At 36.7% G+C, this 72,089-nt stretch overlaps 3 protein-coding genes across 3 annotated transcripts; 1 reads left to right on the top strand and 2 right to left on the bottom strand.

Moving 5' to 3' along the window:
* Positions 1-19,420: 19,420 nt before the first annotated feature.
* On the top strand, positions 19,421-23,881 carry LOC143536879 (transcription factor bHLH14-like). The gene is made up of 3 exons (XM_077030775.1): positions 19,421-20,106; positions 21,090-21,491; positions 23,646-23,881. The coding sequence occupies exons 1-3, from the start codon at positions 19,541-19,543 to the stop codon at positions 23,863-23,865; spliced, it is 1,188 nt and encodes a 395-aa protein (XP_076886890.1). The 5' UTR covers positions 19,421-19,540; the 3' UTR covers positions 23,866-23,881.
* Positions 23,882-29,231: 5,350 nt separating this feature from the next.
* Positions 29,232-33,158, bottom strand: LOC143536878 (putative lysophospholipase BODYGUARD 1). Its single transcript, XM_077030774.1, has 4 exons — positions 32,077-33,158; positions 31,686-32,014; positions 30,998-31,197; positions 29,232-29,815 (listed from the first exon to the last, which is right to left on the bottom strand). Exons 1-4 carry the CDS (start codon positions 32,594-32,596, stop codon positions 29,488-29,490), a joined length of 1,377 nt encoding a protein of 458 aa, XP_076886889.1. The 5' UTR covers positions 32,597-33,158; the 3' UTR covers positions 29,232-29,487.
* Positions 33,159-69,350: 36,192 nt separating this feature from the next.
* LOC143536885 (uncharacterized) lies at positions 69,351-70,256 on the bottom strand. Its single transcript, XM_077030776.1, has one exon. The coding sequence runs from the start codon at positions 70,254-70,256 to the stop codon at positions 69,351-69,353; it is 906 nt and encodes a 301-aa protein (XP_076886891.1).
* Positions 70,257-72,089: the final 1,833 nt, after the last annotated feature.

Genomic DNA, 72,089 nt, shown 5'->3' with positions numbered 1-72,089 from the left:
AATATTAAAAAAATCATAACTTAAAATATAAATAAAAAACGAAAAAAAGACACAATGATGAAAATCAACAAAAGACACAATTATAAATAAAAAAAGGACACAACAATTCGCAAAATATAATACAATTTTGAGTAACGCAATATAAAAAAAGACACAATATCAAGGAAAAAAGACACAATTAATGACGAAGATAAATAAAAAAACATTGATAAATAAAAAAAAACACAATGTTTCTTTCTTTTTTTTATGAGAAGGAGAAAGACGAGAGAACCACTATCATTTTTTTACTTTTTTTATTTTTTTAATTTTAAGTTATTATCTTTATTATTTTTTTGAGTGGTTTTATTTTGTGGCCACAAATCCTTTTCATTCTTCTTATTTTAGTTCCCATTTGTAAAATAACCTGACCCTAAAACTATATTAAAAACCTTATATCAAAATTTTCATATATTATATTTTTTAATATTTTTAAAAAGATAGTTTATTCAACCCGTGTATCACACGGGCATATAGTCTAGTATTCTAATAAAATAATATAATTGTGTCACATGTCATCCCCATGTTTCATCTAACAATTTTTTTCCCCACCAAACACCTTACTTTTATATCTCAGAAATTAAAATATTTAATTATAATTCATATATATTTGCTATATATAAGTTAATCATAATAGATTATATCTACCTAAATCTTATATTTTCAATTGATGTATGTTTTAGAATTACTATAAATAAAAGTCAATGACAATTATTTTCAATGGTTGGCTTGTATTTGAAATGTCTAGCGTTACTAATTGTCAATTATATGTTTTGATAAAAAGTAAAGATGAACTCAAGTTATTAATCTTTGGTCCAATTAAGGTCAACGAACACCCGGTATCACGTAAACGCTAACAACGAAGAAGTATTAATAACCTTTAGTTATTCTCCGAGAAAATCAATAAAAACAAACTGTATAATGAGAATCAACAATAACCAGTAATAAATTATGAACTGTTATGGGATAATGAACCTTAATAAGTGAATAAAAACAAATGTGTACGAGATTGATTCTTATGATAAGTTAAAGAAGATAAAATGTTTTTTTTTATTAAGAAACATAGATATTACATCAACATAGCAGGTAGGCGGGCAACAAGCTGCGCCGCCACCCCTTTCTGAATTACAAACCCTAACCTGCTAAAGACATACCCATGCCTCTTTGGAGTCGACACATTGCTATGCACAACCCGTTGGACCCTTGTTAGGAAAAGGATAGCTTCCGGTGCCAAGGAGCCAAAGGTATCAAAAGCCAGAGGGACAAAAACATGTTGGTTCTCTTCGCAGGCTTTAGCATGTTTCTCCACCTTCTTCGTTTCAACCATTTTCATTGCTTGCCCAGCTACAAACACATTATCCCTCAAACCAGCTAAAGGAGATACCATGTGAGGTCAACACAAGCGTGTTTTCCCCCGGCCCAACCAAATATGAGAAAATCTGCCGGTCGTAGAGTGGATCTCCCTTCCGTGGGGTCTGTAAGGAAGTTTACGGAGGCTTCCTTTTTAGCTGATATCCAAGCTCGCCTTAAGATATCCCAAAGAACGTCCCGCACCCAATCATGTCGGTATTTGAACCCAGGCATCTCCTTGCAATGAATCGCATGCTCTCCGAATTTATCCAGGCAAGCCTTACGGCAGATCGGACATGTTTCGTCTTCTGGGTTTAAAGAAGATAAGGTTTTAAAGATTTTTTTTAAACAAAATCAATGACAGGTAACCCGTGATTTAATGAAAGTAGATAAAAATAAGTATTTAAAAATAATGCGGGATCAGATTTCAGTCTTTGAGAAAGGACAATCGTGTTCATGAAAAGATCCGAACATGGAATCATATTGACTAAGATGCTGTCACAAGGATTCATGTTTAGCGTTATTATGACATAGAGAAACATGTTGAAAACAGGTATATGAAACTTAGCATGATTTCATTGCGTTCGTGATACGAGTTAGGTTCAATTAGGCAAAGAATTTAGATGGACATCACTTATAGACCTGTGATGCCTCCTATCTCTTCTTAAAGCGTATTTGGTTTTTCCCAGATCACCCCAATTTGACTTCATCCCCCTAGCGCTTGATCAAAAGTTTTACAAGTCATTTGGCTTTACATACATTTCAATAAGTGTGTACATGACTTATTTAAGTGCCCCATCCTTGTAGTATTAAGCTTTTGAATAGTAAAGGCAGCAACTTCATATTACACACATTTTATTTTATTTATTTATTTATTTTTCTATTTGCAAATAAAGTATAGAAACAGAATATTTTTGGTGATCAAGACACTAACAGGCTTGTGTATGACTGGGTAATCACTTTTCTGCCTATCATTCGGAGAGATATATGTGGAGACATGCACATTTCTTCAAAATGACTCTCCACAGTAAATCTAGCAGATTTAGTTTGTATCACTTCAACTTTTACGCATCATGGAAAGCTACCATGCCAATCAATGACTGTTCTAAAGCCTTTTAAGCTTAATAATTCACCCGTTAGGCACACAAAATCAATTTACCTATCATTTTCCAAAGATTGAATCAATTTTTAATTTAAAAACCAACTTTGAAGCTTCTTGAAAAGCTATAGACTAAATGATTATATCACTTCCCAGAGAAAACAGAAAAACAGTTTAAATTCAATCGCCCCGGTCACTTCTTAGTTCTTAGGTAAATGGCCATTCTGTATGTCCAGTTGGTTAACAGGACCAAACACATACAAATATGTGTCCCTCAAAATTAGAGCTACCAACATAGTTTTCAGCGAAGGAACTAAAAGAAAACACATCACAATCACCCCAGGCGCTTTCAGTTTTCAGGTGAATGGCTATCCTATTGAATCAACAAGTAGATCAGAGGACCAAACATATACAAGTATATGTCCTTCAAACTTGAGCAACCGACATAATTCTAAGCGAGAGTGAAGTTTTTTTTTAAACCAAAAACAAGACACGGTTACTCGGGATTGATCATCCCATTTAACTCAATAAGGTTTTGAAAACGAGATCAGCCAAAAGCTTTTGTAAAAATATCGGCAAAATTATCCAGAGAATCAACCTTTTCAAGCACGATTAATTTCTTCTCAGCACAATCCCGTATAAAATGATGACGAATGTCAATATGTTTAGTTTTACTATGCTTTACGGGATTGTTAGTTACTGAGTTAGCAGCCGTATTATCAATGCAAATAGAAGTATGAGTGAAATTCATATCATAGTCTTGCATTTGTTGTTGTATCCACAAAACCTGGTAATTGCAATTCGATGCTGCCATGTACTCTGCTTCGCAGGTGGATATTGCAACTGAGGTCTGCTTCTTGCATTGCCACGAAACCAATCTCCCTCCAAGAAACTGACAGCCACCGGTAGTCGACTTCCTATTCTGTTTACATCCTCCATAGTCAGAATCGGTGTATGCCACTAGATCCAGTTCACCTCCCTTTGGATACCAGAGACCCAACTTAGATTTTCCTTTGAGATACCGAAGTATCCTCTTCACTCCTTTCAAGTGTGACTCATTTGGATTAGCCTGAAAACATTCACAAACACAAACTGCAAAAATAATGTCAGGTCTAGAAGCAGTTAGATACATTAGAGAACCTATTATTGCATGATATTGAGTGGGATCCACATCTTCATCACTGTCAGAGTCAGCACCCAGTTTGTGGTTGACACAGACTGGAGTATCATACGGAGAGCTTTCTTTCATCTTGAATCATTTGAGCACGTCGTGAATATATTTAGTTTGATGAATAAACATTCTGTCCTTCTTTTGATCTACATGTAAACCCACAAAGAAAGTAAGTTCACCCATGGCGCTCATCTCAAATCTTTTCTTCATGGCCGCTTCTAATTCCTGACACATAGAAATCTTTGATGCCTCGAAGATAATATCGTCCACATAGACCTGGACAAGAAGAAAATCCTTCCCATTCCACTTCATAAACAGCGTACTGTCAATCTTTCCTCTCACAAAGCCATTCTCCAGCAGGTAATCAGATATGGTTGCATACCAAGCCCGTAGATCTTGATGTAGACCATATAATGCTTCCCTGAGTCTGTACACATGATCTGGATATCTGGATCTGGAAAACTTGGAGGTTGCTCGACATATACCAATTCGTCGACCTTACCATTCAGAAAAGCACTTTTAACATCTAGCTAAAACGCCTTCATTTCTTTGTGAGCGGCGAAGGCCAAGAAAAGATGAATTGCCTCCAGCCTTACCACATGAGCAAACGCCTCATTGTAGTCGATCCATTCTTGCTGATAAATCCCTTGACTACCAGTCTCGCCTTGTTCCGGACGATTACCCCTTTCTCATTTCTTTTGCATTTGAACACCCACTTAGTACCGATTGCATGCACATCTCGTGGCTTCTCAACCAACTGCCATACCTCCATTTTGTTAAACTGAGCCAATTATTCCTGCATGGCTTTGAGCCAAGAGCTGTCCTTCAACGCCATCTGGTAGTTTTTCGGTTCTATTTGACTGATATAACAAGCATACAAACATTCTTTCATAATACCAGTATCTTGGATGCTCACATAGACACACGTATTTTCTTCCAAACTACTGTTGTTCCGCACCCCATCAAAAGGGTTTCCAATCACATTTTCCAGAGGATGATTCTTGTGGATTCTTGTGGTTTGGACAGGAGCAACTACCAAGTTTCCACCCAGATTAGGAGTGAGTTCATCTGAATTACGTTGGGTGTGAAAATGATTTATGAGCTCTTCTTCAACTGAGACAGCGGTTCTTTCTTCAGCACTAGACATGCATGATCTTTTATCTTCGATACTTGAGTAGTGCATGTCGGCCTCTTCTTCATTAAGTAACATCTGAGTGGCCATCCTTTCTTCCATATCTGTAAATTCATAAGAAGGTAAATTAAAATACTTAAACAGTTTGTCATAATCAAAAACCTCATTTGGTCCCATGCTAGGCTTTGGTGACTTGTAACTGGTAATGTCAGCTTTTTCACCAAATTTTGAATTAGTCTTTAATATCGAACATGGGGATCCAAAAAAGTTCGAGACCTTTCAGATTAGGCTTTCGACCATGAATTAATTCATAACAAGTTTTATTTAATCTTTTAACAATTAAAACACAATTAAGGATATAGCAGGCTGTAGCGACAGCCTCAGCCCAGAACACCACGAGAAGCTTAGCATCTGCCAGCATGGTCCTGCCCCCCTCAATTAACGCCCTATTCTTCCTTTCAGCCACTCCGTTTTTTTGGGGTGTGTACGGTGCACTAAACTGATGCTCTATTCCTTTCTGCAGACAAAAAAATTCCATTTGATCATTCTTAAACTATGTGCCGTTATCGCTTCTGATGAATTTGACCTTTCCTCCAACAACATTCTCTACTTTGGTGATTAGATTAATCACCGAATGTATTGTTTCATCCTTAGCTTTCAGAAAATACACCTATGAGTATCTTGAGTAGCCTCAGTTATTACTAAGCAGTAAGATGTCCCACCTAAACTTTTGACATTTATTGGACCAAAGAGATCCAGGGGTGTGACTATTGAATTAATAAGCTTGGAGTGATGTGGTTTCTTGTTCTGTTTTCCTTTCTTGCATGACAGACATTTATCTTCAAAGTTGAAATTCTTTAATGGAACCCCCAGCACCAAACCATTCTTGATAATGTAATTCATTTTACGTAGATGAATGTGTCCCATTCTCCGTTGCCACAATTCAGATTCAGATTTTGTTCCTTTAGACAAAAGACATGATACTTTTGTTGCTATCTTAGTGGACCTCATGTCCATCACATAGGTATTCTTCTCTCTTGGAGCTCTCATGACTATCCAAATTTTTGGGATCTTGAAGCCAGGAGAAAGCACTAAGGCTTCGTCCCTTGTAAAGTGCACGGTGTATTCTTTGTCACAAATCTGAGAAACGCTTAGAAAATTATGCTTCAATTCTTCCACAAAATTTACTTTTTCCAATCTTATTCTTCCGTTAGTAACCGTACCGATGCCTGAAATTCTTCCTCCATTTTCTCCTGAAAAACTTACTCTTCCTCCTTGTACATCCTTCCAATCAAGTAACAATTTCTTGTTACATGTGCCACTGTCGACAACCCACATGTTGTTCACAGTCCTTTCACACTGTTCCTGCACATTTAAAGAAAAGAATTAAAAGCGGGGGACCCAAGACCTCTTGGTCTTGGGTTGGTCAAACCTTTTAACCGACATCCAACTAGTTGGTTGTCTAAAATTTCTTTGAGGAAACTTGTCATTTGGTCCGACAAGAAGATTTCTAGATAAAAGGTTATGAGACCAACCAAACATCCTTGAGTTTCTAGCATTTAAAGATTCGTAAGACTCAAAGTTACGTGTTCTATGGTTAACTGGGAAAAAACGAGGTTTATTTCTTTGAAATCTAGGATTTATCAGAGGTTTGGTGTTAGTATAATTGACATTGGTTCGAACACCAGTTTTAGGTTTCGTTTTTGTTCTCAGTATTGTTATGACATCTAAAGCAACTCTTATTCAAATTACTTGTAGGCATCTGAACATCCTTTTCAGGAGCTCCCTCAGAAGATGAGGTTGGTTTACTGTCAGTTAGTTTCACATAGGGGGAACAAATGGGTTTAAAGATGATTTCTTTTCACTAAAGTGACGTTCTCCCCCCTTTCTAGTAGCACAACTTCATCAATCATTTTACCAGTGCTGACGGGCTTTCTGGACTGGGACTCTTGATCAAAGACTGGGGAATTTGTCTGAACAGGTTCGTTAATATCCTTATCAACATCTTCAAGATTTATAGGGTTAACGTCGGTATTACTTAACTGAGCCTTAACGGGTGATGTGACAAAGTTTATAGTACCCGGAACAGTTTGATAAGTCTGAACACGGACAGGTGGCTGATTACAAGGATTATAGGTATAGTTATTATTAAAAGGTGGTGGAACTTCAGAGAATCCAATTCCCTCTTTATTATTAGGAGAATGTTGAACACCTAGGACATGATTTAGCATTATGGAGGAGTTCCTAAACTGTTCGAGTTTTCTATTTAGTTCCACCACTTTTACTTGGTAATCAGCTATCTTTTTGTCATTTTCAGCTATAAGTTTGGTCTTTTCTTCCACTACCTCATAACTTAAATCAATTACCTGTATTTTCTCAGCTAGAGTGGCCTTAAGGCTTCTAATGTCTTTTTCACCAGCTTTTATCTTTACCGATTAGCTGTTTTCTTTTTGTTTATAACAGTGGTGTCCTTCTTTTAAACATTTTTATTCCTTTTCAAACTCATATGCTGATAAGTTAAAGTGGTTAAATGTTCAGACAATTTCTCACATTGTTCACACTTAAGTTCAGAACATACCTCTAAGAGCTGATCATTCATTTCTGCCATATACGCTTGATCCTCCACTGGTTCCTTTTCACATCTACCAGGCACAATGTTCACCAGATTAGCTTTTTCAATCACCTCTTCTACTTGGATGTTCCAGTTATACCCACCATCCTGTTGAGACACCATGGCTTTTGTCTCAGTACCATTTCCATTTCCATTCTGATGAGTAGACCTATTCTGACTCCTTTCAACCCTCTCATTAGTACATTCTCTTGAAAAGTGTCCATTTTGTTGGCAATTGTAACATTGAACTTTGGAGGAAAGAGGAGAGAATTTCTCGAAGAAGAGTGGAAGAACGAACTTGAAATTTTTCCACGAGTTAAAGGAGGCCCTTGCAAAAAAATCCATTGATAATCACCGCCCTCATAGGTCATTATCGTTCACATTACGTCTTCTTTGATACCGGAAGTACCTCAAACATAATGTATGAACAATGTTTTGAGCAACTTGATGAAGACGATAAGGTAAGACTAAAACCGATTCACGCTCCTGTGTCTGGTTTTGGTGGTGTAGTGATGCACCCGCGAGGGGTAATATCTTTTCCAGACGCTCTTAGTGATGGAACTCATTCAAGACCTGAAGATGTCGAGTTTTTGGTTTTTCCAGTGACGTCAAAGCATGATATCATCTTGGGGCGTGAGGCAATTGGTGACTTTAATGCTCATCCCTCTATAGCTCATGGTGCGGTAGAAGTTCCGACCCTCACCGGTGTAGCAATTATCCACGTTAACCGCCACTGTTTCGCGACAAAAAGTTCAAAACCCAGTAAATTTCCAAAGCAAGTTCAGAGGATTGAGTCAGAAAAGTGGGTGTTGAACAAGAGGTTTCCGGACCAAAGGATAACGATTGGGCCTGCTATCTCAGAGATAATAAGAACAATTTTGAAACAACTATTAACAAAAAAACATAGACATATCTCTTGGCAACCCGTGGACATGACTGGCGTCCCGCAGAGAATTGCGGAGCACAAACTGTGGGTGAATCCAACATTCATGCCGATTGTTCAAAAGAAACGCAAGATGGGTCCGGAATAGACCAAAGCTATGAATGAACAAGTTCAAGATCTTTTACATGCCCGTATCATCCGCCCAATCTAATACCAGACTTGGGTCGCTAATCTGGCCATCGTTCCCAAAAGCAATGGGACATGGCGGATGTGTATAGACTTCAAAGATTTGAACAAGGCATGTCCAAAAGACTGTTATCCTTTGCCCGAAATCGATATTAAAGTTTACGTGGTAGCCCCGTTCAAGGTTAAATGTTTCCTTGATGCCGACAAAGGCTATCATCAGATTCACATGGCAGTAGGTGATGAAGAAAAAAAAGCATTTTGCACAGACCAAGGCACATTCTGTTACAAGATGATGCCCTTTGGTCTGAAAAACTCAGGGGCTACATATCAAAGGATGGATGAGGCATTTAAAGGTCAGATTGGGTGAAATTTAGAAGTATATTTGGATGATTTAGTCATCAAGAGTATTGAGGAAGATCAAATGCTCCGAGATATAGAAGAAACACTTGAGACACTCAGACAGATGAACATGAAGTTGAACCCCAGCAAGTGTTCCTTCGGAATGGAGGAAGGAAAATTTTTGGGTGTAATAGTAACGGGTGCGGGTTTTAAAGCCAATCCACACAAGGTTCAGGCATTAGCCCGCATGCCTTCACCTTCCTCCCTCAAAGAAGTACAAAAACTTAACGGAAGATTGGTTGCACTGAACAGATTCTTAGCCAATCATGCGGCCAAATCTTATCCGTGTGTCTCAACTTTGAGAAACTGCCTAAAAAAGCGAACTTCAAGTGGACCGCGAAAGCTGAACAAGCATTTCTGGAGGTCAAAAAGTGTTTCATGGAGTTACTGACCCTAACAGCACCACATGCAGGAGAGCCTCTGACACTGTACTTATCAGCGTCCGACATCGCCATCGGGGCCGTACTACAGACACTCTGACATACAGAAAGAATGTGCAAACGCCAATTTAAACAATGTCAGTAGGATATTGACCGGGCCGGAAAGGTATTCAATGCTTGAAAAAATGGTTCTAGCACTGGTCTATGCTGCCAGGCGCCTCCGCAGATATTTTCAAGGCCATCCCATTAATGTGCTAACGGGGTATAAGCTCAAGAATGTATTAAGCAAGCCAGAATTGTCTGGGCGATTGGCGAAATGGGCCATCGAACTGGGAGAACATGCAATTGAATACAAACCTAAACCAGCAATCAAAGGGCAAGTATTGGCAGACTTCGTTACAGAAATCCCTCAACACAAAGAAGAAGAATGCCTAGTTGAACAGCAACCCCTGGTACCTCCTGAGCAAGGGCAAGTTTGGTCATTGTTCACTGACGGAGCTTCAAGTAATGAAGGGTCAGGCTCGGGCCTCAGGCTGGTTAATCCGGAAGGACATGAATTTACTTACGCCATCAAGTTAGACTTCAAGAGTACTAACAATGAGGCGGAGTATGAAGCCTTTTTGGCGGGCCTGAGAATAGCTAAAACGCTTGGGGTAAAGCACCTAGAAGTGCGGGTGGATTCTATGCTGATCGCGAGACAGGTCAATGGAACTTATGAAGAAAAAACGATGTAATGGCTTCGTACTTGTCACAAGCAAAGGACTTGATCCTTCAATTTTCTTAGTGCAAAGTCATTCATATCAAGAGAAGTGAAAACAAGTCGGCGGATGCCCTTAGAAACTGGATTCAACAAACTTTGAGCACTTCGCTAAGGACATTCTTATTGAAGTTCTTGATCGGCCATCCGTTCCGCTGAACCAAGTTTTAGTAATTCAAACCGGCATAGAATCCTGGATGACACCAATAACGGCTTACTTGTCATCAGGAGTTCTACCGGAAGAGAAAGTCACGGCTCGAAAGATAAGACACAAGGTCTTGAACTACCAAATGCAAGATGGTTTCATGTACAGAAGATCCTTCCTCGGGCCATTTCTGAGATGTGTGGACGCCGAGGATGCGAATTATTTGATAAGGGAAGTTCACGAAGGTATTTGTGGTCTTCATGCATGCCCAATAATGGTCGTAGCAAAACTCATGAACGCCGGATACTACTGGCCGGGGATGCACATGGATGTTGTACAAGAAATCGGGAAGTGTGACTCTTGTCAACATCATGCTCCCAATACGCTGCGTTCGAAAAATGAGTTGGTGCCGGTAACGTCTGCCTGTCCGTTCCAAAAATGGGCGGTTGATATCATGGGTCCATTCCCTTAAGCCCCGGGATGGGTCAAGTTTTTTATCGAGGCAATCGACTATTTTACCAAATGGGTCGAAGCTAAACCGGTTGCATCTATCACTGCGTCAAGCGTTAAGAAATTTTTGTGGGAATTCATTATCTTCCGTTTCGTCCTACCACAAAAATTGGTCAATGATAATGGGGCCCAGTTCGCGGATAGTGGACTGCAAATGTGGTTAAAAGAACTTCAAGTTACTCAAGTCTTCACTTTTGTAGCTCACCCGCAAGCCAATGGTCAGGTAGAGAGGACCAACAGAACAATCAAAGAAGGGATAAAGGCAAGACTGGGAATTAAGAGAACAGGCTGGGTCGATGAATTACCACATGTACTTTGGGCCTTTCACACTCAGAAGAATTCAAGTAATTCTGAAATGCCGTTCAGTTTAACCTATGGTACTGAAGCCATGATCCCGGCTGAAATCAAGGTTCCATCCGCGCGAAATTGATGAACAATGACAATGACAAAGAGTTGCGGATGAACCTATACCTCCTTGAAGAAAGGAGAGATTTAAAACTAATCCACGAGCATAAATATAAACGCCAACTACAAAAATACTATGACTCGCGGGTTCAAAAATGTGGTTTTGATGCTGGAGACTTTATCTTCCGTACAATGAAGCGTCTGGTCAAGAACCTTCGGGCAAGTTGGCCCCAACTTGGGAAGGCCCCTATAAAGTTAAAGAAGTATTATCCAAGGGCGCTTACAAGTTGGAAAAGTTAGATGGAACCGAAATTCCCAGGACTTGGAATGTTGCACAATTAAAAAAAAAGTGTTACATTTGAGTCAAGCTTATATTAGTTACTTTTTTATTTTGGCATGCGCACCTCATTAGACTAGCGAAAAGACAGTTAATGTCATTGTTTGTAATATATTCTGGCCTGCGTGCCTTCCTTATTAAAAATATTTGCCTAAATTTGTCTACAAATACTGAGCAACAAACGTTTCCTGGTCCGCGTACCAAAAAGGATCCACAGGACCTTAATAAAAATACATGTAATCCTTCATTGACAACTAAGAAGATCCTACAATTAAACACTTATATTATATACATAAGACAAAGTTCAAAGGAAAAACTTCTTATATATAAGTCAAATGGGATTACAAAGTCATACAACGATTACAAAAAAGATAAGAAGACGGCGGTTACAAGAATGATATAATTACGCTGACGGATCTTCATTTTTCCCATCCGCATCTTCTTGATCTTCCTCGTTATCTTCATGACCACTTGCAAGGAATGCCTTCAATTGGTCAACCCCATCCTCCTTCTCTGCAAGATCGATTATTTGTTCTTCAATGAGGAACTTCAAATTATCAAAAGCCTTAGTCTTCTCAACAAAGGTTGAGGCGGTATCTTAACGTGCAAGGCAAATTCCTTAAGAGGTCTTTTTGCTTCAGCAAACTGAAGACCCTCTTGAAAACCTGTCTAACGTCCAGCTTGAGAAGAGGCGACCAGCAGCTCCGCAAGACAGTTCCCAAGCTCATCACCCTCCTGGATGTGTGCAACAACCTAGTAACATAAAATATGAATAAACATTCTAGATACAAATATCTTTTGTAAAGGAAATCAAAGGGTAAAAGAGTTACTTGGGGAAATCCTTCCGCCATCAGCCATCTTTTGTCCGCCTTGGTTCGGACAAGTTCCATCTTGTGCCCAGCACACTCCAAGGCTTGTTCCCTATTTTTTGAGGCAAGAGTGGCAAGACGTTCATCCTTAGCGGATGCTTCGGCCTTCAAAGTTTTTATTTCTTCCAAGTAGGAAGAAATAAGATCATTGCGCTCATTCACTTGTTGTTGGAGGACAGTTGTGATTTCCTCAGCAACAGACCGGCGAGGCTTCTCCGCCTCCAATGTCGTGTTGGCATCCAACAACTGTCGTTCAGCAGTGCTAGCAGCCAGGCGATGATCCTCAGCTTCCTTTTTGGCTTCTTCAGCCTCTTCTCCTGCCTTGGCCGCTTTGGCTTCCAAATCCTCCCAGGCATCATTCATAGCTAGCCAGTCTCGATATATTTCTTGACTTGAGGAGATGGCATTAGCTAGAGTATACGAATTGGAGTTCACCAACTCATAACGAGGACGTACGCCTTGGCGCTCCCTCTCGACAGGAGGGATTCCTAGCCGCAGATACTCGTGGCATGTGTCAGTTTCAGCGAACGTGGAATCATGACGCACTGACCATTGCGACGGTATACCTAAGGATCCTCATGATGCTGGGAAGTAGATGCTTCAGGCCTGCTAGCAATAGCACTCGGCCCCTCTTGATCCGCCATGTGAGGAGGAGAATTAGGAGGCGAAGAGATGAGTGGTTGTTTGGAAGCATCGTCATGAACACCCTTACCAGGAGAAATGTCCTCTATGGTAATGGGGTCCTCACTGGTCTTCGGTGGAGATGTTGGGGGTGTTGTCTCTTCATAACCAGAAGAATCCTTGGCATGTCCCTCCGTAGAACCTACAAAACATACCACTCATTAAAAAAGTTGTATTATTAAGGAAAATAATCAAAGTGCGAAATTATCAAGAACGTTACCTGGTTTAACAAATGTTGGTGCAAGCTGCTGGACGCGGTCCCCCAATATTACTACCTTGCCTTTTTTCAGAACAGTAGGCTTGGACGGTTTCGATTTGCCTTTTCCAGTAGGCTTGGGGGCATCCACATCCATATTCGGATGTTCATCTTCATCAATCGCAACTTCAGGGTCTTTCCCCACATCCGCATCCTTGCTAGTGCATGGGTTCTGCTTCCGCTTGCGGGTCTGACCTACATTTGCACGCGTGATATTCTCAGTGTTAGTAGCATCAATAGATAACTCTTCTTCACGTGGCGATGACTCCTCACTGGAAGAAAGAAGCACTATCACCCTGCTAGAAGTGAGTGCAGTAAGTGGACGAGGTTTTAAAATTCCCTCGACTTTGGGAAACATCTCCTCACCTCTGGCAAACATCGCCTTGGATACCACAGGTTTCGGGCTTAAGACGGTGGAAAACAGGAAATTGTTGCGGGTGCGCTTGAGGAAGGGTATATCCTTGGGGTCTATGGGGCGATGCACTATGAGTCCCCTCACATGATCCATAAGTGTGTTTAGGATGGACCCCTCACCTAAACAAGCAAACAATTAGTATCTAAACGGATTTTCAATAGAATGAAAGTAAAACTTACTTTTATCGGTATTTTCGTAATATGGCTCTAAGTCCGGAAAATGCCATAAGCGACTCATGCTAGCGCATATTAACGCCCCTTCGTGTATCGCACGCATAGGAATGGGCGTTTGAGCCAAAGTCTTGAACCATGGAGGATCATCCTGGGTGGTAGCGCGAACCTCTGGCATGTTATCGGAGGACTTCCGGTAGGTCATCTTAAAAGGGACAACGTCCTCCCGAATCCAAAAAAATTTGGATTTCCACTCATGTAGACTACGATACCATTTTGTACCGATAGAACCCTTTCCGGTGGTTTCCCAACTATACCATCCACCACGACTGGTTAATTTGTAGAACACGGCGAATCTACTAACCGTGGGGTCCATGTTGTGGGCGTGACAGCAGAATTCGAAGTGTCGAATCCTCATAAGTCCAAACGGATGGACCTGGGACAAGTGAATTCCATATGCCGTCAGGACGTTTCCGACGAACTTCGTTGAACGGAAATCTAAGATTCCTGGTGGTAATTCCTCCGCATACACGGCCGTTTTCTTCGCCGAAGGCTGGGAAGCAATAGATCCGGCAGCTGGATACTCCGGATCCCATGCCGGTTCTAAGCCGAACATGTTGACGTTGTCCTCAAAGTCCCACCTCTTCCAACTAAAAACAACGTCGTCAATAGAAGAGGCGCCCTTCTATTCTCCAGCCATTGTTGGAATAAATAATTAGAGGACACGAATACCAGTAAGTCGTTGGCGAACTTAGATCTAAAAATACGAGAGAAAGTTCAAAGAGAGAAAAGGATTTAGAAAGGATAAGAATGAAATTGGGCAAAGGGTCGCCCTATTTATACACATCGCAATCAATGCGATGGATGGGGTGCCAGTGGAGAGAGAAAGCGTGGCCCAATCAAAGGGTGACACGTTAGGCGGGAAAGATGAAAAAGTAAAAAGGACAGCAGCAGGCTGACACACACGTAGCTCCAACTGTCCCTTCACCGTTTTCTTAACACGTCGCTTCTCCCATACCCACTTGCAACATTAAAGATGTTCATACAAAATATCTTAAGTTTGAAATTTCAAAAATAATAAAGGATAAATATTTCTTTTATTCATATCAAAAAGGCGATTACAAAAGTCAAAATAAAAATACAAGTCAAAGCCTATTCTATGGATCTGAGCGGATGTATCTGCTTCGGTGGTCTTGGCGGATGGAGAATCAGGCTTTGATGAAGAACGAGGCGTCCGCGGAGTATCTTTAGACTCATCCTCCCAAGTATTCCTTCAGACGTTGCACGTCGTCACCCGCCGTTGCAAATTCAGGAAGTATGTCTTGCAAAGGAAATGACAAGTTGTCATATTCATTTAGGCGCACCTCATACTCCTGAGCAACATCGAGTCTGTGCAGCGGGTGTTCTTCGATAGAGTGGCCAGCTCGCGTATACTCCAATCCTTCATTAAAGCCAGTTAGGCGGTCGGATTGGGAGGAAGTGGTAGGCAGGAAGTCAAGGCTATCTGTTAGCTCGAGTCCTTCTTTAATATGCTTGATAACCTGCCAAGAAAAAGAGATTCATAAACATTGGTGGCACAATAAAAAACTTATGGAAGAAGAACATGGCAAAATACCGAGATAAGACCCTGCTCCAACAACCACTTTCGTTCCCTTTCAGCCCGCTCTGCTCTCTTCTGAATCTCGCGGAACCCGTCAGCTATTTTCTGTTTATCATTTAAGTATTCGGCTGCATGGGCTTCCGCCTCCTCACGCGCTTGCAGAAGCGAGTCATATGCGGCTTGCATATCAGTGTCTCTCTTTTCCATAAGCTCCGCCCTTTCTTTCTACAACTTAGACTCTGCCTCAAGGTCTTGAATAATGGTACCTTGGCGGTTCACTTGGGCCTCCGGTGCTGAGTTGGCATCAACAGCCTTAGTCAAATCCTCCTTCTTCCTCTGGACTTCTTCCCGTGCAACTTGAAGGATGGTATTTTGCTTATTGCAGGACTCCTTCCATTTACGAGCTGTAATGGCATGCATGTCTTTCTCAGCCTTCAGAGCGATTTCGGCATCAGATAATTTCCACTTGGCAGTGTTGGCTGCCAAGCGTTGCTCATTGGCTTCTTTTTCACTTCATCTGTGGCCCGAGTCATCTCACCCCATCTCTCCCCCATGGACCGCCATTCCCGTAAAATCTCATGTCCACTAGCCATTGTGTTGGCTAGAGAAGAAGAATAATCCATGTGAAGATCATGGCGGGAACGGCCACGCTGAAAGGCCCGTTCCGCCGGAGAAACACATTGGCTAACAAATGTAGCACAAGTGCTCGGATCTGTGAAACGAGACCCTTTCACGTCATCCTCTCCCGAATTAGGTACCCCATAATAATCAAAACTTGATTTCTGGGGGCGCACCGGGGAGGAAGAGAAAAGGTGAGGTGGCGAGTGATGTGGCGCATCATGCGCCACCAACCCTTCATTCAACGGCGAGTGTAGGGAATGAGAACCCTCTCCCCCACCCGTTGGAAACGGTGATGAGGAAATTGAAAATCGTGGTGAAGATTGGGCAGGAGGTAGAGGAGATTGGCGTGGAGATTCTTGTTTCTTGGACGCCTCCACATCTACAACTGGTTCCTTCCCCTTAGAACCGAAAATATCCCCAGCCACAAACAGCTGTGGCATAGGAGATGTAGACTTTTCAACCTCCAGTGGAGGGCGTGGAGCTTCTTTCTCTTCTTCTGGTGGTGGAGACGGTGGTTTTTCCGACGACACACCCCCGCCAGTAGCCCCAGTTAGCTCTATGCACGAGAAATTAACGTTTAAACACAGTAAAAAGTATACTGGAAAGAAAGTTTTCACATTGACTTACCAGACATCCCCTTAATACGATCAGCAAGGTTGATCTTTTGTTTTTTCTGACGATGAGTCCGACTTTTCTTCATCGCTGGTCCTCCCTCAGCATCTGCGTGGCTTGCGCCCGCATCACTTTCTTTGGAGAACTGAAGTTTCCCCTTCCGCTCCAACTCTGCCAATGCATGCGAGACATATGAGATTTCAGAGGCAACATTAGAATCATATTCTTCTTGGGATGACGATTCGTCACTCGAGGACAGAATAACGATCACCCCATCGGAAGTAAGGGCATTAAGCGGATGGGGATTAAGGATGTATGCACCTGTTTGGAAGATAGCTTCCGAGATTATCGGTTCGGCGCACACCTTGGAAGGAAAGAGAAATTGCTTTCGTGTCCTTTCCAAGACGGGTACCTCCTTTGCATCGCGGATGTGTTTCCGAGAACAACCCATATCGTCAAAAAGGGCATTCAGCATACTTCCTTCACCTCAAACATACATAATAAAATTTCAAGCAGAATTTTTACAAAGAACAAAAGTCAACAAAGAGTATAAGACTTACTCTCATTAACATTCATGAAGAATGGTTCCAAGTCGGGATATGACCACAAGCGGCTCATACCCGCCCACACTAGGGCTTCATCCGGAATGGCCCGCATTGAAGAAGGGTTCGACATTAACACGCGGAACCATTCCTAGCCCTCGTGCGAAGTGGGAACAACATCCGGCAGTGTCTCATTAGGCGGACGACGAACCATGGCAGCGGGAACGACATCTTTTGAAATCCAGAAGAATCTAGTTCGCCATTCATGAGCACCGTCGGTTGGTTCAGTTCCAATAATCCTCCCAGATATCGGAATACATTTGGACCACCCACCATGATTGACCACCCGGTAAAAGACCGGGAATCGATCAACACGAGGCAACATCCCATTCGCCTTACACACAAATTCGAAATGTTGAATTCGCGTAAGCCCGAGCGGATGTAACTGGGACAGATGGATCCCATAGGCACTAAGTACCTTCATGCGGAACTTGGTTATCAGAAACCGAAGATTCCCATGAGAAAAGAAGTTGGCATAAACTGCCATCTTACCAGCAGGTGGTCTGCTAGCAATAGAACCGGCAGCAGGGAACTCTGGTCCCCACTCCAATGGAATTCCATAAGTATGGATTAACTTCTCATACTCAGACCTGTCCCAGTTGTTTCCGTAGTATTAATATCCGGCGACGACGACGATCTCCTGTCACCAGCCATTGGTCCGACAGATAAAGAGAAACAACGAGCAATTTTGAATGAAATCAAAAGTTCAATTGGAAGTTTAGGAGAAAATATGAAGAGAAAAACGAGAAATCAAAGATGCTAAAACTTCAACAAAGGAATAACCTCCACTATTTAAACCCATCGCAATTAATGCGATGAGATACGAACAGTGGAGAGAGAAAGACGTCATCCACTCAGAAAACGCCATGTCACGCGGGAAATTCTAAAAAAAAACGGTATACAGTAGGGTACACTGACAGCTGGCAAAACGTCAAGTTGTCAGCCCACACGTCTGCACGATGTCACGTCACCTCTCTCATGGTTATCCACTCAAATCCCAAAAATATCTCCATCACCTTTCAAAAATTCAAAAAAACCCCAAATATCTTAAAAGTCCAAATTTTCACCCGCATAAAACTTTACACGGAAAAACAATGGACTGGGGGGGACTTATAGAAGTACGGTACCAAAAAGACACAAATACCCTCAAGTACCACCCGCGGGTCAGAAGGAAATTCCTCATAAGCCACTCGCGGGACATACGGATCACCCGCATAAGTCAATAAAGGAAGAACAATGATACGTCCTAGAGACCATGCGCGGAAGCATCCAGGCACCCTTAGAAGTCATCCGTAGGGTAGTACCCTCACCCGCTAGGATGACCGGAAGGCAATGTCAAAGGACAGCTGTAATTAACTTATTACCTTCTAAAAGATTTACCAAGATCCTTTCTTGGAGAATACGTGACCCATTAGCCAATGAATGGAGGGCAGCTGGCCAGGTTGTTATAACCGTGCACATGGCCAGGGTTATCTCGTCGTATCATAGAGAGACACGTGTCCAAGTTGTTATAACCATGCACATGGGACGTATAGCTCAACCTATTATATGAGGACACGTGTCCAAACGGTTATGGGAAAATCTTCTAAAAAGGGGCAGCTTGGCCAATCACATTCCCACACTCTTCGGCTATAAATACCTTCACAGTCTCCTTGAGGTATTCATTCACACTCAACTATCTACTCTAAATACTTAAGTACTTTCTCTCCATCAGAACTGTACTTATTCTCACGCCGGAGGGTGGTTACGGGAAGACCCCCCCCCCATCTTGTCCTTCCCGTAACGAGCTCACGGTGTTGGTTTTGCATGTTTCTATCACTGGACTTTGGGAGATTGAGCTCATATCGTTGTTGGTTGTTGTTGTCTCCTACCATGTGGACTCATTGGATCTAGAACACATCAAGAAGAGTAGCTCTGTGTTTCTTCAATGTTTAAACCATTTATGTTTTGTTAAACCTCTATCATGGTTTGTTATAAATGGCCTCACCTCAAAATTACTTTTACACATGCCGCTATATGTGGGTCTTATTCTCTTTACTCCTTACACGTAGCTAGCTTAGCTTGGCTCTACCCTTAGCTCGATATGAAATTTTATTAATTCGCGACGGAACCACTTCACTATTGCTTAGGGAAATAAATATAAGATAGAATGAACCATTGTAAAAAGTTAAAACCCCAATTAATGATGTCATAAACCAAGTTGGCTTCCTACATCTTTGGAAGCACTACTTATAAACACAGATGTTCAACGCGCTCATTTCCACCTTCCATTTTCCTCACTAACTCAACCCTCATGCCATCATCTTATTCATCATGTCGTTACTTCAAACCCGACTCATATTTATCCTCCAAAACCGACCGGAGCGGTGGCGTTACGCCATATTCTGGCAAGCCACAGAAGACTCCAACGGACGTCATGTTCTATTTTGGGCGGACGCTTATATCGTTGACACAAATACGAACTCCATGTTTGAATGTGAAGATATTTCCGACATCCATTGGTTGGCTATGTCTTCGGCTGTGTCGTCTTTCCCGGTCGGACAAGATGTTGTTGGCCAGAGTTACAGTTCCGGATCTTGCCTGTGGTTGGATGGGGAGATGGAGTTAAGGAATTACAATACTAAAAGAACTGAAAAAGTTAGAGTTCATGGAATCAAATCGTTGGTTTGTATTCCAACTTTTAATGGTGTTGTAGAATTGGGTTCTTGTGATTCTGCAAAACAAGACGGTGGTCTTGTCTGCTTAACGAAATCAGTTTTCGATCATGATAGCTTTTTGGATATTAACCACTGTAATCAAGAAACTGAAGGACAGGATGAAGTGATGTACACGAAGAATATGAAGATGTCATCATCTAATTTGGATAAAAGTTTCGTAAGGTATTATATTTTTGTTTTAGATCAAATACACACAACCAACATGTTAACAATATGCTAAATAAGTTTAATTATTACGTAATAGTTTTTTTAAACTATATATAGTAATTAGTTTACACTACTTAATTTGTTGTAACTTAATAATGATTACTCTATTTGTACATTTCTTACGTTAAGATATATTTGTATTGGATTTCACCCATATATGTTATATACATGATATTTAAAAGATAAATCAGAAAGAAAACATAATTAAAGTATTGCTTCTTAATACCCGCATTCATCGTTGTCGTCCGCCTCCTTACCTAAGCTCTTCAGTTCCCTCTCAATCTGCCACCTTGCTTCCCGTCATCGTTCCTGGAACGACCCGGCCCCCACCCTTGTGGAAGGTTATATACATTAGACCATAACTAATATATTCTCTCTACTAGGTATGTGTGTGGGACGGCTAGGCAAAAGAAAGTTGTTGGATCAAGAGCATGCAAAACAAAATAAGTCATTCATTTATTCAAATTTAAAAAATTTTAAAATAGTAGAAGTGGTTTACTTTACTACCATCATATCGAATTTTTTTCAATTGGACGGAAAATAAATAACTTATTCATAATAATGGCTTTGCCTGTGCTGGCCCACCATTCATTCCAGGTTTCCTTTTTTTCCAGTAGCAGGTTTTGGAGCAACAGGAAAATGTAATCTTTATTAATCTTTTCAAAAATTAAATAAAAAATGTAAGAAATTTCGATCAACATAGAACCTACACAAATATAAGTCATGTGTTCATAAAAACGTATAGATAGACCATTTAAACTTAAATATATATATATATATATATAAATTAGTTTATATGAATGTAACATATACATGTGTGTTTAAGAACAATAAAATTTACAAGTTTTATACTATTATCAAAAAAATTAAATGATCTAATATGTTATTTTTGTTATATATCTGGCTAACATATCTCCTTAATCATTTGAAACCAATAGCACACCATCATCAATCACCAACGTTACATCCATGCCAAAGGGAAGGCAAAGACGAGCAAAGGGGACAGGAAGACGAGCTAAGGCGGTTGCACCACCGGAAACAACGGCACCTGGTTCCAGTCAAGAGGCTGAGCGGCAACGAAGAGAGAAGTTAAACCGCCGGTTTTATGCACTTCGAAGCGTGGTTCCATATGTTTCAAAGATGAACAAAGCTTCTCTACTAGCTGATGCAGTTACTTACATCAACGAGCTTAAATCCAAGATCCAAACATTAGAAAAGACGACGGGACCAGAATCCATACCAGTAAGATCAAGAAACAATAATCAATTAATGAACCATGTTCATAATTCACGAACTACCACACTTCACTCGATGGCTAACCGGGCTGAAGTCGATGTGACGTTATTAGCACTACTAGAAAAGAGTAATGTTTCCTAGGAAAATTTCAAACGCATTTCTTACGAACGTTTTTCATACACATTTCCAACGAAATTCCAACAAAAAAATGTCTACCCAAAATTTGCAACGGAATTGTAACAAGTTAGTGACAAATACAATTGTGTGAGAAATGCGTAGCAAATATTCCTACACGTTTCCAACAAAAAAATACATTAGCACGCTTTTATTTAAAATTTTCGTGAGAAATGCGTAAGAAAGATAACAAAATAAATAAATAATAAATTTCGTTGGAAATGAGTAGGAAATATTCCGTCGTATTGATGTTTTTATAATATGTTATTTGTATTTTTTTAATTAAGATATTTTTATTACTAGTATTGATAGTGATAGTAAATTTATTGTTTTTTATACTAAATTTATCGATGTTAATAATAAAAAAAATTAAATCTAAAATATATATCGATGATAATAGTAATAGTATAAATCTCTTGGTTTTTTTTTGCAATATTTTTTTGTTAGAATTGCGTAGAACAAAGAAACCAAAAAATAACTTACGGATTTTAATCCTAAATTGTCAATTTCAAAACCTGTACCCGGTTATTAAAGTCCATACCAAACCTGTCGGGTTTTAAGCGGGTAATTACCCGTCAGATTTCGGGTTTTCCCATCGAGTTCGGGTTTCCTATCGGGTTTTGATAAAATATCTGTCGGGTATACGCGGCTCAAAACCCATCGGGTATCTACTGGCTTTTGACAAAATATAACTTATCGATAACAAAGATTGTTACCATAAATATAAAATATGTCAAATAATTGACATAAACAAGTTTCGACAAATAATATATTTGAAATATAGTATATATATAATATAATAAGCTATATCGGGTAAATGGGTCTATGTTATCGGGTAATCAGATATATTAGAAATCCCAAACCCGTCCCAAACACGCGAAAAAATTCATAACTAATCCCAAACTCGTCCCAAACACGCGAAAAAATTCATAACTAATCCCAAACCCGTCCCAAACCCTAGTGGGTCGGGTATTACCCGTCCCATTTATGTCGCATTTCGGATTTTCCTATCGGGTTCGGGTTTCATTGTCATCCCTATGTGGTCTAGTGATAAAAGGTTTGGGTTTTTAGTGGGAGACCCATGTTCGATCACCACTTATGTCATTTGGATGGATATTGGCAATGTAGGATTTGATCTAGGCATTGTGAGGTTGTCAGTAGTTCAGATCCGGAGTCCACCCGAGTTTTCGTCCCACCGTGTATTACGCCATAGAGTTCAGCTCTTATGGCTGCACAACGACTGTCAAGTGGCAGCTGACGGTATAGTTTATCAAGGGAACGACCAAGCCAAACTTTAAAGCCAGCGTGGACCCGACTATGACAACATAGTATGACAAGAGTATGGCAACGTAGTACTCTCCAAATTGGAGAGAGTGGTGGCCTAAACACTAAAAAGAAAGTCGTCATGCTAAAAAAATAGTACATATCTATCTATTTTTAATAACAAAGTTACTTGTAGAATAATATAGTGGACAACGAGCTGAGCCCGAGCTCGACTATACTTACTAGAGCTTAAACTCGAGCGTGGCTCGTTCCAAGCTTTTCTTATAAAGCTCGAACTTTCGCCATCGCAACGCTCTAGGTTTGATAACCAGTCTTCTTTAATAATAGCTATTACTTACTGGTATATTTACTGGTATAATTAACTTTTGATGCATTTTTAACATAAAACATCTAGATTTTTCTATTTATGTTTTGGAATCTTATTGAAATGTGCAGAACAAATATATGAACAAAATTTTAAAAAAAAATAATAAAATGCGTTGGAAATCCGTAGAAAAATAATAACAAAAACTATTATTAGATTGTGTAAGTAACGCGTAAGAAAATGTATAAATATGCGTAGGAAAAGCGTAAGAAAATGAAAACAAAAGTTTTAATTACTTGTGTTGGAAATGCGTTGGAAACTTCCAACGACATATTTTTGTAGGTAATGTGTTAGAAAATGTGTTGGGAATGCGTAAAAAAATATTTCCCACGAGGCTTTTTCCTACATACATGTTTTTGTTGGAAATGTGTTGGAAATGGTGATTTCATACGCATTTCCAACGGAAACTGACGTAGGAAGGCAATCAATTTTCTAGTAGTGTAGGATCAGAAGCCATGATTAGGGTTCAATCGGCTGATGTTAACTACCCGACAGCAAAGTTGATGGGTGCACTTAGAACCCTTGATTTACGAGTTCAATATGCGAGTGTTTCAAGTGTGAAGGATTTGATACTGCAAGATGTAATTGTGAAGATTCCTAATGGATTCACATGTGAAAAAGACACTTTGAAACTTGCTGTTCTTAACAACATGTAGTTAGGTTAGTTAGTAATGATCATATGTTAATTAGTCCCATAATTTCTTCTTTGTATCACTCCTAGTTGTACGTACTGATATTCTTAAATATCCTACGGCCTGTCCAATAGGCATGACTTAAAACACTCGGCCCACAAAAACATATGTAACATATAACATTGTTTTAAGACCCAAAACATAAACAAATAAATTGTTCTTCACCCATAAGGCCATAAAAAACACAATATATAGTAACATAATACAGATCGATTCGAGATGGTCAATCTCTCGATAGATATGTAGAGTGGGTTATGTTTCAAGAACAAAAAAGAGAAGAAGAGAAGAAGAGAAAACGAAGTAGAAACAATTTTCTAATTATTTTTCTTATTAAAACGATTACAAATTACAGAAAAAGATAAATAATAAGAAAACCTAATTAAACGATATTAAGAAAACTATATAATAGATTAGCTCAATTAATGTTTTATTATAATCGTATCATAACACTCACATAATTCAAATGAATTATTTTTAATAGAAAGTAATGAAATTAGAAATACAGAATGTAAACAAACAAACCACTATAAATAAATAAACGTACAGCCCAACCAACATATAGATAAAAATAGAAATATATAATCAAGTAACTGAAATTTGAAAAATCTCAAAAGTTAGGCACAAGTCTACTAGCCGAGTAGAAGGTGCATTCAGCAAACCAACAGCTAGCAGGCTTCCAGCATGGCTGTAGGAGACAGTTCATGCAATCATGCTAGGTGGTGTTTTGTTTGGTGGTTCCCACTTCAAAATATCGTGCCTCCTCTTTGTCTTACTTGCTGTGCTTATTTTGTGTTAAAAATAATGAAATGAAATAGGCTTAGTACCTCTTGTTACTTGTTATATTTAAATCCCATGCTGTTCAAAAAAAGAAAAAAATTTGTTATAACTCCCAGAAAAATAAAAGAAGTCGTCGCATTTCCCCACTGTATTTTTTTAAAAGCCTTTATAAAAAAAGTTTACAAACGTATTAAAAATATATTATAATATAACTTAAAAAAGTATTTCTGGAAATCAAATTTTTTTTATAAAATACCTAAATATGTTTTTTTAAGTAAACTATTCAATAAACATTATTAAAAACAATTTGTTTAAAAACGCATTAAATAAGTGTTATAAATAAGAAATCCTGTAAACAAAATTCGTTTTTATAACCTTTAATTTAATAAAATATGTAAGTTGAATGTTCTAATTGGAATATTTTTTAAAGTTGAGTGACTTAATTGAAACATTTTTAAAACTTTGTTACTATTCCATGAAACATTGGCAAATTAAGACACCTGCATTTTAAGTAATTCACAACTTGTAAAGCTTAAGGTACACCTTCTATAACATGTAAGATATGAACAAACTTGTCTATTAAAAAATATACATGAAAAAAGTTACAACATTGCTCCCTCATCTTTACTCAACTTTTGTAAATTTAAAAAATTATTACAACTTTGAACATTCATCTTTAGCTATGTATTCCTTTTTATTTTAATTGTAACCAACTTCCCACCAACGATTTTCCAATGGCCGCAACTTTTTCATAGGTTAATACATCTTTTTAAAAATTACACCATAAAAACGAGCATTTTATTGTCTTTAATTTGGGTATGGTATTGCTATAGTTTTTTTCAATTAAAAAAATTAACATGTTACATATAGGCGTTCACAATTCAGTTTTAACGGTTTCTAAGTTAAATAGTGAGCTAAACTGTTGGTTTGATTTTGTTTCATTGAAAACGAAAACTAAAGCGTCAAAAATTTAAACTGAATCGTTACTAATGGTTTGGTTTCACGCATTGAGTTTCAATAATAAGTTTACAATCCCGTCCGGTTTTATTTGGCCTATTTTTGGTATAAATCGTAAACCGAACTGTTTTCTATGGTTTGAACATTCAGAAACCAGCTAATCAAAAGTGGCGATTGGTTTAAAGGTTTTCAAGATTTCAAACGAACTTTGAAGATCCGTAATTGTTACATGATTACTAGAATTTTGGTTTCTCGCAGTATCGCGCGGGCATCCGTCTAGTAATACTAGTAAAGAAAACAACTTAAAAAGTTTTTTATGTAATAATTTAAGGAGCATACGGAGAAAAAATAACGTTGAAGGTTAAAGTATTTTGATCTAACAAACCAAAAAGTTCAAAAAAAAAGAGTGGCTATCTTATGCTGTCTCGTTTTTGTTTCGAAACAATTGTCCTAATTTAAGTATGCTAATACTTATTAGATTACAATAGTGGTAAGGGTATGGGTTTGTCTTGGTTCGGTTTTCAAAACATTGATACATTTTAACATTTATCAATATATTTGAGTTTTGGACAATCGTAAATAAAAATACAGATTGTGTTCAGATGAAACAAATCAACCCGTAAAAGATTAACAACACGACGTCGTCCGCCTAACTGGCTAACTCTGAATTTGTTTTCTTGTTTTTCTGCTCCAAGCCTAAAATTTTTTGCATGAATTTCTGTTTTTATTAGGCAGGGCTATATTTTCTTAAGGCCCAAATGGGCCATGTGTTGGAAAAAACCAAATCCTTCATAACTTGAGGTTAGTTATATTGTGGGCTTGCAAATGGGTTGGATAATCAGCTTATCAGATGTGTATTGCTTAATATCTTTAATATGGGAGAAAAATTGTCATAATAAAAGTTTTATAAAAATTGATCATAAATTACTTCTATTAAGATTTTAATCATTATAATAAGGGATGAGCAAATTAGGTATTGGTATCCAAGTTTTGAGTTTCGGTACTGGTACTGGTACGGTATGGTATCGATATTTCGCGAATTTTACCTTTAAAACCAGTACAAAAATTGGCGATTTTCGGGATCGGGTTTTTCGGCACCAGTAACGGTTCCAATCTCATCCCTAATTATAATGATGCTAAAATTCATCTGGTAAGTTCATACTCGGATGTCTATGGTCTACAATACAAGATATTCATGTCACGTTCATGAGGTGAGTTTTATCGGTTAGGGAAATAACCAAATTATGAAGTATTCGCCGATAACAATCTTCATATTTGTAAAATTGTGAGCATGGGTCATTATCGATCAATGGGTTATAATTTGAATTGCTACAGTTTAATTTTAAGATTAAGTATTCAAGGCATAGATTAATGTAATAAGAACATTGTTACACGTATAATAACATATAAACGTCTTATTTGGATCTTGCGGATTTTTTTTCCATAAAAAACAACAATTTGCTAGAGAGAACTGTTTACAAGTCATAATCAAAGAAGAAAATGAATGGATCAAGATAGCCACTTGGATTTTGGAAATTAATCAAAGGACCTACTATTGACAAAAATACACTACAGTTTCGTTATCAAACAATCAATATGCAACTTACTTAGAGGCCATTAAATCTTCCGCCTCTTAATTTGACACAAATCCACCATCACACGTCTAGTGATTCTTTTGACTGAGTCATATAAAATTTTTAAAGAAAAGGTATATTTGAATAGTAGCACGTTAAATATGTCATAACAGTCGGTATATTGTATATGAAAGTTATAGTGAGAAGATGGTTTCGTTAAGAATAGGCATAAATATCGATATACGAGTATAGTTTGATGGGTCTACGATCCTATTGAAGAGGGCTTCGCTACAAGCTAATATACGTCCTACATGCAGCTACGTTAGGTTTGGGATCTTTAAATTGCGGGTCAGATGAAAGCGAATTAAGAAATTGGGTGTCCAAATTGCACATATATATGATGGTTAATACCAAGACTATGCATAGGGGATGACAAATGGTAGGATTTTGGGTGACAAAGGGCGACAACACCGCCCCCAGGTGATATTCGGGCAGCGGGGACGAGTCATCGATTGTGTGATGAAATTAATAATAAAATAAGTTTTTTTTTTTGGGGGGGGGGGGTGGGGGGTTGGGCTATAAACCGATACACCCTTAAAATGAAAATAGTCCATTTGCTGACGTTGCACTACGTGTCGAAGGTCTCCCCCACCTCAGCGCCACATCACCACCTCCACCATCATTCACCCCCACCACTCAATGTAGGTTATACGCATCATTTCACTATTTTTTAATATAATTGTAATACTATATAAATAGCTTAAACCAATTGAATTTTGTCACTTCACCAAATGGGAAAGAATGATGCACGGAGTGGGGGCACCGCCGCACCGCTCACCATGCAAAGCGGAATGGTGAGGGTGTGGCGTGGTGTTCCATTCTCACCATTTTGTTGCCAGGTCATTTTTTGTGTGGTATCCCTGTTAGTATACCACATGGCCTAACAATGGTATATAAGTAAGAATCTGCATAGGATATTATTTCATACTCAAGTGAAGTAGGGGCTATAAAAAAGTGCAGCACTCCCTTAGGTAACGTTAGTTCAAGGTATGTGAGAATACATGAAATATACACACATGAAACTAATCTGTTTGCAAAACTAAGAAATTAGACTACTATTCCATAAACTTTCAATTCTCAATTACGAAATATATAACAGAGATATTTTACTTGATTAAATTGTATATGTATCAGTAATATTTTTAACTAGTATATTTTTAACTTTTTAGTATTTTTTTATCTAAGTAATTAGGTGTAAAAAAACAAAAAATGCGAGGAAAAAATCATTCCCATTGTCTTGAGGGCCCATCATCCATGGAAGATATCCTATGAAACTATGTTGACTGATAGGACCAGCCCATTTAGATTAATAATAAAAGTAAAACAAGTATACTTAGGCGATGTTAAGTTTGCATATGGAAATCATTTCGGCCCCTTCCATATTCCTTAAACAAACACAATATAAGTTTATATAACTCGGTAAAGATTCAAGATCGAATCATAACCGAAATGAAATTGCTGTCGCATATGATGCCTAATTTGGTCCCAAAAGGTAGATTTGGAAATGGAGAGTGACACGAAATAGCACTTGCAGATGGAAGAAAGAAACATTTAAGGGAAGTATTAAAGAAGCACCATGTTTATGGTTGTACACATTTAATTTTTACAACATTATATCCATCAAACATAGGACTAGATAATTGGTACCAGAAATAAAGTGTCTCGTCTTTTTAGTGTAAAAAAAACTTTACAATTAATTACTATTCCAACACGAAAATAAGTTCTTGAATATAAAAAGGCCTTTTGATATAGTACCGTTAAAACTTGCACAATCAATAACACTATAATAACGGTAGAGTGGCATTACCTATCATTGCATGCATGAAGCATAAACGGTCGAACCTAGCAATACAAAACCAATTTGTGTGCATGGTTAGGCATGTTTGTTTAGTTGTAACTCATATAGCCATACAAAACCAATATGTATATATGTATACGCGTATAGATGTAAGTGCATTTTTTTCATAAATTGAAAAACTCTGTTTAAAAGGTAAACAAGATACCGATACATCGGATAAATTAAGAAAGCCTATCCTAGTTTATATGCTACTAGTATTATAGCTCATCCAATTTCTTGTTTTGGATTGGTTTTTATCTAAAACTGTATATCTTTTGGGGTGGACCTTGATTTTGAGTTTGCTTTTGTCTTCTTAAAACACCAATAATTGAGAAAGAAAGATTTACTGGATTATGCAAATGCAAACACATAGTTAAGGGATTATCTGGTTCTCGCACTCTTCCATATTTGTTCAAGTTCTCTAGCAAAGGCTTTCTGACGTCCAACGACAATGGTGATATGATCCTTCTTTTCAACGACCCTCACATTTGCCCGAGGGACTTTGGTCTTGACATTATCACTACACTCCACAGGAATGAGCTCGTCGTCTTGACCATGAAACACATTAACGCTGCAGTTTAGGTGGTTTTGAACCATGTCCAAATACCCTTCGATTTTCGCAGCAGTCCCGCAGATAACGTTGTGAAGGGTGTGCCATGCGGCATTATGTGTGTGACAACAAAAGCCTTCAATCAAATACGTTCGGATCCTGTGTAGAAATCTCATATGATCATGAAAGATGTTTAAAAAGATATATAGTTATTTTTAGAAAGTTTCATATAATTGTATAAATATTTAGATAGTAGCTCAAAGTCAAATGTATAATTTAATTCGGACATCCAAAACAACTATGTCGAATGCATGAAATATTTAATGTGATTTGAAGAGTTAGTTTTTTGTTGTAGTGTATGTAAAGTCAACCAAGTCGATTTAAGTAAAGAGAAACAAAAACGTCATCCCATGAGATGTAATTAAGTAAAGAGTCAACCAAAAGTGAATTAAGTCATTTCAAAAACACAAATATTTGGATTTTTATAATTTTATTTGAAGATCAAAGGTATATTTTTAGTGTTTTCTTTTTTCATGCAAGGGTAAATATATTAAAACTAGCTAATTTTCTTATAATACTTACTACAGTAATATATAAATCACCTTCTAATCTTCTATAATATAATCAACTCTAAGTCCATTAACCTTAGTAACTTGATCTAACTGTAACCAAATCATTTGAGTTAAGTTTTATATAGATTTAAAAATACTTTGTTGATGTTTTAAAAGTTTTGCAATTATTTTGAACCTGATAATTAAGAACACCATGGGTGTTTTAGCCCCCATGAACGTTCGAGTTGGCACAATGGATGGCAACTCTCACAAAACCCTCTCACGGTCAAGTCCAGAGGAGGTTGGTGTAACACTTGCTTGTTTTAAACCTTCATAAAATAAATCTATTAACAAATATAAAAAAAAGCCTTATAAATAATTTATGATCATATTTCTTATAAATATATAAAAAAAAGTTATAATTAATTTATTATAAGCGTATATTTCTTTATACGATATTAAAAAAAAATTAGTATTATGAAGAACAACTTAAAATGGTGTTTATGCCAGAAAGATAATACTATTTTAAGCGTTTTTGAGCATGTATACTCACCTAATTTGTCATAAATTCATTTATTGGTATCATAATTTGTCTTGTGTAAGGCATGAAGATTTCCATTAACAAATATTAGGTGTTTGAACAATTAAAGCTAAGAATTAATGAAAGTTTAATGTATTTATCAACTTATTTCTATATATATTTCTAAATTTAATTATTAATCAGTTAAAGAGTAGGCTGAATTAATTAAAAATCCAGCGGAAATTAAGTCTAGAGTTTAAAGTTTCAAACCTGTTTCTAGTGACGAGTTTTGTAAGAAATTCCCATGTACGGTGATGCTTGCAGATCAACAAGCAAATCGTCCTGCTAACATGCTCGTACCAACACGCCATCGACGCCCCAAAAGCAATTAACGGCCATACTTGTCGCGGCGCAACCTTCCTCATCATGTATTGTGTCGCCTCCTCCCCATTCGGTGCCGGAAAATATGGCTAACCATACATATATTTCAAAACAGGATACAAACAAAAAAAATATGTGTGCATGTTATGAGTCAGAGCATCTCCAATAACTATTGTTTTCAAAATTGGACCGGACCGGACCTGACCTACCGGTGGGCTTGTTACGACTTGGATTCGACTCTACAGTAGTCTGGTTACCTATATTAGGCTTGGTCCAATTAGTGAACCGGTAAGATGTTTGGTTCATTTATTTTCCGGTCTAGTTAAGAATATATTAGCAAGCTTTTTGGGCCCCCCTAAAAAGCGGTAATGTTATTGTTATTTACGTCTTCGGAATATTTTCTGTCCTTTCAAAAACCATCTCTCTCATCCCCTTCGTTTTTACACGTTACAAAATAATTCTCTTAGCTACTCTTATCTCTATCTAACCCCCTTCTCCCCATAAAAAAAGGTTCAAAATTACCCTATTGGAGATGCTATGAGTAAATAACAACTAAAACATATACTTGATCGATTACCGGTGCGAGTAAGGTTAAAGACTTGACCGACTTCGGGTATTTAACCGCAAGTGCGAGCGCAAGAATGCAGCCTAGAGAATGAGCCACTATGTGAAACGATTGGACCTTGTTCGGTTCAATAACCGACCTCTCGATCATGTCCAAATGCTCCTTGATCGTGTAAAGCGATTCGTTAGGCTTCGGGCTTTTCCCAAACCCCAGCAAATCAATTGCGAATAATCGGTATTTTGATTTAACCGATCTCGAGAAGTTTGGGAACAATGTCTCCGTCCAAAATGCAGATGATGATATAAACCCATGAATAAATAACACATTCTCGTTAACATTAACTGCAATTAATAACAAATTAAACAAATTCAAAACATAATAATAATAATAATATCTTAATAACCTTTCCGTCCTTCCATATGAACAAAGAGAGTATCTTTACACGAACTCGACCAAGAGTTACACGTGTCGCAATCGCAATCGGACCACCGTGGGACCGGGTGCGACTTGCGACCACCGATCTTCTCTTGAACCATTTCCACTGCGAAAACAGTGGGTTGGCCACCTTCCACCACATTCCGCCGTTTCACAGTGGTTTTCGACACTTCGGCCACCAACGACGGCCGCAAGTAAAGCGTACCGGAAACCTCTTCGAGCTGCAACTTTCTAGCCGTAACACAAACGATCTTCTCAGCCACCCCGGTATCTGACACCAAAATGTTACCGCGGTTAACAATCGCTTCTTCGGTTGGAGACGAACAATAACACGGCTTCCATTCATCCTCCATAAAGAAATCAACAACCTTGTAAACGTAACATAGAATAATATCAAGAACATCAAGCATACAAAAGACTATAAAACTCAACAAGTCGTTGATTATCTTCCCGGATATGGCAAGAACAGATCTTTTCGTGTTTCCCATGATACCGAAATAAGTAGTGATTATCCACCTGAATTTATAGATGTGTACGTTTTAAAAATTTGGACGAAGGAAACTAAGTAAGCATTTTAAGTTATAAAAAACGGCAGCCAGCAAAGAATAAAAAACCGAAAGGAGAAATGGGGTGTAATCGAAGTGGGTGATGACAGGCTGATGGAGGTTGGGTTATTAATTATACAACAAAATGTAATTATGTTATGTGTGACATTAGGTGTGTGTATATATGTATATGTGGGAATGAACTAGTTATGGTTTAAGTAAAGCGTGTGAATTAAGGAGTGTGTTAAATGCTGCATTAATCGGGAGGGGAAAAAGTTGGGAAATGTTGGGTGGTGGTTGAACCGCCAAGTGACTGACTTGTCAAGAAATCCATAAACCACTTAGCCGTCGACCGAACGACTTATTCTGTTGAACCGGTCAAGAATTGTGGGAACATATTCTCATTTTTTTGAGAAATCGTTACTCATGAAAAATATTCTGCTAATAAGTTGTTTTAGGTTAGAGAAAACCAGTAAATTTTGAATTTAAATCTAAATAAGAGACTCGGATTGTTGAACTTGGAATCATTGAGATGACTCGTTTTGACATGGGCATCACGGTTATGACAATAGGGCGGTTGAGTTTAGGGCTGTTTACGAGCCGAGCCGAACCGAGTGAAGGGTTGCTCGTTGCTTGGCTCGTTTACAACCGAACCGAAACGAGCGGCTGAAATTCAAACCGAGCGAAAACCGAAACGAGCCAAAATCGAATCAAGCATTTTTCGATCGAACATCGAACGATTTCAAGCATTATTTATTTATTTTTCACTTTAAAAAATTCAATAAGAAGCAAATTTTAATGTTGTAAATAATATATTTTATAAATAAATTAGTAGTTTTTAGACAAACATATAATATATTGTAAATTTGTATTATAAATAAGTTTAGAGTGAGATATAACGATCATGTAAAAAAAACTTTTAATTTTCTAAAAACTTGAATTGAACAAATAAAACTATAAAATTGACGAAATATGAAAATTTTAAGGGGTAAAATAATTGTAAGCTTATATTTATGTGTTTTGTGTATATATTTATATATTTGTTCATATATAATTATATATTAAATAAATTAAAAATATTCGAGTTGAGCCGAACCGAGCATACCCTTGCTCGTTGCTTGGCTCGTTTACAAACCGAACCGAGCAGAGCGGCTCGTTTTCAATCGAGCGAAAAAACGAGCGAACAATTTTCGAACGAGTGGCGAGCGAGTTCGAGCGTCGAGCGGTTTGGACGGCCCTAGTTGAGTTGCTTATATGGTAAGATAGTGTGATAGGTTTAAACAAAAATAAAAATTTAATTGTTAGATTGAAACTTAGAGACAGTGTCCGCTCGGCTCATGTGCATGGGTGGGCAGTCGTACATAGTCCACATTTTTGGGAACACACAATGGATATATAGATGGGTTGAGTTATAATAAAAAAAATTGGTTTTTATAATAATGATAGGAAATAATCTTTTCTCTTCATTTTATACTTGAATGGTTAAGATTAAATTAGAGAGAAAATCAATTGTAAAACAAGGGTAAGGGACTAAGGGCATGATAGAGATAACACATTTGTCGACTTTCTCTCTTCAAATGCAATACACATGTCAAATTTCTCCATCATTTTAAAACATCCATAACTTTTTTATATGACATTTTTTTAAAAACAATTTCACCTTAATAATAAGTGTTTTTTATCTTTTATACGAGTATCATATTGCTATATAAAAATAAAGAAAATCGTTGTTTTTTACAAATTGTGTTTTACCAAAATTGTGTTTTACAAAATTGTGTTATAAAATTGAGTTTATTTTTTCATAGTGTTTTTTGCATTGTGTTTTTTACATTGTGTTATTTTATTATGTTTTTATTTTCATAGTATTTTTTCCCTTGTGTTTTTTTTTCATTGTGTTTTTTCATAGTGTTTTTTTCCGGTGACCATTTTCAGTTGATCATTTCCGGTAATTGTTTTTCGGCGAATTTTCGGTAAATTTTTCGGCGATTTTTCCGGTAAATTTTTCGGGGATTGTTTACCGGTGACTTTCCGACGAATTTTCCGCGAAATTGTCCGGCGAAATTTCCCAAAACTTTTCCGGAAAGGTGGTGGCGGTGGGCGGTGGTGGTTGTAGGAGATGAGTGAAAGTATAAGTGAGTTTTTAAGTGGGTTTTTAAGATTAATAAAGTGAGTTTTTGAAATTAAATTAATGAGTCTTAAATATTAAGATAGTAGACTAAAATACTCTCATTTCTAGTCTTCTTATGAAAATCAAACTTCTTATTTAAACCTTTATCTGGATATATATACTAACACACACACTAAATAAAATAATTTCTTGTCATACAAATGTTATAAGACAATTTAAACCATTAATTTTTAGCGCTGACACATAATTGTAATTATTTTTTTGTAGATCCATCACTTTTTTAAAACATTGATTTATTTAATTTTGTACGACATTTTTCCATCTTCATTTTTATTTTTAGTTTTGTTCTCAATATGCTTCTAAAAATTTTGTAAATAAATTTTAGTCTCTGGGTTGCTTATAAAATGTAAAACTTAACCTATAATTCATCTATTACACATGTCTACAATTTTTCCTTGTGTACTTTTAAATATAAGTTTTTGGATCATTATAGCATAATTAAATCAATATATCAAATATTTTTTTATATATATCATAATATAAAGACATAAACTTGATTAACATAATCAGTTATAGACACCTTCAAAATATCATTTTTCTTTTTAATAAGAGGTAGATTGAAGTCTAGTAAATGTGCTACATAATATTATTGACGATAAATATATATGTCTTAAATCATAATATCAAACCGTTATTTAGGTCTGATTAATTTATTATTACTTAAAGAAGTGTTTTCTCAAGCAAATAATGTTATAGCTTACGCCTTTTCACGTCAAAAAAGTTATAAAAATTGTTTTAATTGTCTATCAAGCAACAACTTTTTTAGGTAAAGCTTCAATTATAATATACTAGCTTTTATCACCTATATTACAAGGGTTATTTTACATTATTCTTTTGTAATATCCCGTTTTATCGTTTAAGTTAATAAATAAAATATGAGTTATTATGAGTTGGGCTTGTGTTGGGTAAATAGATGTGAGTTATGGACTTGGGTTAAAAAGAAAGAGATAAAGACCATGGGCTTAAGCCCATGATCCATCATATATAAACAATAATTACTTCATAATCCATTCATTTCATATATTCCATACACCACACCAAACACACACACTTAAGCTCTCTCTCTAGTTTCTCTCTTTTCTCTAGCCGAACCAAGAAGGAAAACGGATCCCGACCCGTGGTAATGATAGTATGATGTTGTATGGATCTAAACCAGCTAGATTTAGTTGCGAAACGACGAGCCGACACCCTTAAACCGTTCAAGTCATGAGATCCAGATAGAATCGGGTATAAACCGAACAATATATGAGCTTAGGGGTCACCCTAGCTCAGATCTGGATCGAACGGGACGAAAAACGGTGGAAAACGAGTGAGATCTCGTTTTTCCGGCGAGATCGCAGTTTTCCGGGGACGACGGCGCCGGAAAACGGCGTACGAGGTTAAGCATGTCAGAGAATGTTTATGACCTAACCCTAATTCGTTAATGGAAGTTTAACGAAATAGCCATAATTCGTATGCTAATTCGTTAAAGAAAGAATGACGAACTAGCCTTAGTTCGTATCCAAATTCGTTAAGGAAAAGATAACTAATTAACCCCAATTCGTTATGCCTATTCGTTAAGAAGAGATAGCGAAGTAGTAGCAGCTCGTTAAGTGATTCGTTACAGAGGTGTCATTCGTTATACAGGCCAATTCGTTATAAGGGTCAGTTCGCTATGAATGTCAGTTCGTTATAAAAGACCTGTTCGTTATAAAACCCTCATTCGTTAAAGAACTGAATAAAGAATTAGAAACTTAGAACTGGATAACGAATTAGACTATGAAAGAATGACAGAAAGGCCCCTGAACTTATAAATAAATTGATTAATTACAAAGAAGCTCTCGAACTTTTGAGTTAGCAAATAAAATAATAAATTAGAATTTCTAATGAAAAATGTGTTAAGACAGTTAATGAAAATAAAAAATTTTCAAGCTGACCTGGCAGGTTAACCCCAGCCAGGGGCTCTGTCCCGACCTTGCTAGGGGTTGTCGCCCCTAGAACCCCGCTGCCAGGGGCGCTGCCCCTGGACCCCTGTTCGTTGAGGGTAATAATTAAACTAGAAACACGATATAGGTAATAATAGTTAATTGATACGTGTAATTGTTATACAGTTAGTCGCGCACAACTCAATAAAGGAATAACCATTAATGGTGAACGTAATCGAGGTCAGGTGAGTTTCTAGCTCCATTCCTTTTTATGTTTTCGGGGCTGTGTGCATACTCGATGTGATAGTTAATACACTTACCTTAAATTGTAAGTGTATGCCATGAATGATTTGTATGATATTTATGTATACCTTAAATGTGAATGAAAGCTTGACGGTGCGTGAACGATCTTCGGATATTGCATGCATTGCTAGGTGGTGGTTTGATGATATGATTGCTGTATATGATGGATTAATGATGTATATACGTATGAAACTTACAATTATATATATGGAAAGGTATGGCATGATAGTAGCGAAGAAAGGGAGACCGGACTCTAATAATATTCGAGGATGGAGGGTACCGGACCCTAATAATATCCGAGGAAGAAGGGAGACCGGACCCTAATAATATCCGAGGATGGAGGGTACCGGACCCTAATAATATCCGAGGTATGCAGGGCGAAACGCTCTTTATAATGTAAGGTTAGTTATGAACATATATGGAAGAATGATGAACTGGTTAAGTATGTAATGCGTACCTTCGGGCACGTATGTGTATGTGAAGTAAGTGATTTGATTAACTAGAATTCACTCAGCTAGCTGACTTTTAGTATACACGCATGTTAACAGATTGAGACAGCTGGTTTGAGCAGGACACATGACAAGATTGAAGGGGCTGGCATCTGATGATTTGTCGTGATGTTTTGATATTATCATTATGTTATGTTTTTAAAAAGCAAGTTAATAATGTTTGTAATGAATGGTTGACTATTAATATTATTCTGCGAAAGTTTTATTTAATTATGATATTTAGAAATGTGTTTATGAGTAAATCCAACGTCCAAAGTAGGGCACCAGTAAGGGGCCTTACATCGTTTCTAATATTTATATAATTTTTTGGATTTTAGTTTTATTTATTATAAGGAAATTATTTACTTAGGATTTGATGATGAAATGAGTTTACAAATAAATAAGATGTTATAACCCGGCTTAAAGGTTATTTGGATTGGTGAAATCCATGACCCGCTTTTTTTTATTAGAAAAGTGTTTCTTAATTATAAATTATATTTTTTTTACAAAATTCGGATGTTGTTTTACGTTATTTGTTTCTAATATTTATATTTTTTTATGGATTTTAATTTTATTTATCGTAAGTAAGTTATTAATATACTTAGGAATTTGATGATGAAATGGTTTCACAAATAAATGAGTTTTATAACTCCGTTTAAAAACTATCTGGTTTGCTGAGACCCGTGACCCACTTAATTTTTTTTACTATAAAATTGTTTCTTAATTATAAATAATCTCTTTTAAAAAATAGATATTATTTTTTAGTATGTCCCTGTTTTATAAGATTTTCTTATCAAATATATGATGAGAATAATTTTTTATATAATGACATGTTATAACTCATTTAAGGGTTGTCTGGGTTTGGTGAGACCCATATCCGTGAAGTCGAGTCAAATGATGAGAAGCCATCATTAACAAATAATGCAATCTGACGGCATGAGGAGACATGGGGAAATTAATTAAAATTAAGTATTTAATAAATAATTAAAATGCATATGAGTAATATTAGAAACTAGTGTTTTACTCGGCGCAAGCAGGTTGTTAAACTCGGGCGGTGGTAAAAGCCAAGAAGCACTGTCGGTTTCAAGCATTGATGTGCTAAGTTGACGCGACTTCAGTTGGTTTTCGGTTACCTGCTATATTGTGCCGAAACTAAAACAGAAAAACAAAACAAAAAAATTAAAAAAACTAAGGTTGACCAATGGGGTAATGTCGATTGATAAAACTCGGCCATTGTCGATCCCGAGCGTTGAGGTGGTGAGCCTACGCAAATTCAGTCAGTTTCCGTCTCGTTCGTTACGATACCAAAAAAAGACATCGGTATTCGGTCGGGTTTGTTACGATAGTGGAACCAAAACAAAACAAAACACGATGAGTCTATGAGAATTCGGTTGGTTTCCATCACTTTTATTACGGTATTGGAACTAAAACAAAAAAATGTGTTGCGCCAATAAAGTGTCGTCAAGTGGTCCAACGAGATGCTTGTGATACCATGTTTTTATTCAGGTTAACATATTTCAACAAAAAACACAAATAAAATAATTAAAAAAATATCTATTCAAAGATTTCTCCACGTTAAAAATGGATCAAGAAAAAGAAATTTTGCCTTTTGAGACTTAAACTTGCATCCAAGTTTCTTCTAACTTTACCCGAGCATTATCAAAATTAACAACAACCAACTCACCAAGGAACACCATTTGTTTATACATCAAAATGATTTACATAAATACAAAACTAAACTAATAAAAAATTAAAATAATCATTTGTCACACCAAACTTCTTATTTATACTATATAAATACTAACATATTAGTCTCGATTAAAGTGAGATGTGATTTTTTTTCATTAAAATGGTTGTAAAATTGAAGGAGAGAAAGCTAAAGAAATATGTAGATTTAAAAATTTTGAGCTAAAAGTATAATTTGTTTTTTGAACGACCAACTAAGTAACGCCGGGTACTCCGTACGCGCCCCCCAATGGCTAAAGGTAGCCCGAGCGGCCACTAGTCCTGACGGACGGAGCCCCTAGCGGTCCACCTATTGAGGGATTCACCGGATAAAACCCGACCCCCACGCCAGCCAAACGGCACGACAGCGAGGAGCCGGTAAAACTGGGTGAGATCAGGAATCGAACCATGGCAAGCCAGGGTCATCCCTCATATCTCCCATATAAATTGGTGATAGTGAGGTTTGAACCCCCTATCTCTCACTAGTAAAGTGAGCGCTCTACCATTGAGCCATATCCAATTTATAGCTAAAAGTATAAATAATATATATATATATATATATATATATATTTTAAATATGATATAAATTTTTTGGATATCTTTATTTTATAGAAATTTTCATATCAAATATTTTGTGAGATTAATTTTTAATTTGATGAGATGTTATAACTCACTTATGACTATCTAGGTTTGGTAAGACCCACACCCGTGAATTCGGGTAAAATGCATGAAAAACCTTTATTTATAAATAAATCAATCTGATGACTTAAGAAAAAGTATGAAGCAACCAGAGAGCTTTTAAATGTTTTGTTTATATATATTATAGATAGATTTTCTTTACAATATTTGGTTTTCTAGGCTTTCCTTTAAGAATTCTTGGGCTTAGAACATTCTCTACTCGTTTCATATCGTTATCTTTATTCATAAATTAAAAAATATTATATTTTTATTTTCTGTTTAATTATAATTAAATAATAGGGTTAAGTTATTTTACAAAAGGGAAAAAATGAGAATGATGACAAGGATTTGTAATCATACAAAAAAAAACCCTAAAAACATTAATAAAAAAATCATAACTCAAAATTTAATAAAATATAAAAAAAGTAAAAACACAAAAATGTTTTTTTAAAAAAACAGACACAATGGCGAGTGAAAAAGATCAATGTGTCTTTTTGTTTATCATTCTCAAAAATTTTAAACATGTTAACAGGTGAACCCACTTTTAAACGGGTTGGGTTTAAGTTGACCTGTCTAAGAAAACGGGTCATGTCAGCCGACCCAAAACCTTTATTTTTTCGTTTCGGGTCGTGTTAAGATATGACAGCCACAAAAAAACACTATTTTTTCTCTCGTCTCAACTCACAACCACTATTAACCAGTTCATATAATTTACAAAATAATCTCACAAAATTTTAAAGGATGGGATTGGAATGTTCTAAGAGCATTCCCAACAGTTCCCATAAATTTTTGTGAGTGAGTTTTGCAAAGTATATGATACAGTTAAGAGTGGTTGTGAGTAGATGAGAAAGAAATGTTAGTAATTTTTTGTAAATTTGGAGAAAATTGTTTGCCCAAATTTATTTTTTAATATTTGTTGAATTGGTTGTGAACAGAAGAGAGAGAAAACTATAAAGATAAAAATATGAAAATGTATAATTTTACTGAATACGAGAAAGTAATATAATGATTTTCAGTGTAATTATAGAGATAAGGACGGGGGTGTGATACCCGACAGAATAAAAAGTATTATTATATTCCATAAACGATATTAAGACATGTTTAGGCTTGATTAAGTGAAGATTAAGACCCATAAGTTAAATATAGTATTTTAAGCTAAGAATGAAAGGAATACATACATTGTAAAACACATGAGAAGTGAGACGGAATAAAGAAATTTCAGTGATAAATAACGGAGAAACAAACGTATACGGTTAAACGTGTGAATATTCAACCCGACATTCAAAAAAGTGTCCAGGGGTGAATCCATTTAAATATTTTAGAGAATCGAAAACCAAGTACGCAGGAGAAAACATGGCTCAATTCTAAGTTATAACGAAGCGGGAAAATTCAAATTAGTATTTTCGAACACGGTCGTTAAAGCACAAGTACCGATGAGCTTGTAAAAGTTGATATTATCTTCGTATTTGAGGTTTATTATTTAGATAAAATAAATCATAGATACCATAAGTTTTGGATGAGTTGTGTTTTGAAAAACAACTACATTAGTTTTATTAAGTTCGGAGTAACACGGAACCAACACCGGATAACGATCGTCAATAAATTATTAACGGAAATAATAAGATAACGAGAAACTTTAAGTGAGGAACAAACTAAATATTTTGATGAAATATATTTGGAAAATATAACGTCACTTGTAGTAGCGGGTTCGTTAAAGCGAGAGACCAAAACACAATTGCAAAACACGTTTAAAACGCGCCTATATAAGTGGGCAACCCCACATATTCTTCATTCTTCAACACATTTCTACATTTTTAGAGAGAGAGAGGCTAAAGGATTCCGGCCAGGCGGCCGGTGGTGGTCCAACGTGGTGGTCCGGTGGCGGCCGAAGCCCGTCTTCAACCTGGAACCATTTTTCAACGTCCTGAAAGCGATGGTAAGCTCCGCTTGTCCTAAATCTGAGCTTAAGTTCATTAAAAATTCATTTTAAAATCTGGACATATTGTATTAGTTTTGCATGTTAGCAAAGATCGGTTTATAACGGAAGATCTAATGGTCCGATCGTCTTGATTTTTCTACGGAGGGTTTATAACCCATAGTTAATCATTTTTAGAGGTGAAGATGAAGATCGAAGTTGTTTAAGTTGGGTTTCTAAACCAGCTTTCGTGTTCAACTCGCTGGGCGGATTTTGGAAACGCTACTATAAAGAAATGCAAATTCCCGGAGATCTGGCCGTCGGATCTAGCTGAAACTTTCAGGGAATCTTCCTAACATATAGATCATTTAATCCACTACAGGAATTGATTATCAGAAGTATGGGTGGTGAGTTATAAGCTCCGTAATTTACTGGTCAGATTCCTGAACGAAAACAATTTCTTAAAACGAGTTGCTTGTAGGTTTTGAGGTGTCATAAGGATGATCCGAGACCGGAGAAATGTTCGTGATGCAGAAACGAACACGTTGGTATGTCCGGATCGCATTGCATGCGGCTTTTGAGCATATTTCTAGACTCAAAACCGTATTCGAGGAGGTATAACTTTTATATTTTTTTAAAGTGTTGAAAAGGTTAGATAACGAGAGATTAGTATAAATATTGTTATCTGGAATAACTTGAACAATGAAAATGTTGTCAATAATTATTTAGAAAACCGTTAGTTAATATCGAGTGATAAAAATGGTGCAATCGAGACTTGGACGATTTCTTGTAATTTTTTGATATAGAAATATATATACAATATTTAAACAAAATATTTATTCAAATAATCGGCTAATAAAAAGTTCTTATATTTTAAAATAAATATATACTTTTTATTAAATAACGTCCAAGTTTAGTTTCGAAAACATATATTAGTTTTACTACGGTTATTTAAAACTATGTTCAAATATATTTATAGAATATTTCAAAACTTTCGATTCAATTACGATTTTTCTTAAACAATAAAAGTTTGTAATTTTGTTATTAAAATTATCATAAATAAGACACGTGAGGATAAATAAATTAAGTTAGGATAAGATTCTATTTGTATATATGTTTATGTGTTAATATACTTGGTATTAAACATAGGAATCCAGTTATCGTTGGATGACCTTTGTTAAGATCTTGCATTAACTGGTTGTGTATCACCTCGTATGTGTAAACTGTGCTAAGACAAAGGTGAGTTTCTCTAAAAACCCCTCTTTTACTGATTTTGTTAAAGTTTTTTTTAAAAGCATTTTATTTTACTGATTTTGTTAAAGTTTTTTTTAAAAACATATTCTTTTACTGAGTTTCTCTAAAATATGTTTTTAGGGTAAAAACATATTCTTTTACTGATTTTGTTAAAGTTTTTTTTAAAAGCATTTTATTTTACAAATCGTGTTAAAAGTGCGATGAGTCAAATTGGTTAAATAACTGTTAACCGAAATAATAAGGACACAAAAATGTTGGTAGATCTATCGGGGTGACACCCCCCACTTCCAATCACGTTGGGTTACAAGTGAGAATATTTTGAGTATGATATGTTTCGAGTTATCAATTTTGATAGTCATACACTTGTTGTATTCTTTGCTCGTCTACAACAATACAATTTGTTTAAGAAATAAAATGTTAATTTTAAAGGTTTTAATTACTATTGTTTAAGAACGGCGAGGAATAAATACTACCATTGCTTATGGTAAAAAAATTGGTGTATAATGGTCGCTATACCGTTATACCGTGACATTTATGTAAATATATGTTTATTTGCTATGTTTTCATGATAAATTGATTTTTGTGGTATAATAGTTGAAAACCATTATATTTTATGCTATGTGGGAAAATATGTGCAATACCTGAATGTTGGACTTATTTAAAACGTGTACTCTGACACGTGTGATTTATAACATTTTATAATGAATAAAAGTCCAACTAGTATGTGAATATGTTGTGCTTAAATACTGATGGCTAAGCAGTGTCTGTCACTGCCCAAATTAGTTGATTAAGTCTTCCGCTGTTAAGTTAAGGTTTTCAAAGTGTGACAGGGGGACATGTCGGGAATGTTGAGCAAGGTGTTGAACTAACAAGGGTAGCAAGTAGTTGTGGGTTGAGCGATTAGAGTTAGATGGGTGCCTCTGGTGAAGCAAGTGAGAGAAAGGAGGATGAAAATCGAATTCTATGACTTATAGTGGTTGAAATTTAAGTTGAGAGCTGGTCCAAATTTGGTTGAAATATGTGACACAACATTATTAATAGGCTGATGAAATTTATGTCAATTGGAGTAACTTAAAGCACCCCACAGTCATGCACAAAATACTAATTCACTTTTGGTGTGTTGCGATGACTATATTTAAGTAAAACTTTGGATTAGATCCCGTGCTTCGCAACCGGACTGTTAAATTGAACAAAAGAACATAAGTAAAGACTTTAAACCATAAACTCGTTGCAAGTCGGCGCGAAGTCAGTCTGTATTAAGTTACGACATCGAAACTAAACAAAATAAATAAACCCATTAATGCCAAAATACTACAAATTATCATATGTAGAACCAAAAATGCCCGCACGTTATAGCTGCGAACCAACACAAATTCAGTTATTATCAGCGATGCCAACACAAATTCGTAAACATGAATTAGTAAGCCAAAAAAAATATTTTAAAGGTGAGGTAACGTTGAAACACAGATATAAAATTATGCTACGATGGAATATTTGTAAATCATGAAAAATGTTTCGGTTATTGTAAAGACGAACTATAAAAGTATGAAAGCAATGTCTAAGAAAATCATTTAAGCGATAAATAAAACATGTAAAGCCGACTATTGTCCAAGTTTAGTGTTTAAAAATATAATTTGTTAAGTGTTTGAACTAGTTGAAAAAAAATCTAATATTAAGGAAATAAAAACCATTGTTCTTATTTATGGAATTATGGTTAGTGATTTAGTGGTTATAATAATTAATAAAATATTTAAAAACTAAATAGTAAATTGAATAGTAAGTTTGTGAGGAGAACTTAATTTCTTATATATATATATATATATATATATATATATATATATATATATATATATATGGGTTGAGTCATGCTACAAAGGCTAACAAAAATGAGAAATGTGAGAAGCTATAACTAATTAACATGTGGTAAGTAGGGACCAAAGGAAAAATGGTATAAAAGTAGTAATACACATTTTCTATCTCCACATACAAGTCACATGCTAATTTCTCTATCATTTTTAAATGTCTATAACTTTTTCATATGATATTTAAAAAAAAATTCACCATAATAATAAGCGTTTTTTTATCTTTAATATGAGTATGATTTTGTTACATAAAATTAAAAAAAATTACGTCATTGTGTCTTTCTTCGTCATTGTGTCTTCCGTTTGTCAATGTGTTTTTTTCGTCATTATGTCCTTCAACTGATCATTATAGTTTTTTTTAAATACTAATAACACCGATGTGTAATAATATGTAAATATAATGAAAAATACCAACAAATTATCTAATACATAAAAAACAATGATGAATACATATTACATAATAACATGAAACGTAAAACACAATAATGAATACATATAAAACAATGGCCTCAAACGTAAGACACAATGATAAATACATATAAAACAATGACTTGAAACTTAAAACACAATGGAATCTACATATTACACAATGACTTGAACGTAATACACATTGAACATAATACTATTTTTCTCAACTTAAGTGAATGGGGAGCACAATGACTAAAACACAATGATAAGTAGAAACACAAATGTTAAGTATAAAGACACAATGACGAACAAAAAGACACAATGACGAACAAAAAGACACAATGATGTAATATTTGTTTTTAATTTTTATCTTTAATATGAGTATCAATTGAAAAACACAATAACTAAAATCTATAACACAATGCATAGAAAAACCCAATTAAAAAACACAATGGACAACCAAATAACACAACATAAAAAACCCACTAACTTTTTTTATTTTTATATAACAATATGATATTCATATTAAAGATAAAAAATGCTTGTTATTATGGTAAAAACAATTTTCTAAAAACAAATGTCGTATGAAAAAGTTACAGACGTTTTAAAATGATGAAAGAATTGACATATGCATTGCATCTGGAAAGAGAAAATCATCATAAGTGTGTTATTACCTTCATGCCATTCTCATCAGTTTTTATTCTTAAATTAATCTCCACTGACCAAATTTAAGATTAATTAAAAAGATTTTTTCTCACCCTTATCGTTTTTGTTATACTTTGTATTTTAACTTTACTCTAATTTATATTAAAATATAGGTATAATCGAGTATAATTGGGTTAAATATGTCACACAATATTATTAGTTGGTTGAAATGGTAATAGTCCTATCTCTCTCACACTAATTCATTCTAATCTGGTCTCTCTTGCTTACAACTCTCCTCGTATTCCGATTATACTTCCCTAAGAACAACAAATTTATTCTCAAGCCAGAGATTGATAACATGAGACCCTCATGAGTTAATGGTTTGTTCATGGGATAGGCTAAATGTACCCCCCTGGTTGCTTGTCATACCCCCTGATGTGCTTAAAACAGTCAATTAAATATTAACTAAATTAACAAGTAATAAAAACTAGACTTAAGACTCAACTACACAAAACACCGGCAAGTGAACCGGTCAATTGTACTAAAGCTAAGTAAGTCCGGAATATCGAACCCACAGGACTCTATAAATTACGTTAATTAACTAATTAGTCTCGATTTACGACACGACTATTTATTATTAATGTTTAAAGGGGGTTTTTAAAACTAAGATTAAACTACGAAAGCAAATAAACAAGTAAACGAGAAACAAGCAATTAAACACAAGATCGAAACCAATCAGAGAAGGAATGTACCTAGGTAAGAATCCCATGTATCAACAATCATCAAGCAATGGACAAATAACATGATTATGGCAACTGATTTCTAAACATATTCATCTAACAAAACCCTAAGGACCCTTGACTGAATCAAGTGAAATCCCAAAGAACAGTTATTAGATTATTAAGCAATCAGTATTATTGATTCCCGCAAAGTCATCAATTAGGGTTAATTAATAATATCTATAGCAAGCAATCTTACGAAACACAAAACTCTAGATAACTTGATAAACTAACATGACATCATGAACATGGATCAACGCACTAAGCAAGAATATTGTCACAATCTATCCTAGCATGCAATTGACCAAGACACACGAACAACTCCTCACCTCACAGCTATTCGAATTTAGCAAAACATTCAAAACCCTAACCAACTATCAACAAGCTTCTATGATCTAATAGGCCTATTCAACCGTAATAATCAAAACACCAAGTAAAGATTAAACATGAACCCTAAGATCTAAAGAACACAATCAATAGAAAACAAGATCCATGTGAAGCTATAATTAACAATCAATCAAGATAATAAACACTTATACGCATCATGAAAGAAAAATCAAGTCTTTTACTATTAAATCAACGAAACCATAATCAACATTATCCAAAGCAAGAGTCAAGTCGAAAACATGTTCATCAAAACTAGGTAGACATGAAGTCTAGCCTAGAATCATTATTAAAAACAATCCTAAACAAGTATTAAAAACAAAAAGGAAAGACATGACAAATAATGAACAAGGAACGAAAGTTAGAGCGATAAAACCCTTTGCAATTGATTCTCGAACACCCGGATGAAAGCTCTCTCGATCCTCCTTAGTTCCTAGCTTCAAATCACCTTCAAACCCTTGGAAAAACTCTTGAAATCAGCTGCCCAAAGTCTCTCCCCCCCCCCCCCCCCCGTTTAGGTTTGAAACAGTGTATATATAAGCGAATTACGGACTTTAACTTGCAAAAGCGGCAGCCCAGTGAGCCCGCGCGCGCGGAGGCCCTTGCCCCTTTTCCGGGGGGTCCGGATTTTTTATGTTAATTGTTGTTTATTCGTTGCTTAATCATCGCTAAATATTTCTTGAACTCCAAGCTACGAAAAGAACCTTCTAGACCTTCTTTCCCTTGACCACCAAACCACCATCTACATGAAAACAAATCAAAACTCTAAGTGTACTAATCATGTAACCGGTGACGAGCAAAACGAACTTAAACTTCGCATGAAAGGATAGAAAGAATTAAGTTTAACATGCAAGACACCAAACGATTAAAAACATGTAAACATATAATAAACTTGACTCAAAAAATTAAATTAATAAAAGATAAACAAAACTCGAACTAAAACGAACTCAAAACATTAAAGAAACACAACTTTACACGGGATTCGAGATGTATAAATAGATATATTTCAAATATCCCCACACTTACTCTTTTTCCGTCCCTGAAAAAGTCTGATGCAGTTGGATCAGAATCGGAAAATTACAGTCTAACAAACATATAGGTTAAATTTTAAAGCTTAGAAAAACGCAAAAACCGCAATCACCGATATTGTTGTCCACTTAAACCCATGCCTTAATCTTTACCGGGACAAATATGATCCAACAATTTTTTTACTCAGTGGTTTACACAATTAAGACCCGCTTATTTTCAGCTTTTACCGGACCAGACCACCCCAACTTGACCTAAACCTCAAAATTAGCAGATTTAAAACTTTTGTTGCTCTATTTTTTATGAATAGTTAAGACGATCAAGGGTATTGTTTATCCACCTAAGCTTAAGCATCAAAGTCTACCAAGCAGTCATTAGATACGATTAAGGTTCAATTATTTTATAGCTAGTGTTCCCCACAACATGACATACCCCCGTTATCAGGCAATACACCGAACCATTACCATAGGTGAGTATGCAAAATTTCACATGTAGGGCTTACATGTGGCGTGTCCCTTGTGGTCCGTTTCTTAATGGTAATGAGACGCGAGCAAGGGGACCCCACATGGCTAACAGCGTGGATGATCAAGTCTGTAGTGAATTTTGTACTTTTGTACTCTTGTGATCATGTTTATAAACTTATAAGGGTTTGTTCTTTTTGGCTTAATTTTAAATATTCACAACCCCACTTAGAATTGTGAATACCCAGATGAATAGTCGGCATACAGACCCATGGTCTCCGGACCCGAAGCATCCCATCAATACAGGATTTAAGGTTATAAAACCATACGCTGATGAGGTGTAAAACACTAAGCTAGCAGTTTTAAGTTTATATCACAGGCTACACGGCATACTCTAACGTTAAACCTACCCAAGCATCATATGATAACGTATTCAGATTTTTTAAAATTTATGATTTTTTACACTTTTTCATACCAATAATTGAGGCTTGAGTATGGCTGACCTTTCATTACTTATTTTCTACGGACAAAACGCTTTACCCACAAAAGATTTTCGTTTTAACCATTTTATCAAATTTTCCCTTTCATTTTCAAAGCTGAGCCTACCGACACATCCCAAGTTAAGTGCGCTTTCTTTTATTTATCTCATATTATTAGTAGTTTGAAAAACCAATTTCCGAATAATATCATCATCTCCCACTTTAACGCAAAAAAACTAAATTCAAGGGACATTTTTTTTAACATTTTTCAAATTTTTTTTTAAAGCAAAATCAAACTACGACTCAAATATCATATCCCCACACTTAAATTATGCATTGTCCTCAATGCAAGGATAAAGACGACTTAAAACAAAAATAAAATTAAAAATAAAGTCGGACTACAAAAACTAAAAATCTAAAAATTAAAAACAAGGCAAAATAAAAAGTTAACAAGCTAGATAATGCAAAAGACTTAGCTGGTAATATGCGCATGAATATGATGCCAAAGTCTTTTTTCCATGAATGCCCTCCAACTACGAACGTGCTTAGCATATGGTAACTCCTTCTTTCACGAACGTAAGCGGCAAAACAAAACAAACATATCTAATAATCTATCTTATCAAAATGATAGATATTAAGCAATTAAAGTATTTTACCAACCCAACAAATAAAACATGAATAATTAGCAGCAAAAAATAATAAAACATAAAGTATATTGCTCGGCTGCTCCATCCCCACACTTGTCTCTTTCAATAAATTCTTTCTTGGGGATCGCCTCTCTAGCTCACACTATCCTCAAACTAGCAAAACTAAAAAAAAAAAACACAAAACAAAGTCGAACTACAAAAACTACGTTAGCGACTCAATTAATAATAAAAGACTCGAACGACTAAACCCGAAAACATGACTCAAGATACCAAACCAAACACAAGGAATCACACCCAAATGATAAAACAAGGAATTGGTGAAAAATTGTGAAATAATGGAAAATAAAAAAAATTTCGGAATATTGGTACAGGGGGGCGCCGCGGGCCGCGGAGGTCAATAGGCCTTCCCTTTCGCGGGCCGCCTAGGCGTCACTGGGCAAACAAAAATTTTCTTTGTTTCTTTCTTTCTACCTTCGCGTGCGCCAAGCCCAAAGATTACCTCCGTCGCGCGCGCGACGGGGCCTCTTGACAGAAAGTTTTTCCGATTTTTAGAGCTATTTTGCCTTAAGAAAAATTTAGAAAACTACCTCATCATTCTTATGCCCATTTTATGTTACTTTTACGTGCAAAACTTACCTGGAAACCTTCAAAACCTCGTAAATTCCTCTCTCCATGATGGTAATGATTCCTTGGAACGACCCGACGACGCAACGAAACAAAGAAAATAAAAATTAAAGTAAAGGAAAAATATACAAAATCTACACTTGAGTTTTCACTCAAGAACCCATGCTATGCGAATCACGTGGCGGACCGAGTGGAGCTTCCTCCACCTCGGTAAAACTCCAATGCCCTCAAAGATACCGAATCACGATCCGACCATTCATCAACCTTGATCTTCTTCTTTCTAACTCCACGATCCTTCTCAATCTTTCGCATACCACCACCTTTTTCTCCAACATGCTTCACCATTTCCCGACAGCTAGAAACCGCTCGCTTCTTCCCCACACTTAAACTTACAGAACGGGAACAATCAAGACTATGATCCATGCCCAAGATAAATGATTCTATTGAGTAAACTGGGTGACATGGATCAATGAGACCGTCTTGTCCACTCGGATGTCTCATGGACTTCGCCAAATAAGTGGCACTATTATCACCGGCTCTAAGAGTGATCTTACCTTCAAACACGTCAATGACCGCCCTAGCTGTACGTAAGAATGGACGACCCAAAATAATAGGAACTCTCTCGTCGGCCTCCATATCTAAAACAACAAAATCAGCGGGAAAAACTATATTATCTACCTTAACGAGCAAATTCTCCACAACACCCCTCGGATACTTAACGGAACGATCGGCTAAAGGCAACGTCATACGAGTAGGGGTGAGCTCTCCTAGGTCGAGCTTTTCATACAAAGAATATGGCATGAGGTTTATGCTAGCTCCGAGATCAGCCAATGCTTGACATGTCGTGTCACTTCCGAAAAGGCATGAAATGGTGAAAACACCGTGGTCGGGTAATTTCTCCGGTACTTTATTAAGAACCACCGCAGAACACTCTCCATTAAGCGGTACAGTCGACAACTCCTCCAACTTATCCTTTCTTTTGAGAAGATCTTTCAAAAATTTGGCGTACTTAGGCATATGCTGGAGAACTTCAATGAACGGGAGGTTGACATTTAATTGGCTAAATATATTAAGAAAATGCCCGTAATCTTTCGTATATTGTTGATTCTTCAGACGAGCGGGATACGGGACATAGGCAGGGTTAATGATGTGTGTTGGTGGCCGGACTCCAACCGTCTTCTTCTCGGTGTTTTTCTCAACTCGCGGCTCTATAATTGGTGTTGTACTTTATGACTTACCCGGAGCCTCCATCTCTATCTCCTCATCCACCAACTCGTCCTCCCCATATTTCTCAACTTCTATACTAACTCTCTTCGGACCGAAAACCCTACCACTACGGGTGGAGATGGCATTCAATTAAGCAGCCGGATTAGTTTGAGGAATACCCGAAAACTGACCTGGGGGCCTTTCTTCTAAACGACGAGCAATATCACCAAAATTTCTTTGAATATCGAGAATAGAAGACTGTTGATTCTTGAAGAGCAAATCGTGTTCAGCTAACTTTTTCTGTGTAACTTGATCTCTATCCAAGATTAGCTTTATCATCTCTTCCAAACGCCCAAGTCCACCGTTCGAATCCTGCACATTACTTTGAACATTAGTACCATCGGTGTTATTATTATTAAAATACTGACCTTTTCCTTGTTTATAAGAATCTTGAAATCCGGGTGGTGCACCCGACGGACGCCAGCTAGCATTATTCTGATTCGGGTTCTTGTAAGTGTTCCAATTATGACTGTTGTTGTTATTGTAATTGTTGGGAAACCTATTCTGACCATCAACAAAGTCGACCTGTTGATTCATAACCGGGCTCTCCAATGTACCATGTCCACCTCTACCAAACTCACACCTGTCCACCTTGGCCTTAAGTTCATTCACCTCTCGGGTTAGTGATTCTAAAGCAGCAGCCACACTAGTATCCAGATTAACCTGGTGTACACCTCGAGCAGATGAGGATGTACTATTAATGGGAGTGGAATTCCTTCGTCGTGGACCTTTGGCGAGGTCCGATTGAGCGAAGCTCTCGAACATCTCGTTACATTCGGCGACATTCTTCCTAGCCAGTAGACTTCCTCCCGCGGCCGTGTCGAGCCAAACTTGGGTTTCGTAATTCAAACCATTGTAGAATTTCTCCACGACAGCCCATGGTGTGAGACCATTCTATGAGCATAGAGACAACAAGTTCTGAAAACGCTCCCAAGCATGACAATATTGCTCATCCGGCTCCATGTGAAACGAGTGAATCTGATCACGAAGAACAGTCGCTTTTGTCGGTGGGAAGTACCTCTTAATAAATGCGGAACGTAGTGCTTCCCAAGTGGTATACGTGCCCGGTGGCTGCGTGTCAAGCCAAGTAGCTGCTTTACCTGCAAGAGAAAACGGAAACAGATGTAAGAAAATGGCATCTTCAGTAGCACCTTGCAAATTAAAAGTTTTCAAAACGCGGTAAAGTCGGTTAATGTGTGCGGGTGCATCCTCGTCATCCCGCCCCGTGAACTGATTAGTTTGAACGATGTTGTTCATGACGTATGACGGGATCTGCCACGAGTTGGGGTTGTCGATCTCGGGAACAACGATGCATGACTGGTTTCCGGTTAAGCCATCGAAGGCTTGAGCAGCAATTGTCCTATTTTCGGCAATTGGATCTTGACGTCTAGGATTTTCAGGTGGTGAACTGGGTGGTGACGAATTTGGTGTAGACGCGGCTTCCGACGGTGGTTTCTATATTGACGAACTAGTCTCGGTCTTCAAAGGTGAAGATTCAAGATTATCCAGCGGTGGTCCTTGCGAACGAAGATGTGGCATAAACCTGAAAACCGCAACAGACCAAGTGAGTAGGCTCGAATACTTAAAAATAAACAAAAATAAACTAAAACTTAAATTAGACTCCTACGACTCAAACGAAAATAAAACAAATAGCACGAATATAGCAAGTAAGTCCAAGTAAAGCTATTAACGCAATCGCCAAGAGTTCCCGGCAACGGCGCCAAAAACTTGATGTGCTTAAAACAGTCAATTAAATATTAACTAAATTAACAAGTAATACAAACTAGACTTAAGACTCAACTACACAAAACACCGGCAAGTGAACCGGTCAATTGTACTAAAGCTAAGTAAGTCCGGAATATCGAACCCACAGGACTCTATAAATTACGTTAATTAACTAATTAGACTCGACTTACGACACGACTATTTATTATTAATGTTTAAAGGGGGGTTTTAAAACTAAGATTAAACTACGAAAGCAAATAAACAAGTAAACGAGAAACAAGCAATTAAACACAAGATCGAAACCAATCAGAGAAGGAATCTACCTAGGTAAGAATCCCATGTATCAACAATCATCAAGCAATGGACAAATAACATGATTATGGCAACTGATTTCTAAACATATTCATCTAACAAAACCCTAAGGACCCTTGACTGAATCAAGTGAAATCCCAAAGAACAGTTATTAGATTATTAAGCAATCAGTATTATTGATTCCCGCAAAGTCATCAATTAGGGTTAATTAATAATATCTATAGCAAGCAATCTTACGAAACACAAAACTCTAGATAACTTGATAAACTAACATGACATCATGAACATGGATCAACGCACTAAGCAAGAATATTGTCACAATCTATCCTAGCATGCAATTGACCAAGACACACGAACAACTCCTCACCTCACAGCTATTCGAATTTAGCAAAACATTCAAAACCCTAACCAACTATCAACAAGCTTCTATGATCTAATAGGCCTATTCAACCATAATAATCAAAACACCAAGTAAAGATTAAACATGAACCCTAAGATCTAAAGAACACAATCAATAGAAAACATGTGAAGCTATAATTAACAATCAATCAAGATAATAAACACTTATACGCATCATGAAAGAAAAATCAAGTCTTTTACTATTAAATCAACGAAACCATAATCAAAACATTATCCAAAGCAAGAGTCAAGTCGAAAACATGTTCATCAAACCTAGGTAGACATGAAGTCTAGCCTAGAATCATTATTAAAAACAATCCTAAACAAGTATTAAAAACAAAAAGGAAAGACAGGACAAATAATGAACAAGGAACGAAAGTTAGAGCGATAAAACCCTTTGCAATTGATCCTCGAACACCCGGATGAAAGCTCTCTCGATCCTCCTTAGTTCCTAGCTTCAAATCACCTTCAAACCCTAGGAAAAACTCTTGAAATCGGCTGCCCAAAGTCTCCCCCCTGTTTAGGTTTGAAACAGTATATATATAAGCGAATTACGGACTTTAACTTGCAAAAACGGCAGCCCAGTGAGCCCTAGTCGCCGCGCGGAGGCCCTTGCCCCTTTGCCGTCGCGCGGCGCGGCGTGCAATGGGGGGGTCCGGATTTTTTATGTTAATTGTTGTTTATTCGTTGCTTAATCGTCGCTAAATCTTTCTTGAACTTCAAGCTACGAAAAGAACCTTCTAGACCTTCTTTCCCTTAACCACCAAACCACCATCTACATGAAAACAAATCAAAACTCTAAGTGTACTAATCATGTAACCGGTGACGAGCAAAACGAACTTAAACTTCGCATGAAAGGATAGAAAGAATTAAGTTTAACATGTAAGACACCAAACGATTAAAAACATGTAAACATATAATAAACTTGGCTCAAAAACTTAAATTAATAAAAGATAAACAAAACTCGAACTAAAACGAACTCAAAACATTAAAGAAACACAACTTTACACCGGATTCGAGATGTATAAATAGATGTATATCACCCCCCCCCCCCCTGGAAAAACCAACTTTCATATTAACCCTTGAAATCATATAATTACCAAATTAGCACAAAAGTAAGGATTTAATATTATTTTTTTTACAAGTTGCGTTTTCTTTTTATGATTTCGAGTTTAGGGTTTTTGGTTTCGGTTTTAGGGTTCGGTTTTGGGTTTCGGGTTTAGAGTTTCGGTTTTAGGGTTTAGGGTTCGGGTTTAGGGTTTAGGGTTTAGGGTTCGGTTTTGGGTTTCGATTTTAGGGTTTAGGGTTCGGTTTCGGGTTTAGGGTTTAGGTTTTAGAGTTTCGGGTTTAGGGTTTAGGGTTTAGGGTTTTTGGTTTTTTTGTAAAAGATAAAGTGGTAAAATAAGGATATTATAAATACATATACTATTAACATTTAAAAAAGATTATAAATATTTATAATATTAATATTAAAAATATTAATATTAAAAAAATAAATTAATATTAATACTTGATAGTTTTTAATTTGATATATATAGTGGAGGTTATCAAATGAAAGTAATGTTGTATGGACTAATATGTATATAAATAATGTTAAGAGCCAATTGTAATTTATGTAATAAGTTCAGGGGGGTATATTTAGTAAAAATGGAGTAGGAGGGGGTACGTTTAGCCATGGTTAATATGAAAATTAAATCCAACAACAAAGACGTGTTCTTCCATTCAAACTTTATCCATGGTTATTTTTGCCTCCATAAATAATTTATGAAAAGGACGTGCTTCTAAGGCTGTGTAGTGGAAGGACTACAAATTGGGCGAATTGCGACACGTGGCGTCCAGTCAGCAAAGGGTAGGAATTTGTTTTGGAGGGTGTAATGATGTTGTAGCCCCCTCCAGTGGCACGTCACCATTTTTTATTATTTTCTTTTAATAGTTAAAATAAACAAATAAAAACCCATTTAATTAAATAAAAATACATTAAAATTAAAAAAGAAACATTAAAAAAAATACATAACAAAAATAAAACTAATATCCATAATATTCGTGCATTGTATGCGGCCTCTTCGTGTAACCCGTCCGCTTTGAGTGATTCGTAGTATTCTTTCATTAGTTTTAGTTGAAGCGTCTTGGCTAGCATTCCGTGATATTCGTTGGTTGCTTTCATGTCGTTTCCCCTATTCACGCGGCACGTGTTTCGAAACGACCGAACACCTCCTTTAGATGTTCGATTTCTTCACTGGCCGCGGGGTTTAATCGTGACGACGACGAACCCTCCCCTTTATTTGTATTATTTTTTCTTGCTCTGCCACGGGGTCGAGCCAACTCATGTACTTGGTCGTTTTCGTCGTCTATATTAACCGCGTTGTGTTCGTTAACAAGGTTAAAGTTATGAGCATCGGAGGGTGTGTTTGGTGTGCTCGGATTTGTCGAGGACGATGTCCTCGAATTTTTTGAAGGCCGGGATGATGAGCCGGCTCGTCGAGCGACCGGAATGTTGGGTGCCCCGTTCCAATTTCAAGCATAGCCTTAGTTTTTCCCAACATTTTAGTTGCTTGAATGTTTTCCCGAGCCGCCCTTCGGTGTGCCCTTGAGATCGAAAGTCGCTAACGCTTGGGATCAGATGTCACTGTCGTTTTTGCCCGCTACGCCAACAGGACCCGCGCAAGCGGTTGTATATCCCGACAAACTTTTGGCAATCCGAATTAAGGCCCTTCCAGTGGGCTTGAACCGCTTCTTTATCCCGGTAGTCTTCGGGTTTACCCGTTAGCGAAAGCCAAGCTTCAAAAACTTTCCTCTAAAATAACCCGGCGGCTTGAAAGTTAGCTACAAATTAAAATTATTTGTCACAATTAGTATAGATTTTTAATAATCACTAAATAAAGTTATATAAATAGTTAATATTAAAAAACTTACCGACGTCGGGATCCTCCGAAACGAAGATCCAAGCCCTTGCGAGAGCTACTTCCTCCTCCTTGGTCCGTTGCTTGTATGGATCACGTTGCGGCTTGCGCCATCGGCTCACCCGGTTGTTTTTTTCCTTTGTGTTTATGGCCCGACTTTTGGCTTGAACCGGAGGCCTGTGCCGTCTGAGTCTCCGGCTCCGGCTGGGTAGACCCGAACACCGACATGAGGTTTTCGAGCATGAGGTAGTTGGCATACATGTTTAGGTTCGGTTCGACAAAGCCAAACTGAAAATTTTGGTTCGGTTGTGTTCGGGTTCCATTGCATGTTACGTTCGCTTGGTTTTGCGAACCGTGGACTTGACCGAAAGGAGGGAATGGGTGTTTCGGTTGGTTCGGGTTGTTTTTAGGATACATTTTTGTTTTATTTTTGAAGAATTTGGTTATATTTAGTGTATGAAATGGATATGCATTTGGAGAAGAAGGGTATACATATATATATATATATATTGTTTAAATTAAATTTGTTTTTTTGTTTTTTACAATTGACCGTGGGAACGGTCATATTATTATTTTCATACAAACAACGACGACAAATACCTCCCCCCACCCTTATCGCCTCATAATTTGTGTGGGGGGGGGGGGGGGGTAGGGGGGTGTTCTTGCCGGAAGTCGCTCCTTATCTCCCAATGACCACGCCCACTACGGGTGGCGTAACTAACTTGACAAAATAACAGTACATTCAAAAATAGTGACCGGTCGTACATAGTTGTGTCAGATTTATTTCATTGTTTTGTATATTTAAAGAGCTAATCACACGTTGTTAGCATTAATACATATGCTGTACTGCTCGAGTTTTGTGAACATACACGTACCTTTGATCGATCAATATCTATCTTCTTGATAACAAAGAGTTTGGGTTTTAGATATGGGCTTATAATTACTTATAATTCCTGTAAACCGTATGTTGAATCTTCTTTAACAACATACAACGACATGTCACATGATATTAAAAGCGCTTGAAATGGTAGCTCTTCCAAATACAGTCATTAAATATTACAAACATATAGATAGTGTCTTGTTCAAGTGAGATGGGATGCGATGCCAAGTCACTTAAATCAGTTGTCAACATAAACTCGAGGTTTAGTGTGTTTGGCATGACATGAATATGACTTACAATACGGTCAATTTTGATGAGGGAAGCTAAGGACTAGAAGTAAAATTGAATGCGTGAACTATAACTTAAATAATCAAATCAAAATAAACGAATTAGTTGAGCACCTATAGTTTAACTATGGCTCTTTCCTATAACCTACTTCTAAAGTTTTGTATTTTTGTGTGTATAAATAGCCAATAAAACTAAATTAAACAATCATTAAAATTAACCTTTATAGTTTTATTTATTTTTAAACATTATGCATCGTATGTCAAATTTTGATACAATTTGTTGAAAGGTTATTTAGTTATGTACAACTCAATATTATGTTATGACTTATTCAATATCTTTTTTGTATGTTTCATGTAGGAACTAGCTCGGTACCCGTACCGAAAATCCCCAAGTTTGGCATAGGTAACGACAATACTTGGCACAGTACGGTACCGTACCGGCACATTTGATCATCCATTTTCGAGCGAGTTGGTGAATGAAAATAAGATGTTATAAAGTGGGCTTTGCTGGATTGGAAACTTGGGCTAAGTATGCTGCTATTGGGCTCAGAGTTTTTGGATGCTGGTCATATGAAGGCCCTGCCCATTGTGGGTTTGTTATAAAAAGAAGACTAATGGCTTGTTCTGTCACTTAACAAACCGACCCAAAATTGAACAAGCATTTTTCCATCAGACATTTATCGATTTTCCGAGCATTACTTCTCTCTTTTTTTCAATTTAAAAACTTGTGTAAAGCAATTGTGAAGTTGGATATATTATATCTAAAAACACTATAGTGGTCCTTAAACAAACTTCTAGTAGCTTGTAAATTTTTATAAGAAACAAGTTTAAAGTTTTATATAATATATCTGAAATCAAACTTCTGGTAACCTGAAAACTTAAGTGAGCAAATGAAATTATGAAAATGACAAAGATAGTGTTTTAAAAGGGTTTAAAAATGTGTGACTATTATGATTATCTCAACTTCACTACTTCAGTTACAAAATTTAATCATGTTATAAAATACTTAAGCTATTTGTAAAAATAATTGGTCTAGTTATAGAAATGATTACTATTACTCCAATTATAAGAATAATTACGTTTTGCAATAAACAGTTGTTGTATATGTAGAGTAATTATCTTGTGTAAGTACTTTAATTATCACGTATAAATAGAGTAATTGTCTTTGTTATCATTGATGTTTTATAGTGTGTACAATTATATTAATTATTAAAACAAAGTTACTCTACTTATGAAACACAATCACTTTATCTATTGTAGTTTTCCTTGCTTTTCCATTCCCTATTAACACGTGATTTTGGTGTATTAACTGTCGCAACTTTTATATTTATAAAAATTACATAAAACATTTCAGACTTATTTCGTTCAAAAACCCTAACTATTCAACGTAAAAAACTGCATAGATAGATGAAATTTCCATCCATTCGTCATTTTTATCCGAAAATTTCAAGAATGGTCAATTAAGCATCTGAAACTTGAATTTTTTTATTGAAGTGTGAGAGTTTTTTTATCAAGTGTGAGATAGGTTTTGATTGATGTGAACAATATGTTTTGAAAGAGAAAGAAAACTACCCCTACTGATTAAAATGCCACAGCCAAAATATTTGATGTTCCTCGATTCGCAGGATTAGTTCACAATTTTTGTTTATATGTTAACCGTGTTGGTAAGGCCCCGGACTCGACAATCCTACTTGACGTTGGATTTATTCATAAACAAAGTTCTAAATATGTAGTTAATTAAAACTTTCGCAGAATAATAAAAACTTCAACCATACACTACATAAACATTCAAAATCTTGACATTAACAAACATTCAAAAACTTATCTTTAACTATACATAATACGAAACATCATAACTCTTCAATCTTCATATGTCAGGCCTTCTTCCATTGCTATATATCTCTCTCAAGTCAACTGCCTCATCCTATTTGTCTCCATGCATAGTAAAAGTCAATTACGTTGAGTGAGTTCTAGTTTAACAGACAACATGTTATACATGCACATTCTTTCACATATGTATAAGGAGATACACATTCTCTACTTAATCTATCAATCATTCATTCATGCATACGTGTAAACATGCATTCTTACATACACACTTTCTTATCCGGCTTACTATACTTAGTACATGTTCATTCATAAATATTATAAGGGTCTATCACTCTATCATTCACATATATTATAAGGGTCAGCCAACCTAACCTTCACATATTTGTAAGGGTTTGTCACTCTATAACCTTCAAAGATATTATTAGAGCCTGTCATCATAATATTCACAGTTATTATAAGGGTCTACTACCCTAACCTTGACGAATATTATAAGGGTTTGTCATCCTAACCTCCACAAATATTATAAGGGTCTGCCATCATATTCTTCATAAAAGTTATAAGGGGCTGCCACCCTATTATACACATATACACTTAATATATAAAATTATTTAAAACATTCACATACCATATACTATGATAATCAAAGCAAATATATTAACCTACTTACTTACGAGTATGTACACAGCCCCAAAACATTCAAAAAGGAAAAGGGGCTAGAAACTCACTTAGATCCTTAAGCGCTCTGAATTAACTGTGATCCCTTTCTTTAACTGAGCAAGACTAAATATTTTAACAGATACACGTGTTAATTAATAATATAACGGACTAAAGAAACTAACCAAGTTAGTTTATTGAGTTAACCAAGTTAACGAGGTTAACTAAGCTTACTTGATAAACTAGGCTTGTTAGTTAAGCCTAATTGATCTAACAAGGTTAGCTTAATTAGCGAAGGTAGTTAGTTAACTTAAACAAGCTAACGAGATTAGCTAAGTTAACTTAGGTAACAGACCTTGTTAATTAAACGCTTCTAATTTTCTATCTAAGTTAACCGTAGTTAACTAAGACTAACAAGATAATTATCTAAGTCTTATCATTTTATTAATCGTTATTTACTAATTATTTCTTTTATTAACATGGATAACCTTGTCTTTTAATTTATAAAATCTAACGGGTTTAGCTAACGGGACTAACAAGGCCAGTTAATCCGGTTTATTTTAACTTGGGCCAACTTGATACTCATGGCTTAGGGCCAAACAGGTGATCCAGGCCCAAATCACTCCCTGGCCAAGCCTAGTTGTTAGCTCAGTTGGGATTCATATATCATTGTTCACTTATGGGCTACATGGATCGATGATTGGACTTGGGCTTCATGGGTCGCTAATCAGATTATGGAATCTCTACTCGGCCCACTGGTTCACGTCTTGGGTTGGTCGCTACATGCCTGCTTGCTAGGGAGGGCTCACCAATCATGGACCAGACCCAATTCGTTGCTTGGTGATGTGCTAAAAGTAGTCAAATAATTTATTAACTAAAATATGCTAATCTAGACACAAATCAATACTCTAGACTCTTAAACTCTACTTAATATACTAGCCAATAAGTGTACCAGACGACTCTAGTACAGCTAAGTATGTCCGGATATCGAACACCCGGGACTCTTTTAATTACGTAACTAGCAAATTAGACTCGACTAAATGACACGACTATTTATTAATTGCTTAAGGGGAATTCTTAAACTAAATAATATTAAACTAAGATTAAACCCTAATTAATTAAATAAATAACTATAACGATTACTTAACCCTAATTGATTATTATATTAATAAACTTAAACCCTAATTAATTAAAATATGAATAAACTAATAAATTAGTTAGATTAATTTAGATGATGAAAGTAACTACCTATGCAAGAATCCTCTAAGTTATGGCTATCAATTAACTAGGAAAATTAAGTCATGGTACTGGGATCGTAAGATAAACCCTTACAAGAAAACCCGAACATGACCCTTGACCCTTCAAGAAGACATCTATGAGTTTCTAACAAGTTTTAAGATACACAAGTTTTAAATATTAAACTTCCTTACAATTATTTAATTATTTATGTTCAAGTATCTTTATAACAAAATCCTACCATACAGCGCGGAAATTAAAGATAGCTAAGCCGACTCAGTTGACTTGATAGACTAAGATGACAATCAAACATAGACGGACTCCTTACGAAAAACCAAATCTAGCAATCTTGACCAACAAATATCTATCAATAACCTATCACCTTACAACTTTCTAGGCTAGCAGCTCATTTTTATTTATTTGATTAGTTTTATTGTTTCTATGATCTTATTCGAATTCAATCACAAACTAGTCAAGAACACACAGTAAATGCGTTAACAAAACCCTATCCTATGAAACAATCAACAAGGGTAAAGTGAAACAATAAACCTAAGCAAATAAAACCAAGCAATCATATGCATCAATTAAATCAAGCTCAATAATTTACTTAAAACATAAAATCCATAACGAACAAAATCCCAATCAAAATCAAACCAAACAAAAGTTCGTCACGACCAAGGTAGTTTATAAAGTTTAGCCTAGCATCATGTAATCAAAATCAAACAAAGTAAATAAATAAGAAAACATGGTGAAATAACAAAGAAGGGAAAATCAAAGGTAATAAAACTCGTAATCTTCACTCTTGAACGTATATCTTTTCACCGGATGCTCTCTTGCCTTCAGAACTGCCAAGAATCTCAAATAATAGCTCTCGTAAACTCCAAATTCGTCTAGTGGCTTTAGGGTATTGTTCAGGTTAAGGTTATGGGTGTTTATATACTGAAACAGGGCCCAAAACCTGACAAACACGTGAAACATTCTAGAAATAATAGACTTAGGCGCCGTGCGGCCATGGTGTGCCCTCATGGTCGCGCGACGTGGCTCATGGGGTAGGCGTCCGGTTCGACCGGCCTGGTCTGACCGGTTCGTTCCTAACGAGTTCAGGCTTACCGTTTTGACTTGTTTTCCGCTATTTCTGATCACCACCAACTCCCAGAACCTACAAAACATAATAATGTTAGGAGTATACAAATATTGACTAAAAACGAACAAAAGATAATAAAATATTAAATAAAATATACACGGGAAACATATATGTTTAGTGTTATATCAAATATCCCCACACTTTCTCTTTTTTCGTCCCTGAAAAATTCTAATGTAGTGGAGTCAAAATCGAAAAATATAGTCTTAAAAACATATAGGTTAACTTAAAGTTCAGAAAAACGCAAGATCGCGATCACCGATATTGTTTTCCACTTAAACCCATGCGTTAATCTTTACCGGGACAAATAAGATCCAATAATTACATTACTCAGTGGTTTGCACAATTAAGACCCGCTTATTTTCAGCTTTTACTAGACCAAACCACCTCAACTTGACTTAAACCTCAAATTAGCAGTTTTAAAACTTTTATTGCACTCTTTTTCATTTTCATGAATAGTTAAGATGATCAAGGGTATTGTTTATCCACATAAGCTTAAGCATCAAAGACTACCAAGTATCCATTAGATATGATTAAGGTATAATTAATTAATTACTTAGTGTTCCTCACAACATGATATACCCCCGTTATCAAGCAATACCCCGAACCCATCACCATAAGTGAGTATGCACGAATTCATCTGTAGGGTTTACATGTTACGTGTCTCTTGTGGTCTGTTTCTTAATGGTAATGAGACGCGAGCAAGGGGACCCCACATGGTTAACAGCATGGATGATCAAGTCAGTAGTGTATTTGTACTTTAAGTACGTAGTGATCAAAGTTTAATGACTTATGTGGCAGATAACTACGGGTTTGCTCTTTTTTTAGCTTTATTTAAATATCCCCCCCGTTTAGGAATTGTGAATACCCAGATGTATAAACTGCATACAGACCCATAGTCTCTGGACCCAAGGCATCCCGTCAATACAAGATTTAAGGTTATAAAACCATAAGCCAATGAAGTGTAAAACACTAAAACTAAGCAGTTTAAGATTTATATCACCGGCTACTTGGCATACTCTAACGTTAAACCTACCCAAGCATCATATGATAACGTATTCAAACTTAAAATTCATAATATATATAACATTTATACCAACAATTGAGGCTTGAGTATGGCCCGACCTTTCATTACTTATCTTCCACGGACAAAACACTTTACCCACAAAAGATTTTCGTTAACCATTTATCAAATTGCCCATTCATTATCAAGGCTGAGCCTACCGACACATCCCAAGTTAAGTGTGTTTTCTTTTATAGTAGTTTGAAAAACCAATTTCCGATAAGTATCATCGTCTCCCATTTTCATGCAGAAAACAAAAAACAAGGGAATTTTTTTTAAAATTTTTTGTATATATATATTTTATTTTATTTTTTAAACAAATAAAGTTAATTAAACACTTGCGTCCCATCCCCACACTTCATTTTTGCATCGTCCCTAATGAATGGACGGAAACACGACTCAATACAATTAAAAACAAAAACTAAAAAATATTAAATAAAATAAAAGCAAAAAACCTAAAAAGTAAAAACAGAAAACAGAAAAAAAAAACAAAGTACAATGGAAAAAACTTAGCTGGTAATATGCGAGACTGTCAATTTGCCAGTCTATTTCCATGGGTGCTCTCGTTACCGACTGCTCATCATGTTTTAGCAACTCATTCTCTCTTTCTGAACGGACATGGTCACTCATCTCGACATACCTAAGTGACATCAAACATAATATCTAGAAAATAAAGGTTACTCATAAGTCTCAAATAGTCACCATACCCTTCTACACAACCAACTAGTCTAGATAAAAGATACAAACTTCCAAAGTTGGTGCGTCATACCTACGCTCAGTCTTTGTCCTCTTCTTCTTCCTCCTCTGAACTCTGCTATATGTCTGATACGGCTCTGCATTATCAAACTCCGGATCACCCGGTACGTAAAATGGTGCCCTATAACCATAACCCGAACCGCCAAGGGCACTTGAACCACTCGGACCCGCAACATCCGGCTCAAATGCCTCAACGTGTCATCCTGCCTCTGCTGATTTTCTCTCATAATCCTCCTCAAATCATCACATTGTTCAGTCATATAACCCCTCATCTAATCAAAACCGGACTCCATCCGGTCATACAATGACTCCATAATAATCGTCTTGGGGGGAGGCTCTCTAACCTGAAACTGTATAGTCGGCCTCTCAGATCTATGTAATGGCCTCTGATGACGTGTAGACAAACCGGATCTCATAGCCGCAGTGGCCTCGGTATCTGGCGGTGGATGAACTTGTGGACCCATTTTAATTTCTTCCCATGCTAACGGATCACTAAGCTTCAAAATCCCCAAATTTCTCAAATCTTTTACACCAACAAACTCCCTCGTGGGCCCCTTTCTCATATAGTCTGATTTAAACATCAGAAAAACACTCAAATTTCGAGCAATAACCGTGATATACGGGCCCATATCAATCTTTGACCTTTGCTTTGTTCCACCTAGTCTCGCGCGGTGAAAAGACCATGGCAATATACTAGCATAATTAACCGGCACTTTTTCCACCATCGCCAACAAACAAAATAAATCTAACCAATTCACCTTATTTTCACCCGAATCCCGACCAATAAGTGTGTTCATCAAAATGCGATGAATATAACGAAGCACCGGGTCTCGAATATTCGAACTCACCATAGTACCCGAAAATGGAGAAATCGTTATTTTCTCCCAAAATCTAGCCAATTGTACATTAGTAAAACTTACCGGTCTTTGTTTCGAGAAAGCACCCCTTATACTCGTATTAAATTCCGGAAACTGAAACTCCTCAACCAAGTAAAAACCACTTGCTATCCCAAACTCCAATATATTCATCTCATATGTTTTCCTACAGAGAGCAAAAGTAACAACATTCAGTTGATAGAAGTTACCATCTTTATATTTAAAAGTACTGAAAAACGCCAATGTCAACTCTTTGTATTGCGGCTCATCAAGACACAACATCACTTTAAACTTTGGACCCACCAACTCCTCCACACGCTCTCTTTTACCGGTAACGTCCAATAAACTCCAATAGATAGTCTTGAAAGTGAGAAGATCCGAATTAACGAGATTATTCATTCAAATATATTACGGTGAATCTTCCGCAAATTGAAGTAAAAAACTGTCGCGGAGCTTTTGACTTTTTCTTCTCGTCTCGATCAGTTTATTTTGATACTTTATATGACGAGATTTCGGTTTAGCAATAACCACCTCGGCCGCCCGCCTCATGGCACGGAGTTGGACCTCGGTTCCGCTTTCCCACTTCCTTTGACACGTCCATATCCGACATCCTGGAACCTCTTGAATTCTGATCAAATCCTCTCACCATGATGGTGATGATTCCTTGAAACAACTCGACAATGCAAACAAAACTACAAAAACTAGTGTTAGTGACTCAAAGAAAATAAAATAAAATGAAATGAAATAAACTATACAAACTCTACGCATGAGTTGTCACTCAAGAACCCCTTCCATGATTTAGTTCGATGGATCGAGGGGAGTTTCCTCCACCTCGATTGAATCATCCGGCCCTCCAAGATAATGATTTAAACGATGGCCATTCACTTTCCACGAAGTTCCATTATACGTATTCTCTAGCTCCATTGCTCCATATGGGAACACTTCTTTCACTAATTACATTTTCGTCCACTTTGATCTTAGTTTACATGCAAATAACTTCAAATGAGAGTTAAATAATTATACTTTATCACCTTTGTTGAAGTCTTTACCTCCCTTCAAACTCCGATCGTGCAATACTTTCGTCCTTTCCTTGATATCAATGATCGAGAATATGCCGCATCACGAAGCTCCTCCAACTCATGAATTTGAAAATATCTCTTCCTTGCGGCCTCAGTGAGATCAAGATTAACCATATTTAAGGCCCAAAACGCCCGGTGATCCAACTCAACAGGAAGATGACATGCTTTACCGGAAACTAGCATAAACGATGTAGTACCCAACAGTGTCTTATACGCGGTTCTGAATGCCCATAGCGCGTCATCCAACTTCTCCGACCAATCTTTTCGACTTATTCCCACCGTCTTCTCTAAAATTCTCTTCACCCCCTCTATTATCATTCTCTACTTGACCATTCATTTGAGGATGGTAAGTGGTAGAGGTGCGATGAGTAACTCCATAATGAGCTAATGCCTTCTCCATGACGGCTTTGCAAAAATGAGTACCTCGATCACTAATAATCTCCCTTTGAGTACCGAAACGAGTAAACAACTTCTTGAGAAACTTCACAACAACTCTAGCATCATTTGTGGCCAATGCTTGGGCTTCAACCCACTTGGAAACATAATCTATCGCCACTAAAATGTACTTGTAACCACCGGAAACAGGAAACAGTCCCATAAAATTGATGCCCCAAACATCAAAAATTTCAAGAGTTTGTATGGGGTTTTGGGGCATCTCGTTCTTAGATGAAATATTACCGGTGCATTGACAAGCATCACAAATCTTAACAAACTCCATCACATCTTCCACAATCGACGGCCAATACAAACCACTATCAAATACCTTATGAGCCATGGCATGCGCTCCATGATGACCTCCCGTTAAACCTTCATGAACATGTTTCAAAATATCCAACCCTTCTTCTTTCGTCACACATCGTCTAAGAATCCGATCACCACCAATCTTGAAAAGAAAAGGATCATCTCAAATATACCGAGCAACATCCCGGTAAAACTTATTTTGTTGCGTAGTCATCCCCTTCAACACAACACCGGTAGATAAACAATTAGCAAAATCAGTAAAACCATGGCATACCTTGCTTTCGGTCGCTATAAAATCAATCGACTCGTGTGGGAATCTATCTCCAATCTTTTCTTCACAAATCTCATCTCTCTTTGGATCCTCTAAAAGGGAAAGATGATCCGCAGCTACATTCTCTACTCCCTTCTTGTCTTTGATTTCTATGTCGAACTCTGAAAGTAGAAAAATCCACCATATAAGACGAGTCTTCCCTTCTTTCTTATGAAAGAGAAAACACAAAGCTGCATGATCGGTAAACACGGTGGTCTTCGAAAGCACAAGATAAGACCGGAACTTGTCAAAAGCAAGCACAACAGCTAAAAGTTTTTTTTCGATTGTGGTGTAGGTCTCTTGGGCATTATTCAACGTCTTGCTTGCATAATAAATTGGGTGAAAATGTTTCTCACACCTTTGCCCCAAAACCACCCCAACTGCATAATCACTCGCATCACACTTGAGCTCAAAAGGTAGGTCCCAATCGGGAGAAACGAGAATAGGGGCACTCACAAGTTGCTCTTTCAAAAACTTGAACGTCTTCAAACAATCTTCATCGAATACAAAAGGAGCATCTTTCTCTAATAGTCGGGTCATCGGGCGGGTAATTTTTGAAGAGTCTTTAATAAACCGCTGGTAGAAACCCGCATGACCATGAAAATTCCTTAAAGCCTTAACACATGTCGGTGGAGGAAGTCTACTAATTGTATCAGTCTTCGCCCGATTCACCTCTATACCATCTCTTGAAATCTTATGACCCAACACAATCCCTTCCGTCACCATAAGTGATACTTTTCCCAATTCAACATCAACTTCGTTTCAATGCACCTTTTCAACATCTTCTCAAGATTTCCCAAACAATGATTAAAAGAATTATCGTACACCAAAAATTCATCCATAAATAACTCCATGGACGTCTCTATCATATCCTGAAAAATGGCCACCATACAACGCTGAAAAGTAGCCGGTGCGTTACACAACCCAAACGGCATGCGACGATACGCAAACGTGCCATACGAACATGTAAAAGTCATCTTTTCTTGATCTTCCGGTGCGATTGTAATATGAAAATAACCTGAAAAAACAATCAAGAAAACAATAAAATTGCTGACCTGCAAGACGCTCCAACATTTGATCAATAAATGGCTATAGGAAATGGTTCTTCTGAGTGGTATCATTCAATCTCTGATAATCAATACACACACGCCAACCGGTGACCGTACGCGAAGTGATAAGTTCATTATTTTCATTCATTACAACTGTCATCCCCCCTTTCTTTGGAACAACGTGGGTCGGACTTACCCATGGAGAATATGAAATTGGGTAAATCATCCCGGCATCCATCAACTTAAGAACCTCTTTCTTGACAACCTCTTGCATGTTTGGGTTAAGACGCCTTTAGGGTTGAACTACCGGTTTGCACTCATCCTCCATCAAAATCCGGTGGGTACAATAAGCGGGACTAATACCTTGAATATCCGCAAGTCTCCATGCAATCGCCCCCTTATTCAACTTCAACACGTCTATCAACTATGACTTTTCTTTCTCCGTAAACTTGGATGAAACAATAACGTTTATATTTGAACCCTCTTCAAGGTAAGCATACTCCAAATGTGACAGAAGAACTTTTAATTCCAACGGAGCGGATTTTTCTACATCTTTCTCACAAATAACCTTACTAACCTCCATAATCTCCGCTAAACAAGAAACGTCATCCACTTCCTCTTCCTCCAACTCTTTATCCATATTCATCCCAACAAGATCGTCCCCCCAAATATAATCAAGACACGTATCAAAACCCGGAATAAAAGAGTTAAGAAAATAAACCGAATGGCATGGACCACTAAAATCATCATGATCACCAGGGTACTTCATTGACTTAACAACATCATAAGTAACATTCTCATCACCAACCCGAAACGTGATTCTCCCATCATACACATCAATAAGAGCCTTTGTCGTTCGCAAAAATGGACGACCAAGAATAATGGGAACCCTTTCGTCGGCCTCCATATCAAGTACCACAAAATCCACCGAAAACACAAATTTGTCCACTTTCACTAGTAAATTCTCAATAATTCCCCGAGGATATTTAACCGAACGATCCGCCAACGACAACGACATGCGAGTCGGTGTAAGTTCTCCTAACTCCAACTTCTCATACAACGAATGCGTCATAAGATTTATACTAGCACCCAAATCCGCCAACGCTTGACTCATCATGTCACTTCCAAACATACACGGGATCGTAAACACAACCGGATCCGATAACTTTTCTGGGACCCGATTCAACACTACCTCCGAACAATCCCCCCTAAGAGGAATAGATGAAACCTCTCCCAACCGATCTTTTCTCTTGAGCAAATCTTTCAAAAATTTCACATACTTTGGCATGTGCTGGAGAGCTTCAATAAACGGAAAAGAGGTTTCCAACATGTTATAAATAGGAATGTAAGTTCTTGTCCCACATCGCTAGATTAAAACTAGTGAGCTTCTTATAAGAAAGAAAACTCATATGTTAATATTCTTATAAGAAAAATCATACCCAGTGGTCCTAGCGAAGGGTGCGAAGCACCCGGACGCGCACGGGCAAGGGCTCGGGCTCTCGCACGCTCGCATCGCCGCAAGCCGCTTAAGGGCCGCCTTAGTATTTTTGTGGAAAATTAAAAATTTTAATAGTCCTCCCATAGCGATACGCGACAAGTTTAGATTAGTCTCATCGCGTTACGCGATGACGTGTAAAATTATCCAGAAACTTTGCGGCGTCGCGATACGCGATGGACTATTAAAGTAACACATCGCGATACGCGACGTTGAGGTTACACTGATGTGCTAAAAGTAGTCTAATAATTATTAACTAAATTACGCTAATCTAGACACTAAGTAATACTCTAGACTCTCTAAAACTCGACTAAACTACTAACCGGCAAGTGAACCGATCGACTCTAGTAAAGCTAAGTAAGTCCGGATATCGAACCCACAAGACTCTTTAAATTGCGTAAATTAACTAATTAGACTCGACTTACGACACGACTATTTATTAATAATGTTTTAAGGGGGGTTTTTACTTAAAAAATAAATTTAAACTAATTAATAAAAAGCAAGTAAGATAAACAAATGACACTTTTAATTGATTTAAATAGGATGATGATGAAAAACCACCTAGGCTAGAATCCCCAAAGTTTCAGTTATCAAATAGTTGGAAAATAATAGTTATGGAACTGGGATCGTAAAATAGACACTTAAAAGAAAACCCGAACAGGACCCCTGACCCTTCAAGAAGACACCTATGAGTTTCTATTAAGTTCTTAAAAACACCAGTTTTAATATTAGACTTCCTTACGATTATCTAATTAATTATGATAGAGTACCTTTATAGTGAAATCCTACCTTACAGCGCAGAATTCAAAGGTAATTTGACGAACTTAATTGATTCGCTAGACAATATTAATTAATCAAACATAGACGGACTCCTTACGAAGAACTAAATCTAGCAATCTCAACCAACAAAGATCTAGCAATAACCTATCACCTTACAGCTTTCTAGGTTAACAACACACTTTTATTCGTTTGACTAATAATATTATTCCTATGATCTTATTCGAATTCAATCATAAACTAGTCAAAAACACATAGTAGATGACCTAACAAAATCCTATAATATGAAACAATCACCAAGAATTTTGTGGAATAATAAAACTAGAACAACCAAAACCAAGTACGCATACGCATCAATCAAATAAACCAAACAATTTACTGAATCATAAAACCATAACGAAAAGCGAGTTCCAAATAAAATAAAACTTTAAACAATGGTTCATCACAACCTAGGTAGTATAAAATGTTTAGCCTAGCATCTTAAAATCAAAGAAACAAAAATAATTAAGTTCAACAGCCAAGCTCATGAATAAAATATTAATTTTAAACCGAACTATGATGATGCTTGGTTGGGTAGGTGTTGAAACCAAACGATCTTGGCTCGAACCAAAGTGTTTTCTTCTATTTATAATATTCTTCTTGCTCTGCGGATGTTCAGATATGTCGAACAAGGCAGTGGGTTTTTTTCCTTGTTAATCAGTCGTCCCCCCACTTTGCATTCTTCAAAATATAATATATAAAGATCACAAAACATGCTCCACTCCAAAACTTTGCCGACTTCCATTAATTCCCCTTAACATATGGGCCTCCAGTTTCTATAAATTAAATATCCAATTAAAATATTGATGGCCCATCTTATTAATTTATGCTTGTAAAAGTCCAACTCAACGA

This window comes from Bidens hawaiensis, unplaced genomic scaffold, assembly GCF_021521415.1.
Source record: "Bidens hawaiensis isolate Kalapana, Puna unplaced genomic scaffold, B.hawaiensis_p1.1 tig00010983_1, whole genome shotgun sequence".
Classification (NCBI taxonomy): Eukaryota; Viridiplantae; Streptophyta; class Magnoliopsida; order Asterales; family Asteraceae; genus Bidens; species Bidens hawaiensis.
The sequence above is the reverse complement of the archived record's forward strand: the minus strand, read 5'-3'. Positions and strand labels throughout refer to the sequence as shown.

Coding starts and splice junctions, on each gene's coding strand:
- LOC143536878 (XM_077030774.1), bottom strand. CDS start 32,596: ATGGGAAACACGAAAAGATCTGTTCTTGCCATATCCGGGAAGATAATC. Junction 32,015..32,076: donor TCATATGGAAGGACGGAAAG/GTTATTAAGATA, acceptor TATTAATTGCAG/TTAATGTTAACGAGAATGTG. Junction 29,816..30,997: donor AAACTCGTCACTAGAAACAG/GTTTGAAACTTT, acceptor ATTTCTACACAG/GATCCGAACGTATTTGATTG.
- LOC143536879 (XM_077030775.1), top strand. CDS start 19,541: ATGTCGTTACTTCAAACCCGACTCATATTTATCCTCCAAAACCGACCG. Junction 20,107..21,089: donor TTGGATAAAAGTTTCGTAAG/GTATTATATTTT, acceptor TGAAACCAATAG/CACACCATCATCAATCACCA. Junction 21,492..23,645: donor CGGGCTGAAGTCGATGTGAC/GTTATTAGCACT, acceptor TCAATTTTCTAG/TAGTGTAGGATCAGAAGCCA.
- LOC143536885 (XM_077030776.1), bottom strand. CDS start 70,256: ATGTTGGAAACCTCTTTTCCGTTTATTGAAGCTCTCCAGCACATGCCA.